This window comes from Miniopterus natalensis, chromosome 9 (genome assembly GCF_054644295.1).
Source record: "Miniopterus natalensis isolate mMinNat1 chromosome 9, mMinNat1.hap1, whole genome shotgun sequence".
Classification (NCBI taxonomy): domain Eukaryota; kingdom Metazoa; phylum Chordata; class Mammalia; order Chiroptera; family Miniopteridae; genus Miniopterus; species Miniopterus natalensis.
The window spans coordinates 60,903,932-60,976,020 of record NC_142089.1 but is presented as its reverse complement, the minus strand read 5'-3'; the positions used below and the strand labels follow the sequence as shown (position 1 = coordinate 60,976,020).

The window sequence follows — 72,089 nt, the reverse complement described above, 5'->3', positions numbered from 1 at the left end:
CTGAGAACAGATGATAGAATTATGCAAAAGTGAAAATTCAGAGAAGGAAGGAAAACTGAGCATGAATAATGAAAGAGAAACAGAGCACAGGATGAAGCATGATTTGTGGGCCTCTACTGCCCTCCTCAGAGAAAAGGGTGGCAGTGGGGCTGCAGGCACATTGTGGGGAGAAAGAGGCCTTTTCTGCAGACAAGACATATAGGACCTCCCTAAGAAAAGAGCCTTTGGTGTAGACTATTAAGCAAACTATTTTTGAGATAACAATACGCCACTTAGAGTCAGATGTATGAATTTGAAAACTAAGAAAATAATCTCAATAATTATTCAAACTAACATTGATAAAGCAATTGCTATGTCTCGGTCAAAAGTAAAAGGGACTCTATTTAGGGACATTAGAAAACTTTATTGTGACCCTCAGATAAGCTGCCCCTTTCCTACCTGGTGACTGTTCTAATTAGTGCGTTAAACTTTTTATAAAAGCCACCATTGTCTGCCCACATTTTACTGGGCCATAACAGGCCAGCCCTGGTGGAATGCAGCATCCTGTTCTCCCTGAGTTTCCTTCTTCTCCACAAGGTCAGGCCCTCCCTTCCACACTGCCTTTATGTCTGTTCCACTCCTTGAATGGGATTCCTTCTTAGCCCACCGCTCTGTGCAAACGCAAGTCATTACCAAGGCCCACCTCTAAAGTCACTGCTTTATGAGGCCTTTTCCAACCCTTTCTGTCAAAATCAACTTTAGAGCTACTCAATTCAACCCATAAATGTAGAAGGTTGAATACAAATATTTGCCTCTCCAGCACTATCCCCAAACCACACTAAAATGACAATAAAAGATAAAAAGATAAAATCCAAAACAAGAAGGAACAGGACAGAAGATAGCATTGAGACATTTTGTCTTCAACGGCAAGAAGGCACAGCTCTGTCAGAGAGCTCAGTGGAAGAAGTAGCAATAAGGAAAGCATTAAAAAGGGAAGTTTGGTTTTCTATAGGAAAAAATACGTGAAAAATTAAATGTAATAAGAGAATATATTAAGTGGTGGTAGCATGTGAGAATGTAAAAGGAATAAATCCTAATATGTCATAATGGGTGGCTTAACATTTAAAAAGTAAGTCAAGAAATAGCAGTATACATACATATTTAGAGATATGAAAGAAATGCAGGAAAATAAATAGCTAACAAAACTGATTGCCTTTGGGGAGCCAAATAGTGATGCAACTGCTTTTGTTATATGCCTTCATATGAGATTGTATTTAAACTAGCTGTCTATAATATCTAAATAAAAACCAAAATCTTCATTTTAAAAGGCAGGTAAGATATCAACTCACCACTTCCTTCCACCCTATTATACCCTCCTAGGCCTCCTTGTGGACCTTCCTTACCCTATTACATTTTGTACTATACTCGTCTCACTAAGTGGCCATAAGCTCCTTGAAGGGAAGTGTCATGCCTCATATTTTTATGTTTCTTCCATAGGTCAAGGACTATTGGAAATGTGAGCGTACATTTTTGGGAGTTGTCATATTGGGAATGTACCTGTTACTGAAAGTGTCACTATCCTACACAGCCTGTACTTTGCAGGGTGTTCCTACATAGCAAGTCAACATCCCTCTCAAAACACTTTGAGAAATAGCAGGTAGTAGAATGCTCTTAGACTTACTGTCTAGTCAAAATAGCAATACTGCTGAAAGGATTAAGTTGTGTAGGCCTATAGCTGTCATTTGCAACGTAGTATGAATGAGTTGCATAGGTTTATTAGATAAGGCAATAATTATTCTTTGGAACTCAGAGTATCAAGAAAATAACGAAAATACTGGGTAATAATTTTACTCCCACCTCCAAGAGATTCTGAGTCAGTAGTTCTGAGTTACGGACGCAGAACCTGTACTCATGTAAAGATTATCAGAATATTCTAACACTGTCAGGTCTGGAAATCACTACAAGTCTAGAATTCACCACTAAAGGAGAGTGAGAATAGACAATGAGATAAAGAAGAGAATTTAGAGTCCCCAAAAGAAAAACTTTCATTCTAGTCCATTTGTCTAGCAGTAATAATACTCACAGTCCTCTGAATTCCAAAGGCATTTTTTCCGCATTTGAATTTTGCTCGGTTAAACTCACAGAAGGACTCATAGCAAGTCTCACAGTCGAACTTAGCAGAGCAGTATCTAAGCAGAGCAATATCAATCAACACACCCAAACTATCAAGACAAAACCTTTACTTTCAAATGGCGAAGAAAACAAGGATTTTGCCACTGGCCTACAGATTTCACAGACATTTTGGGACATGGACACTAAAAGTTCCTTCTTAACCCATGAATAATTATGTCTTTCCTTTAAACAAGCTGTTCCTAAGAGTTCTATAATAAAATCTGATAACTTCCCTCCCTAAAATATTTGTCCACAGGTAACATATAAATACAGCTCAAGATGAACTCCAGCCTCAGACAGGAGGATGCCTGTGGTATTATTAAATATATGCTCTCTAGTCACCTAAGTGCCACAGTATGGCCAAATAAATATTTGAATAATTACTCAGTGCCTCCATCGATCAAACTATCAAAAGTTAAAAGAGCAACATAATATTACATAATATTTTTATCTGCCAAAATAGCAAATGTTATTAAACCTGTAATGTCCTGTGTCAGTTACATGCATAATAATTTCTACAACAGGATTTTTGCTATTAGCAAACAATGTAAATATCCCACAATATGAGGATGATTTAATGAATGGACAATTATTTAGTCATTAAAACCATGTTTCCAAAGGCTGTATAAAGACATGGGGAAACAGTCGTCATAAAATAATTTTATAAGGTATCATCAGTTTAAAAAAACATACATAAACATCCATATACATATAAATATACATATGTTACAATGTAGCTAAAGAGTGCTATTTCTGGATGGTGAGATTATAGGCAATTTTTATTTTCCTTACAGCTTATAGTTTTTCAAATATTGCACTATAAAAATGTGTTATATATTTTTTTAAGTAGAAAAAATAAACGTATTCCTGTTGCCTGCTCAGCAACACTCACAACCTCATGGACAACACTCACCAAGTGAGGAAAAGCAGTTGCTCAGGGCGATTGCTACAATTCCAGAGAGACCTGAAGCTCTGATTCAATTAGGGAAAAAATCATTACCTTTCTTTTCCCCCCTCTGAGATGTTTTTTATACCTTGTCAGGGTTAGAGGTAGAGTAAAATAGACCACGTGGAGTACTAAATCAAGAAGAAATAGATCCACTCTAAAAGGCTGCATTTGGAGATTATTATAAGTGAACTTATTCACAATGCATTAGGTTTTAATAATGAAGCATCACCCCCCTCTCCTGCTGTCCTATGGTCTCCTGCTCTGTCTCCACAGTTCTGAAAAGTAAAATGCATCAAATTACTCCAACAAAAGCATAGTGTTCTCCAAAGAGAGGCCTGTGTCCCTCCCTTTATTCTACATTGTGTTTGAATAAAGCACGTGAGACCCTCCCATTGAATCTGTCTAAATATAAAGCCTTAGGAAACACCAGGCATCCTCTCCTTTCCTAACTCACGTACAATCTCCATTAATGTTAATAAGAGCTCTGTTGGAAAAATGAGGAAAAACCAGTCCCATTATGTTTTATTACATCTTTATTTTATGAACTGGTCTCTTGGATGATAAATCAGTGCTACTGCAGAACCGTAATTCTTTGGGGAAAACCCTCCCTGAAATTTCCCTTCTTTGTGTTATTTTGATGCTGTCAAAAAAAAAAAAAAAAAACAAAAAAACAACACAAAAAAACCTGAAACCCCAAACACAAGCACATATTTTGTAGTGACTGTGGTACTTCAGATGACACCCCAATAAAGTGCCCACTGCATCCTTCATCATTGGCAGCAAGCGCAGTTTTGCTAAAAAGAACAGGGACAAGTGCCCGAGGTCCTTATTGTATTTTACAAATATCCACTGAGCAGCAGGCAGTGAGATAACCCAGAACCAAATCTTGCCCACTGTTACTTAAGCCTCAAAGCATCCAAATGCTTTGGAGTCGGTCTGGCAGAAGTCCAAATATGGTGACATGGCTCAGCCCTGTGGCTGGACACCCTGGCATGGCCTTATCTGTCTTTGGTCCCAGAGGGGAGTGTTCAAGGATTCATGCCTCAGTTCTCTAATCTTACCATTTTCATGTGGCAGATACTCGACTGGGAATGGGTTCTTTTCTGTATATTCCTTTGTATTTCACGCCCAGCCTTACAGTTACTCCTCTGGCTCAAGGAGCTCCCCAAACTTAAAATATCTTCCTTCCTTCCTTCCTTCCTTCCTTCCTTCCTTCCTTCCTTCCTTCCTTCCTTCCTTCCTTCCTTCCTTCCTTCCTTCCTTCCTTCCTTCCTTCCTTCCTTCCTTCCTTCCTTCCTTCCTTCCTTCCTTCTTTTGTTTCAGGAATGCTTCTGATCTTCATTGTGCTCCTCCTCTAAGACAAAAAAAAAGTTATAAAAAAATTTTAAAATACAAACATTAGAAATGGTACATAAAAATTTATTTTGTTCATAAACAGACAATACTATTACACAAATTGATTATACAGAGGGCTTCCTAAAAAAAGAAAAAAAACTTCACAGCATCAAACTACCATTACTCACCTGAGACGAGTGGAATCCAAATCTTGTTTTTGCCACTTACTGGTGATGGGGATTAGTGATGTCGGGGGGGGGGGGGGGGGGTGACTGACAGTTAATTTAACCCCTCTGAGGTTCAGTTTCTTCTTGGATAAAACTGTGAATATGCTTACTTTGTGTGGTGTTTATGGAAATTAAATGAGGTGACATAGGTAGAGTAGCTAATAAAATCTGGAAAGCTTGTAGGTGGTCTGAAAGCATTGGTTGTCTTTTCACTGTTCTCATATCTTCCACTCTGAATTCACTTTCAAGAAAATAAAATGTGTACATTCTCTGTTGTCAGAAAAAAACCCCTCTATAATTCAATGTAATTTCCTTTTCAGTTTTAGCTGCCAATAAATTTTGAGTGAAATCTATGGCTCAATTATTGTAATCTACTCAGTTCTTATTCCTGCAAGCCTCTGCATCTTTATGTGAATGAGGAGCAGTTTTCAATTAAATAATTTCAATCATATCAAAATGTTAAATGCATAAATGCACATATAAATTTAGGTACAAATCATGCATAGTGGGGAAAGCATTGCATTAAAGCATAAGATAATTTGAGATTTGCTCCCAGCTCTAACACTAACTAGCTTATATGCTTAGGCATGTAATTTAATATTAATAGGCCTTCATAAAATTAAATGATTTGTGAGACCGTTTTAAATTATGCAATTATTCTGATCTTTAAATAGAGACACATTCAGAATGAAACTATGCTCTATATAATTTTCTTAGAGTCAAATTTTGTCAAATTTTGAAGACAGAAACATAATGTACATCTCAAGAAGATGTCTACCAATATTTCTCTCTAGTATATTTTTAGATAGCTGAAACCAGGGTAAGGAAGACATTTAAGTCTCCATGGCTAACAGGACTTTATATTTTAATGAAGAAAACTTACTCTTAGAAGCCCCTTGAGAAGGTGTGAACTTGTGTTCTGTCCACCTAAAATCTGCGTTTTTGCAAAAACATTGTCCAGTGGAAGGACAAATAATTTGTCCCATTAGATTAAGGGACAAATAAGAAAGTACACTGGGTAAATGCTTGTAATTAGAACAAAAAGAGCTACATAAAGTTAAGGTATTATTTTCACAAGATCCCTAAACAGATATCCAAATATGTTAACATTCTTAAATAATTTAGTATTTTAAAACCTATTTAAATCTTAAATTGTAGTATTATTTTACATTATTTTATGTAAATAAATGTTTCATAAAAATGATAGTCAAATGAATTCACTTTAGGATTGATGTGTTTCAAATAACACTGATAAACTCATGGCGTTTGTCCACATTCCCTCTATATTAATGTATATTTTCATATATTGACATAGTTTACTTGGATACTTATTATCCGGTTTTGTTAATATAAGTTTGTTTGACTTGATGTTGGGTGCTGTAGGTATTTTCTTTTGTTATTGTTGTTGCTCCCATAGACAAAAATAAAATAAACATATCAGGGTAAGAATGCCTTTACTTATTCAATTCCCTGTCAGCTCCCTAACTTACTGAAAAGCAAGCACTGCCTGGTATTATACCTGAAGCTGAAGATTCTTATTTGTTCACAATCTAAGTGTCTTCTAAGAGTCAGTGTAATGCGAAATATCCTCACACATTTGTTTTTTTCTTTAAACTGAGACCAATACATTGTAATCCTTTAAAGAAACCACCCACCTGATCATTTTATTCTCGTGACCCTTTAATGTGCAGTTTTCTGGCTAGAGAAGCAAAGGTATCCACCCAGGCCTGCAACACCCTTTCTCCTACTGGAAACAAGTTATCCAGTGGGTGGCTAGATTTTTCTAATCTGACACCCTTAGCCACATGATTCTCCCTCTTTTTCAATCATTGCACTTATTTCATTTTCTTAGAGTGACCTCTAATTCCTTATAAGCAGATTTGTCAGATTAACTTGAATTAAAAACACATAAAACTTCAGACGGCACATCGTTGAGTTACCAGAACAGGTTATTTTTAAATCTGTCTTTCTCAGGGGAAAAAAAAATAAAAAGTATTGTTAAAAAAAATGATCCATTTTTTTTTTCAGATACGTATTATCCTAACAGTATTTCAAGATGCATAACACGTTTCAAATATAAATGAAATGCCAGCAACCTTAAACGATGTAAATTAAGGAAAAGGAAAATCAAGGGTTACTTCATAATCTACCTCAAAATAATGTATTCGGGGATCCATATGCTACTCCCAGTGTTAAATGTCTTCATTTCACATATGCTAACACCCTGTGCTAGTTGCAGGTTATCAAACGCAAGAAGTGAATTGTATCCATTTTCTTCCTTATTAGACGTTAGGAAGTTGGGAAGAACCTGTTGGAAAAGGCTGGCTTATTGAGCCAGGCACTCAGGCCTACCCTTCCATCTGGCACCCACTGTCTTTATAATGCTAACACGTCACTTTACGTTTCTGTACAATTATAGTTTAGTCAATGTTCTGTGTTTGTAAAACATAATCATTGCTTGAAAGAAGTAAAGGAAAAACTGGACAATTTCTTCCCATTAAGAAAGAGAAGCTCTAATGAAAAAAATTACCTCAGTTACATAATTTTTGGGAAAGCCAAAGGCCCTCAACAACAAGAAAAGGCAGCCCTAACGAAACCCTCAGCAGGACTCTCAGCACAGATGGCCAACCACAGGAACCGAGCCTGACACAGATCTTGCGCAAGAACTTCAGATCTGAGCGTTTCCCTCAAGTAGATGTTACCAAACCAAAATTTATGACTGAATGGTCTTTGGTGTTTTTTTGTGTTTTTGTTTGTTTGTTTGTTTTAAAAAATCTTGGAACTTTAAAAACTAGAAGTTATTGGGAAATTATAGAAAAGTGTGCTATGAGAGAGGTGAACAACTTGTCTCAGTGTCAGGACACCTGACTTCCTGTTGGTTTTTGTATTTTGCTATATAACCCAGAGGAGTAAGGACCTAGATCATTTCATTGTTGTTAATTTGCATATCAACCTTCAGTCCTGTGTAGTTTATTGTCATGTGGCTCAATGTGTAATGTTCTGCCATTAACAATACCTTACCCCATTCTGCTCACCCATGCCACACCCCCCCACACATATACATCACAACCCTGCATTTGCACTCCTAGTTTAGCAGAATCTCAATTGAAGAGGAAACTAGCACAATGATTGAATGTGCTGAACCTGATTTTTAGTATTAAATAGTAATATATTAGATAATAGATTATTAACTAACAGTGGAGTTAGAAACAAAAACATTGAAGAGGTAGTATTTATTATTTTAACTTTTTGAAGCCCATCCTGAAGGTATCATTGACAATTTTTCCTACTACAAGTTTGAGTTTTCTTATAGTGGCTTTCGTATCTTATTAGAGGATAGCAGACTGAAAAGATTGTTAATAACTGAGATGACAGGGGAAGAACCATTGATGCAGTAGGTTGAATGATCACCCCAACCCCTCAAAAAATATATCAAAGTCTTAAGCCCTAGATACTGTAAATGTTACTTTATGTGGCAAAAACGACTCTGCGGATGTGACTAAACTAAGGATCTTCAGGTGGGGAGATTATTCTGGATTATCCAAGTGGTCCCTAAATGTAATACTGTTACCCTACGGGAGAAATGTGTAAGTGGCCTTTCTCCTTTGCTAGTGGGAGTTGAGTTCTTGGGGTACTATTGGAATTAGAATTTCCAGATGCCCCCATGGAGGATGAGATGTGGGAGAAAGCTTTATTTTCATGGAATCATATCCCTGGGTCCTCAAAGTCCCATTTCCCTTAATCCACTCCTGGAAGATGGGCAGCTGGACGTCCAGCAGAGCTAAAAGCAAAGCCAATGTCCAAAGTTTCTGTTCCATAGTGGAGCTAGGTCCAGTTTAGCTTTAGGTTTGTTGCAGCCCATTAGTCTATTGTTTGTGGGGTCCACATGGCTGTAGACCATGTGGGTGAATGCAGGAGCTTGAAAGTCCCACAAGCCGGGAGTCAATCAAGAGCCAGAGCATACACAAACCAAGAGAGCAAACTCCTTTGTTTAGGAAATTAAATATCTTAAATCTTCCCATGTGTGCAGTGGCCATGCCTACTCTGGCCAATGACCTGTTCCCATGTGTGAGTGACTGACAAGTACCTTCTCTATTTCACCCAGACTTTACTGAGCATGGTTCTAAACTGCCGCTTCCTGGCAAAGCTGCACAAATGACTATAATATTTGGTCTTCGCTTTGCCCCTTTCCTGTTATTTATAACTAGGTTATATTACAGTGGTATTAATACCAACCACATGTCTTTTTAAGAGGAGAACAGAGGAAGATTCAACACAAAGGAAGTTAAAGTGACACTTCTGGCTTTGAAAAAGGGTCAGGACCAAGGAATGCAAAGAATGCAGCTCTAGAAGGAGGAAGAAGCAAGAAAAGAGAATCTTTCCTAAAACCGCCAAGGGAAATCTTGATTTTAGCCCAAGGAAACTGACTTCAGAAGTCTTCCCTCCAGAACTGTAAAAAAATTAAGATGTGTTGTCTTAAGCAACTGAGTCTGTGAAAATTTGTTACAGCAGCAACAGGAAAGTAATACAGAACATTCAATAAAGGAAGTTTACAATATGTTAGAACTAGGGAGAAGGCAAGTGAAAAGAACCAAAAGTTTTCAGATTGAATAAAAGTAAGACACTAAAATTTATTTCCTAAGAACACTAGGGTGATACTGAACACAACAGTGAAGTGAGTAAAGCTAGTTCCAGTTGATTCCTTTGGAGAAAGAAATTGATAACAGAAAAGCAATGGCCCTTGACACAAAGATGTTAGCAGTTAAATTTTATTTTAAAATATCTACAATGTTGACACCATGAAATAAATAAGTCAAAGATGCACCCGTTACAGAAAATATATACTACAATTCAAATAAATAATTTAATATGAAATCCTGAAAACCCAGGAAAAACTATCTGAGAGCTCATAGATTCTGGGAAAATTCTTTGCAAAAGCAAATAAACAAACAACAGAGTTCTTTTTCATTGAAGTACTCACCAAAAACAAAACACATGCACAAAATATTAATAATCATAAAAACTAGATACATTATGGCCATAGCATTCTCTTAATTGGTGATAATATATTACATCTACTGGAATTCTTGCCTCTTTCCAGAAGGTTTGACAGACAATCAAAGGCCAATATGAGAAAAAATGCAAGTAAACTTGGACTATATACATGCTTAAGAAAAAGAAATAGGTTTCAATCAAGAAATTTAGGAAAAGTCTTCCATATTATTGGCCAGTATGTACAAGTTCTACTGTTTCATGATTTTGTCTGATTTGGCTTCCCCCATGCCACTCTTTCTGACAGTATTGCTTCATTTTCTCCAGCATGTCAACAAATTCAGAGTTAAATATCTGCACAAGTCACTTTGTGGAGGCAGTAACACACCTATTCAAGCAAAGATTGTACTTTCTAAATCCCACTGATCAACCTTTATGGTGGCAGAGAGGCATCAGTGTGGGGGGAAAAAATTGCTAAGACTCTCAGAGACCATTGCAAAATAGAAAAACATCTGAAAGACCACATCTTTCCCACAGTATTATAATTATATTTCCTGAAAGATTAGAACCATAAAAATGAATCATCCTTCTTTCTAGTCTCTTTTTCTTAATAATTCTTTCTGCCTAGATACAAACTTGACCTTTTGACCCAAAATTCATGTTCCCCAGAAACACTATGATTGGCTATAATGCTGTAATGATTTGCCTACAAATCTAATCCTCTGCACTATGGCCTTGTTTATTATGTTCTACCAAGAACGTCTACCATCTTGCCTACAAATAAATCTCATTGACAATTGATACAACTGTTCTCTAAAAATGAGGGATAGTTGAAACATAGAAGTTAAATTGGCCCAGCAGAATAAGAATGTTTTAATTTAAGAGGAAGGTAGGCAGAACTAAATGCACATACTACAAACACCTCATTTAGTGACATCTTTCCTACCTCCAAGGTGATGGAGGCGTTAGGACTCCAACCACACAAAGTGTTGTCCCAGCCTCCTTCCATTCATCTTCCATCACGTATATGAACCTTGTTCCAGGTGCTTTCAGAGCACTTCCTTAAACCCTGAAGCTAATTCAAATCCAAGATATACCCATTAACTCTCTATTATATGTTTGACATATCCACTCTAGGAGTTTCAAAGTTAAGCAAGATGTAGCTTCTTTTCTATGCTCAAGAAATTCTCTGGCAGGCTCAGTACTTCTGGACAAAAGCAGGCTGATATTATACCTCTGGTCTTGAATCAAGTGAGTGAGCAGAATTCTTGTTTACTCAATCCAAATTTCTTGATTAGTAGAAGTAAAACAATATGACCTCTCAGGTACATGGTGACTTGACCTGGTCTGAGAGGGGCAATGGGTATTTACATAGGCACAAGTTATACAGTTGGATTCTTTCTGAGTAGACACTCGGATTATGCACATATTAAGATTCTTTGTTTCAAGACTGCACCCATTGTCTGTGGTACAAATATTTCCCAAACACCAACTTATACCTCTGCTCAGGTGGGTTTCAGGAGACCATTTTGTACTCTGCTTCCAATTCATGTTTGTATATGGTTTTCCTAATTTCCACATTACCACAAGGAAGCCTCCTCTGCTCTGGAGACCGACCTGTGGATTCTGCCCAGTGTAGTCCCTACAGAAACCTTCATCTCACTAAACTTTTCCTATGTTTTTAGATTTTAAAATGCTGTGATCAAAAGTACAGAAATATTCTACCCTTGGTATCTAGTTTCTTTCCTTGTTTTATTGTTGTTATTGTTTTTAATGATGTGTGGTTTTGTTATTGTTCTTATTTTGGTTTTTTCTACTCTCTATTTTTCCTCAAGGAGGGACTGAACTATATAGTTTCCCTGAATTTATTAATGACCTTTTAACTTTTTTATTTCCACTAGCTAATCTTTATGCTTTTCAGTCCCCTTACAAAATATATTCCTCTTCTGAATTTCACTTCTGATCAATTCTCCCTATTCAGCCTGCCTCAGTCTCTGAAAGTATTTTTTTATTCCTTATTGTCTCTTCATTTATAAAAAGCATGTATTGTGTTTTTTATCTGCATATCCTTGCTTCATACTTCTTTACAATATTATTTTGTGCAATGCTAATAGAAGAAAAAAAAATACGCTAGCATTCTAATCTTATTAAACTACATAAAAGATCAACTCCCAATTCATCCTTCCATGGCATACTCTTAACAAGTCCCATGTATTTCACTGGGAAGCAATACTTTTTGAACCCCATAGGTTTGACCTACTCCTCTGTTTCTTGTTTCTAAATGTGTCATGCTCCGTGCCACGTTTCCCAATGTGTTTTTTCATTGCTGTGTCAGAATCAATTCAAGCTTCCGTGCTATGTGGTGGCTTTAATGTAATTCCTACTTGGCGATATTCTCTGGGTAGGAATAAAAATATCCTGTAGGTTAAACATTTTGGCTTCTCTAATTAGCATTTTACTTGGTTTTTATATACATATTGGAATCCTTAGGGCTCCAATAAATAGCAACCTTTTTTTTCCTATCCAGGATCTGAACAAATTGTGAACTAAGGCAAAAAAATGGTAGCTGAAAGAACAAAGCACTATATTTCAAAAAATATACTACTTCATGAATTGTAAGTCATTTTGCAATTTCAGAAATGATGGCTGTGAGAAGTACATTCCATTTGTTGAAATGTGCCATCAACTATAAAGAATAGTCTGTAGAATGTGAATTCTGTCTTTGGGAAGGTGTCCTTACTAATAATGAAATCACAGAATCAGACTCCCATGCAGTCACAGTCAACTCTGGCCTGGAGCAATCCTCCCCCATGGGGAGGGAGGGTTGCTACGGGCCAGGTAAGACTTGTGCACTAAGGAGTAGAAAACACCCACATCTACTGACAATCTGCTCCATTTGCTAGAATGCAAGAGAAGGAGGCTGGGCTATACAAGCCCATTTCTCCTTCAAATCTCAACCATTTAGCTCTTTCCTGCCCCACTGTCCCAGGCAAAGTAGGATTAAAGTATAAAGAGAGGCCAGGAATGTTCCCACAAGAGTTGCGCCTTCCATATGGAAGAAAATATCAGGAATGAGGAGTGAACATTCCCTCCCTGTCCCACCACATCTCCCCCCCCCCAAAAAAAATCCTGTACTTTTCCATATAAACTATTGCCAAAAATCTCAGCTACAAGGCATACACAAACCAAACAAGCCCTGAAAAGAAGTCTTGAGGTTGCAGTGAACAGAGATTGTTATTTAGGGGCACGACTCCAACTACCCACAGTAATGTATGAAAGGCAGTTACTCTTTCCCCTTAGAAAAGACAGAAATTACAGCCACCTTCTCTAATTATTATGCTTTTGCCTCACCACAATCTTGGTCCCAGTTCTCTCTATAAACTTTCATTTCCAGACAACCACATGACATTTCACAATACAATTAAATTGTGTCTCATAATTTGTGTACCACAATTTTACAGGCTGAGTAACCAAAGTATAAGTTACTATACTAGTCCACAAAACAAGCCATGATTTCTTTACAGAAAACGTGGGAGTGCTAAACACGTTATGCAAAATTTCTCCATATTTTACATGTTTTTCTAAAGTTTCATTTTCTACTTAAAAAATGCATCTCTGTGTTTTATATAATATGATAGACTAAAGCTACACAGTGTAGGGTACAAACCATTTCATTACACAATAAATGGCATCTCCTGTGACATTAGAAACTCAAGTACATTACAAATACTTTTCAAGATTTTGTGTTAGTTTCCTTATTTTAGTGTAATCCTAGACCTATAGCTTCTTTAACATACTCATCTGTTCCCATTGGCTATGATTTTTACCTTTCTGACGCTTAAGTTTTAACATCTTGGCCACTACCAGTCTTCTCTTTAGGCTGGTCCTTTCTTCCTTTCCAATACAACCCTAACTATCTCTGAAAATATCTTTGCTTTCTTGCAATAAGATATTTCAAGTCCATATTTATTTATTCTGTCTCAAAATACAGTATTAGCTATTCTCCCGGGAGTTCTGGTTGCCTTAGTAAATGATATTAGTGCTCAAAAACTGGGGGTCAAGTGGCATGAAAATAATTTTCATTAAGTACCTGTAGCAGACAGAGTGACTCCAAAATAGGGTAGGAGGAATATTTCCTTTAGGTTGTGAGTTGACATTGGCATTTTCAAATTACCTCTACCTTCACTTAGCTCTTTCGCTTCACTTGTTCTTATATAAAAGCTTGATAATCCTATTGTTCTGTCCTTTGAACTGTCACTTTTTCTTCATTTGTCCATTATTCCTCATGTGGCATTCTATGTGCTACATTCTATCCTATACAGTCATACCAAGCCCCCTTCTCACTAAAATAGTGTACAATTTCCCATCCTAAAATGGACTCTCAGTCAATGCATCCTGAAATTGACTCCAAAGTGTACAGGTCAAGGTGATTCTCTCCCTCAGTATCATCTGAAAAGATTCCTCCCTAACCTAGGGGACACCAGATAATTTGAAAACAAAGGTGTCTAGTACTCTGCACGGAGTTGCTCTAGTCACTTAATTAAAGACGGTATCGAGACATGGAATATCGTGCAATAACCGTTCTCACGGTTTTCTTCCTGTAGCGCCACTGACTTTACCTTACTTTTTATTTTCTTCTTTTATTACTTTGTCATTGGCATTTTGTTTACTAAGATCAGCCCAGGTACAATTCCAAATTTGCCTTTTATTTAGATATCTTATATTTTCATTACAAATTATTTCAGGTATTTTTAATGCATCCCATAAGTTTTCTTTCTACATGTGTACAAGCAAAAGGAATTCAGAATGTTAGAGAAGTAAAAAAAAAAAAAAATTATAGTGTAAACAAATAAAAATGTTATTGGATTAAAACATGCCAAATCTGGGGTTATTGAGTACTTGCTGTAGAAACAAAATATAGTCATCTCAAAAAAGTTAAAGCTACTAAAATATAGCCTAATTTATTAGGAAAGACATCCATCCACACATTCTGAATTGCAGCATTGGATAAAGTGTGATGTTCCCTCTTTTGCAAACACTGGCATCTCTGAAAGCTACTTAATTTCATCCCAAGTAACTTGTGTTTGGAAACATCATGGCACCTAAGGTCAGAATATATTGCTGTAAGGAAAACAAATTGGCCTGTACATTTCAAAACAGAGATTCTTAGATCCAAACCTCTCCTTAGTATGGAAATGGGACAAAGTTATAAGTTGGGGCTAAAAGAAGGGAGCTTCATGTCAGATATGTTTTCTCACATGCGCAAATTGTTCAGCAGCCTCTGCCCTGGGAGCTGACATTAACTCAGTTCAGCAGACGTGATGACCAGGAGTATTCCAGAGTTACGCATAATGAGTATGTGTGGTGACTGAGCATTTAGCTCTTTCTTTTCAGCTTCTGATTACAAGCAGTGCAGAGCTGATTGGCTCCTGTGACCTCCCTCCTCTGCAATGTTGGCAGCCCTCTATTTTGGAGAATGGCCTGCCCTTCCCTCATTCAGCTCCACCACTCCTAACACGGTCTGTGTGCAGGGAGCTCAATGTGCTGCAGGTGCTACTCTAAACCTCTAAGCCCTGCCACTTTGAGTAAAAGGTAATGTATTAGGGACTTCCAAATCCTGCCACTTAATTTTGGTGACACCTGCTTGCTGCATGTATAGGCATGTGTCTGTCCATTCTTATTGTATTTCAGAGTGGTGTCTCTGCTTAAATGGGGTTAGGTGTTAAAGTCAGCATATCAGGTAGAAATCAGGTATAATCCAAAGGACTCTTCAAAAACCCCCAGTAGCATCCTTGAATCTTCAGGACGCAGCCCTTGAACTCTTAAAAGAGCACAAATGACAGTGTTCCTCTCTGTATTTTGGATTAGTCGCCCTTTCCCCATGGAAAGTGAAGGCCAAGAGACATAGTTTAAAGGAGAGAAAAGCAAAAAATAAGATGAAAGATTTCCCTCCTTCTTGGTTGAATGTGATTAGGTTAAAAGTGCAGGTGATGCTATTCTAGCTATAGTTCATTTATTTGACAGATGTTTACTGGTCATGTTTTAGGTTTGGGAGATGCACTGCTAAACCAAACAAACGGAAATCTCCTTGTGAAATGTATAATCTGTAATGGAAACTGTAGTTCATGGATTCCTAGTTTTAAAGAATGAAGGGTGTTTTTAATTTTTTTTACATTTTTTAGCTTATTTCGGAAAGGATATGAGGAAGAAATATTATTTTGCTGTCTTTAGTAAGTCTCTGGTGTTGTGTTTGGGTTTTTTGTTCTGTTTGATTGCAATGCCATGCTGAGTGGATTACAAGGTGGCCCATTTATCTGGATTATATTAGCAGACCTTACTCATTGCACATTGTAGGTATCCATGAGTGCTCACTGATTTTACTGTACTCACCCACCAACTCTTCCCATGCACACACGTCTACATACATGCACACATTCCCTAGGACTTGCCTGGGTAAAGAATAAGAGTTAATGTAAATTCTACCCTTAATAACATTAGTATATTGCCTCTTGACTAAATTAATGTTTTACCTGCACTCTTTGTCTAGCCAGGCTGCCAAAGTCACAGGATATCGGAATTTTTATCAATAGAGTACCAATCTTCATGGTCTCTCTTCTCTAATGCAAAAGAACAAAAAAGACACTATGTTTTTACTATCAGAATTCCTCTACTTCATCAACCATTTCTAAAATTGCTCTGAGACCTGCTTTCTGGGCAGGGGCGCTAGCAACTCAGTGCGAACAGCAGAGCAACTATCATTTATTATATTCTCTGAGGTTCACTGCACATGCCCCTTCTTTGTCAGAGCAGTAGCCATTTCTACTATAAAATTACTATGGCCCTTGTCCATTTCTGCCCAGATTGTTTTTGACAGCAATGTGCTCTGCTCTGCCACTATCTCTTATGATTATTCCACACCCAAGTTTGAATGACCATGCAGAACAAGCCCAAGCCTGCATTTCTTTCATAAGTGCCTTTCATTCAGTAAGCCGTGGGTTTGGGTAAGACCAACGTAGCTCATAGAGAACATGTAGGGCTCCTACTGAGATAAAGCATTTCTGATAGGAACATGTTTTATATTCTCTCCTCTTAGACCATGAATTACTGCTGAATACACCCTGTGTTACTAAAGTAATTGATTTACAAAATAGCTTTTATGTAGCACACACAAATCCACTCTCTTGCCAAATATGAAAGATTTTCCAGTGCAACGGTTTGGAGGAGCAGAGAGCCTGCGGAGCTGCAAAGCAAATACAGCTATCTGATTAATTGATTCTGACCTCATAAATATTATACTTTGGGGGCTCTAATGGAACTTCCTGAGGGTAAATTATATGGTTCACCTCATTCATTTATATATCTGGCTGACAGATGTACATTATAAAATGTCACTGAATATGCTGGCAATAAATGAGGTATAACATTAGCATCTTGATTCTGCGGTGGGATTTTTATGGAACACTTTTGTTAAATGATTCCAACGGTAGTAAAAGCATTACAGTGTTATTCACTATACGTTGTGTTTCCTATTTCAATTCATCTCCCAGCAACTCACACTGGTGCTCTTTAGTTAAAACCAAAACTTCTGCATTTACAAGGCAGGTTTCTTTTCTATGCTGTGCTCTCTCCCCCCACATAATTAATTAAGAATTGTCGACTATTGGTAGCAAGAAGTTTTGGGCATTCTGTTGTTGAGTTATTAAATGTCCTTTATTTACCCAAATAAACAACATGATGTAAAATGTCAAGCTTCCATATGAGGCACAACTCAAGAAATACGTATCACAAATTGATAGCCTTGCTTGGAATGTAAAATTTCCTTCTCGTGATGACTTTCAAATTATTTCATCTAAAGAAACATTTATGAATGCTAAAAAATCTAGATAATAAAAGCTAAAACAAAGCAATTTTGCACAAAAATGAGGCATATTTTAACACAATAGTATATTTTATATTGTTGTACTACCTTATTCCTGACAAAATGCATTTCACATGCTCCGTGAGCCTACAAAGTATGCAAATTTCAGTGAACATTAATCTTGTGATGAGAGGATGATTATTTTAAAGACAACTTAGCTTCAGGAAAAAGGTAAAACGGGAACTAGTGTATCTGCCAAATGCAGCAATTTAATAACATGCTCGAGGTGACATTATTCTTTTTGTTTGGGTTCCTGGAACTTGGGGAAATAAAGGAAAATTTATTTTCCAGAAGTTAGATTAGAAAAAAACATGCAGTTCTTTTCATGGGTAAAATAGTTGTGGATTAAAGATAAAATTCCCCAGTAGCAACATGGTTATTTTTATAAAGACTTGATTCTATTTTGTCCTGGTTACTTATATATTGTTATTTTTTTTAATATTTAAAAATTGGAAGACAAACATACCTAACCTATTCTTCAAGTGAGAGGCAGTAACGAGGTAAGTTTCAAAGCCTGAATATGGTTTAAGGGAACCAGTGGTCAAGCTTCAGGATCTGCTTCACTCAAACGGGTGTGTCCCGTCTGTCCTTTCAACTGGTGCCCAGCCAGACCAGTCAGTGCAACTCACTGAAAAGCCTACAAGTGGAAATGTAAATAATTTCTGACGCTATCATTAGTGAATTTACATTTTAGGACCCTCAGTAAAAGGAAAACAGAAAAGCATTTATGTTAGCCACAATAGAACAAACTACATTCGTTATAAGAACAAATAAATGTGGCGATGAAGCCCTCAGAACCAGCTAATATAAAGGATTAAGAAGTGACTAAAATTTATCTGTGGATATATTTCCAGGCTTCCTCAATTAACTTTACATTTCCTTCAGGTCTTCACTTCTGTCCCTTCTGCAGGGAAATCTTCTGTTATTACTGTTATTTTTTTTTTCCATTTATGCTTATTCATGAGTGTGACTATTTCATTAAACTCTACCTTTCCCACCAGATTGTTCAGCTATGAAAGAAGGAACTAAGCCTATTTACTGTATTCCTAGAACACTGAGCTAATCTGTTGAAAATTAAAATTTACACTACAATTAGGCAAAAATTCTGATTTATTTTAGATATTTGCGAATGTAAATTCTGTGCTCCATAATTATATTAGATTTTAATTTGTTAGAAACAACTCAGATGTTTTCATTCCCTATAAACATTGAATTCTAGGTGGGAAAAATAGTATTAGATATGCAAAATTTTTATTTTTTATGGAATTTTGTTACACCAATATGTTTATATTTTATAATGCTTTGTCTGCTTTCTCTGATAGTACATAAGCATCATTAATGTTTACAAAGTTTTTAAAGCTTTTAGGTGAAAAACACAATTGATATATTTGATAAAAATCAACAAACTAATCATGTGGCAAATTAATTTTCAGTGACTTGATTTGAGACAAATTAACCTGCTTCTTATTTCTAGTGTCTAGCACAAATCCCAGTAAAACAAGTGTGCTTGGTTCTATGTTGACTTGTAATCTGTAAAGTTATATATAACCAATAGCTTTTAGAACATAGGAGAGAGTCTTGTCAAGCTTCCTTACTAGGTACTGAGTCACTGTAAAGTCTCTGTTTCTTCCTTTGAAAAGACCCTGCTCCTCTCTTGGTAATTTGGAGGCCTTCAATCATGTATATGCAGGCCTTTTGCAATGCATACAATATTACAAATAATATAAGGTGGTCACAAGGAAGTTCAATGTGACGGGTCATTTGGTGTGGCCCACCTGTCTTTGTAAACATTCCCCGCACTCGAGTTATCTGGACGTCCGAGTGGCACATTCATTCTGGAGGGCTTTTGGAGCTGATCACCCAGAGGTTATAACAGTTTCATGGTTATTTGCAGGGCATCTGTCAAATCCTTTTCTCTTTTTTCATTTTAGAAAAAGACACATGCAATTTCTCTCTAGAATTCCTTCCTCTGGGATTGTAACCCACAGAGCGTAGGGGCCGCAAATCAGGACGAGCCTCCAGGCAATCAGGAGCAATCAGTCTGTGGAGCGCTCGCAGCGTCCACACCTAGAGCACTAGAGGAGCTGAGCGCAGGAGGGCTGAGGAGGGCGAGTGTTTCTCTTCCACATTTCTTTTTTCCCTTTAGCATCCGCAAGGAGAGAAGAGGCATCTAGGGATTCTCCTTCATAATGTTGCAGGCGTCTCGCTTGCTCCTTTTGAGGCCTCTGCACTGGTCCAGCAATCTGAGCTTAAGCAGCAAGAGAGCAGTTATTTTCCTACCTAAAAACCGAGCAAAGAGATAAGAGGCGTCCCAATCCCTTGATCCGAGGTAGATATCGGTAGCGGCTTTAGGACACGATGAGTAGAAAATGGTCATTTTAGTCCATTTCATCTCCATTGTGCAGGTGGAAGCAAAGCTTAGCGAGGCTGAGTTGCTGGTCAGTGGCTGAACGCCCAGCGTGCGCTGGAACTGGGATGTGGCCCCAGGGCTTTGTGGTTTCCAAGGCTGTGCCCTGGGAGCCAGGTGGCTGGCAGCCTCCCTCACAAATTTGTTCCTCTACAAAACAAATACAATAAATTCTCAACCATTCAGTCCCATGTGACTTATCTCAACATATTTTCAAGTTACTATTTTCTATTCATTGTTCCTCATAAAAGGTAACATTTACTCTTTCTTTCGACATGATATAAAGATGTAACACAAAGTGATGTACTCTGCCATCAAATGTCTGCTGCAAAACTGAATTGTGATTTATGAAAGCTGGGGTTCATCCCAGCTCCAGGTTTCGATTTCCACCATGACCTCCTAAGTCGGATGGAAGGGGAAGCAAGGGAGGAAGGAAGGAGAATCGTTTTACATCCCAATGGCAAGACTGTTCTACTACCGGTGCCCCCCACACCCTCCCAAGTTCCCCATTTGCCTGTATCACTTTGCCAATTTTCTGAAGCTCTCCGCCTAGTTTCTGAAGGCCCCTAACACTTGGACGACTTCCTGTTTGTTCAGTTCTACTTATTAGTTGTGTCCTTGGGCTTCTGGTTCCTCATATGTAAAACGAGAAAAACAATAATACGTCATTTTTAGGATCGTTGTAAACAATAGATGTGATGAGATAATAGTGAATGACATTTAGAAAAACCCCAAATGAAAGCTACTATAATTATTATTATTATTTTCATTATGAATAACCTAGCATAATCCATCCAAAGAAAGAGAGTAGATGGAAGAGAGGAAAATATGAGGCCAAATGAAAAAAGAAAAGAAGTGTGTTTTGTAAATAAATAAGAGCTAGAAGATAAAAGACAAGACTTGGTGTGCTAGGCGTTGCCCCTTTCCCATCTCATCGCCCACCATTCCCTTCTTTGTTCCCTACACTCTACCCACACTGATCTGCCTTTTACAAACACACCTTGCTTTCTAACACGACTAATACTTTGTACATTCCTTTCCTTCTGTTTGCAACAATATAATTGTCCAACTTATAACAGATGGAGCCATTATTGACTGGCTTCACAAAGTTTGTACAGAAGTGTATTTATTTACTTGTGCATTTTATCTACTCTATTAGATTGTAAGTTCCTTAAAGAAAGAGAGCTATATTGGTTTTTGTATCCTCTATGGCACCTACCAGTGTTTATTGAATTGAATCAAATTTCCACAATCTTGCTTTATTTATGTGTGCAGAGAAGCAACGAAATAACATATCCTGGATTTCCAAAATTTCTCTTAGAGTTAAAATCAAATATAATCTTTTTGCATTCTTTCGTCTCATTTTCATTTGCGAATAGAGTTGTTTTGGAATAAAATAGAGCATCTACTTCTGTGATGGAAAACTCTGTTTTCGACCCTGGATACATTTTAGAATCATGTAGGAAACTTAAAACAACAACAACAGTATATATCTGAGAATAAATGAATTACAATCTGTCTTGGCATGTTTGGAGGGGATGAAGGATAGAAACACTGAGTACTTTTTTGCTTTGGTCTATAGGTTATTTTAATGTTAAGCCAGAGTTGAAACACTGGCTTGAGCCCATGAACTTGTCGTTTGGTGAGAAACAGGTAACCAAGAATTGCCTATCCCTGTTTCAGGTCATCTGGAGGCCAACTTCTTCACCCTCACCCACAGAGTGACTTGGAGCCTGTCCCGTCAGAGTGGTAAAACCAATACGCCGGACACCAGTGTGATTAACAATTTGTAGGCTTTGTGGCCAATGACACATTTCCCCCAGACATAGAGATTACCTTTGAAACCAGAGTAAGTGACTTGAGGGACAAATTCCTTTCAGCCAAATATGATTAACAGTGTAGTATAAAGAGTTTGGCTTTGAGGTCAAACAAAATAGAGATTGAATTCTAGCCCTACAACTTATTTACTATGGACAAGTCTCTTTGTCTATGTGAGCCTTAAATTTTCTCACATACAAAATGAGAACAGTAACAGTAACGTTAAGAGTGGCTGTGATCATTAATAAAGTATATATATTTGGCTGTCCAAGTCCTTGCACATTAATTCCCTAAAATTCTAGCTGTGACCTCTAAGAATTATCTTCCTTCAAATCCTAAAACATAGTAGAAGATTTTTATGAAATACATTTGCTCAGGGCCACAGTGAAATCATGCTGACTTTATTCTATAAAAGCAGCAAATCATGGCTTGCTGTTTGTGAGCTTTATCCTTGAATTCTAGTTTGTATCTGTTAGCCAGAAACTTGTATGTTTACAGGTTGCCCTTTAAAAGACACAGAATTACTCATGTCCTTAAAAATCCTGGGCTTGCCTCAGCCAGAAACATTGAGATTCTCTCCTCCCCACCCGCACACCCGTCTTCATTTCCAGCCTTTCATCCCTTATACATGACACCTCTGGCAGGATGCCTGGAAAGAAACTCATGACCCATAAAGTTAACTTACCTCAAGAGTAGTAGACAAACAGGCTTAATTTAACCCAGAAGACACCAAGAAATATTAACTTGGAAATGGAGACTAGGCTGAGCTAATATATAGACGGGTTAGAGAGCTATCATTTATAGAGGGGTGTACAGCATTCAAGCACAGATGAGCTCACTCTGAAGGCAGCAAGCCAGGAGCCAGGTTTCATGCTAATTATAAGATAACAGCTAGGTCTCTGCCCTACATATTCCAGGGAATTTGGTCAGTCCAAAGTGTGCGTAGCCATCTTGCTCCCACACTAACCCCCACGAGCAAATTTGTGACTCAGACAAAGGAAATGGGATATGTTCAGCTATACTTCCTACTAACCCCTCCCCACTAACTCCCCCTGAAAGAGAAAGTCATAAGATTTTATCACCTTTATGTAAGTTTGAATCCTTAATGACCTCCAACCTAAGACAATGACCTTGGTGTGTGTGGGTACACATGAATGCATTTTTAACAAAGTAGGGAGCAAATTAAGGTACCTCCTCAAATATGGTGCTCCCATCACTTATTTCTGCTGCAAATTTAACATCCCTAAGACAGAAAATAAGAAAATTAAGAAATCTGAGTGAAGTGAAATCTGAGAGCAAGCACAGGATCAGGAGTTACTACCAAGTTGTCTTTTTTCAAGTCTTTTCATGTCACAAATCTGCATTCACTCCAGAGCTGGGAGGAAAATACAAGAGGAAGAACCACTTTGGAATTTTACTTTGTTAGTTTAACAGCCAGAACCAGTGTCTAGTGCAAGCACTATCAAACTTGACCTACTGCTTTCTTTCTCCTTCCTCCTTAAACATCCTGGTACAGTAATTGGATTTTCTTTTGGTTCCTTCTTAGGCCTAAATGGCTCCTTAACAGTAGTGAAACAATGTTAGAGGAACTACCACTGTAAAAGGAAAAATCTCCTTCCTTGAACCTCTTTGGTTCTGCCACAGGAATAGAGAAAGGCAGGGCTGGGAAGAGGAAGACACATAATTGCCCCTTTCTATTGTTAACTACAGTTAACTATCATTTTCCAGAAACAGTACTATCTCTTTTCAATGACTCCCCTGGGCCTAAGATGACACATAGCCCATAAATATATGATAGTTTTCAATTGTGAGTTGTAATTGTAACAAGGGGTACAGCATAGTCATTCATTCATTCATTTAACAAATACTTATTCAGTCCCTTGTAAGTGCTGAGGATTCTGCTAGATGCCAGCAATATGGAAATTAAGAATATGTAGACCCCCAAGGAGCTTATAGTTCTGAATGGAACACAGATATGCATAAAAATGATTTCAACATCACATGATACTTTTGTGCAGCTTTATGCACAATTTCAGCAGGGTCACAGTAAAGTAGAAGAGAATTTAAGTCTAGCTACAGGCATGAGTGACTTCAAGTATAAAAATTAAATATGCCGAGCTCTTGAAGTGAGATTTGAAGCAGAAGAAGAGTTCTGCCAGATAGAACAAGGGGAAGGTGTTGTAGCCCAGCGAAGAGCATGGACTTGGGTAGATGAGTAGACCTGTATTGGTAGCAGCAGGATAAACTTGAGGCTGAAAAGATGAGGCTGACAGCAGGGCCAGGGGCCAGGATTTGGATTTTCTCCTGTAGAAGAACAGTCACAGCAGAACTTGGAGCAGGAAATAAAGGCAGTCTCAAGGTCGGAAATGTTTAGCTGGAAGCAGAGGAGGGTGTGGAGTGGACATCAGCAAAACGGAGGCGGGGCATTGCCACAGTGGTCCAGCCGGCAGGGTGATGGCAGTGCCCCTGGAGATGGAGAGGAGGAACACGAAAGGAAGCAGAAACACAGGAAACATCAGGCATCAGGGGCAATGCTTTTTGATTTGGGCAAACCTAAGAGAAACACATTAATATGAGAAAATTCATAAACTCATTAAGTAGTTTCGAGGAGCATGTGGCTTGACTATTGATTAGTATTAATGTAAATAGTATAAGATACCATACATTTGCCATGGTTACATATGATATATACATCCAAATATATACCTTTAAGTATTAAATGTTAAATTCTCTCATCACTTAAATTCCAAATGATGAGAGAATTCCAAGGGGCACCTGAGTTGAGAGAAACGGAACAGAGAGAGATGCAAGAAGCATAAGGACAGTGTGACTCTCTCCTGTTCTCCCTTGTAGCCCCGGGCACCCCTTATAGAAAGTGTTCGTGGGTGGGAAGGTACAATCAGAAAACCTGAGTCAAAGGCATCACTTTGTACAAATTAGCTCTCTTCTTCCTACACATACTTTATAAAAGTTATAATCAAGTGACTGTGTCTCCCTTTTGAGAAAGAAATTGTTAACAAACTTCAAACCTTATAAATTATAATATATTCAAAATTTAACCAACAGGTATTTATTGAGTACCTACCATGTGCCAGCAATCTTCTAGGCCCTGTGGAAAGAAAGATAAACAAGATATTATGACTACCATTAAAAACATAAACGTAAAGACACTTCAGAGTAAAGTATAGCCTACCCATAGAACACGTTTATGTTCCCAAAATATCCATCGTTCTTCCTGGAACCTAAAATAATCTCCATTTCTACATCTTTGTTCCTCCTGCCTGTCATGGTGAATTTAATGTGTCCACCTGGAGGGTGTTTTTGGATATTTACATTTAAAATGGTAAACTTTGAGCAGAACAGATTGCCCTCCATAAAGGGGGGCCTCATCCAATCAGTTGAAATCTGAATAGAACTAGACCAGCCTCCCTGAGCAAGAGGAAATTCTCCAGAAGACAGCCTTCGGACTTTACTTGCACCATCGGCGCTCCTGGGTCTATATGTAGATGCATTCTATTTGTCTTGTTCTCTAGAGAAACCCGACTTATAGACCACCCCAAATTCATAATTCTTCTCAAAAACTTCCATTTTCTTTTCTTTCACACATGGTCAAAGATCTACCTATAATATAGAATGGTAATAAATAATAAGAGTTACCATGAGCACACACGTACATACACATGCATTTATGCAAGACAAATGCCTAACTATCTGCTCAATATGATCAATTTAATTTATAATCAGATTACTGAATTTATATATGAGAGGCAAAGCCACTTCTGGTCAAACTGCAATATAAAGTTTTCTTTCATTTTCCTCCTTCGACCTGCCTCTGTTAACCACAGCTGCACCCGCCCTTAAGCTCCTGCCTCTCCTGACTCTGAAACTTCAGCCAGTTCTCCATTAGTAAGGACTCCATCATCCTTCCCGCTCCATAGCCCCGAGTTCTCCTTGCACCCTCACTCTGCATCCAGCGAGTCATAGAGGCCCCTTGATTCTCTCTCACTCCTGTTTGTCCCTTCTCCGTGTAGCACTGGAAATCCAGCGACATTTAATCCCAGGCTCTAAGTCTGCCACCCAAGATGACACTAGTTTTGATAGAACTGAAGACACTTTAGGCCTGTGTTTGGTTTAACTGTGTAGTGTGTACATATGAATATGGATATAGACATGAATATGAATATGTATATGTATATGCGGTGCACGCATGGTAGACTTAAATTTTATACCATGAGTGGGAGAGGAAAGAAGATTATAACATGGCTCGTTCGGACACAGCAAATGTGAAAACATTTCTATAATTGCACTCTAGAGGCTATTCAGACAGAAGAACTCTTGAAGGATTAGTGCGCAAGTGAGAACAACTTTGGTTAGGATCGTGGATGTTCTTTCAAACGCTGTTGTGATTATGGCTGGAAGGAGAGCACTTTAGATCCTGAGGGACTTTCTCACGTTCACACAGAAACACTCTACAAAAGCCCCCCCCCCACCCTTGTCTTTTCATAACACAGAAATGGCGGCATATGAGTCCCAGGCCTTGCTTTAGGCAGCCCCATAAATCACTGTCAACTTCAGGAAAAGAAAACCAAAGAAGCCTCTTGCCTTCCTGTCCCCAGCCTGTTTTCTTAACAGTGCCACCTGCACTGCTTCCCTAAACTAGAGCTGACCTCTGGGATCCAAGCTGCATGGCACAAAACTGCAGGAGGAGCAAATGAAAGGAGAGAGACCAAACTAAATCCCGGGAAAATAAACCTGGCAGTGGTGTGTGTGCTGTGAAAGGCAGAGCAGCACTTTCCTCTGAGACCTCCAGGCCCCACTCACTATCCAAGAAGAGAAAAGAGGCCTGAGTGGAGCCCCAGGTCCTCCACCCCAATCCAACCTCAGCAGCTCCACTCTTCTTGTGTTTAAATATGATCCCACTAATTTTTATGTGAGGAAAAGGGTTTTACCTATTTTTTTAATTGAAAATATTGTTATAGGATTACAGTACTGCCTTAAGAGTCCAGACAGCTGGGTTCTAGCATTGCCGTTGAGATTTCATCTTTCTCACTTCAGTTTCTCATTTGTAAATGGAGGTAACATTAGGTTCCTTGCTCTCCAGAAGATCAGACGAGCCAATGCTCATTAAAGGCCTTTGCAAAACTGGAAAATACTAAACCAAGATAAATGCAGCATTTGTCACATTAAACTGACTGTACATCACCTATTGAGCAAAACCTACTCTCCAGTGAAGTTGAAAGCTAACCCTCCGCACTATCAGGGCTGTAGAATGTGCAGACTCCAGGGCAAGGAGGTTATTCCTTTGTTCTGCAGTGTTGAGTAAGTTGGTTGGTTATCATTCTTCCTATGAATTTGTTTTAGCAGCAGAGCTCTTTTTTTATTTTTAAGTGAAGCTTACGTGGAATGTCATTATATAAAAAAAGAATAAAATAGAGTGAACCAGTTCAAGTAGGAGGGCAGGTCCAGAGGCTTGAGCTCAACCACTTGCCCCAGCTATGGCTGGGGTCCATCTGAGGAATCCTAAGGCTCTGCCAGTCATTTTTGAGTGACTCCCTCAGCTCATATTTGCAATGTTAACACCGCCTCTCATTCTCTGTTTTGATATTAAGCTTTACTTGACCCCTAAATAATTTAATTCAATGATTTTCCAATTTGTTCAAGCGGCAGTGTGGTCACTTGGAAATTCATAGTGACATTTTAATTTTAAACAATTAATTTTAATTTTAACATTTAATTGTCATTTTAATTAATTAATTCAAATTTTGCCCTTCTTAACAGCTTGATCTTTGGTATGAAGAATTACTTTTTCTCCCTTGCAAGTAATATTGACAGGGCCAAAAACTGAGGTGCATGACTCCCACAGAGAAAAGATGGTCAGGTAATTCGAGCTAAACCAACCAGAATTTTTCCTTTGAGTCTCCAAATTTTGAGCTAAGCTGCATGGGAGAGGAAAAATAAAAATAAAAAAAATGGTAAAGTGCATTCATCTTGGAGCTGGAACCAAATAAGTCTCAAGTTTTTGAGGCCAGAAATCTTGAGCCAAATTGGCTCCTATTGTGTCTGACTTCTTTCCCCTCAAGCCTGTTTCTCCAGCATTCTTATTCATTCTCTAAACTACTTTTTGTTCTTCTGAGTAAACCCCTTTTGTTTAACTTAACCAGATTTTTGGGGCTTGCAAAACAAATAAGGCCAAAAAGTTTCTAGCTAAGTCTATATCCTTAGTAATCCTCCAATTGTACTAGGCTATATTTAACGAGATAAACTCTAGAAATGCTAACCATTACCTACCCTCTTCTGTCATGTACCTATTATATGTAGATGTTGTACAGGGTGTTTTGTATGTGTTTTATATTTCACTTGTCACTCAATGCAATAAATAAATATTACTTTCTCAGTTTTACAGATAAACAGATTCAGGCAACTCATATAACTTTTCTAAGTTTAGATAGCTAGCAAGTGGTCCAGAAGTTCAAAGACAGATCTAACTGGTCTCTAACCCCTGGTTCTTTCCACTCACATACTCTATTACAGGTTGAATTATTTCACAAAAGGAATGCTTTACTTAGTGTCTTGATTATAATTCTGGGGTTTTATTGTATCCATTCTACTCATTGAAATAATAAAGTATTAGTAGAGATAAATTTGTGTTTTTATGTTAAGAAGGATGTATTAATATAAGCATGTCTTTTAATTGTTAGTGTCCCTTGATGGAGTAAACACAAGGAGGAGATGTCACATTGTACATTACTTCCTATAGATATTCTTAGCAAAAACCCTTCATCAGCTAAACGCTTACTGATTACCTTTCCCCTCTCCTGGAGGTCAGGAAGAATCTTGTTTTTTTTATTAGTAATTCCACTGATATAGATGAGATTGTGTTTGGTTCCAGCTTTCAGACAGAAATATCTCATCAATTTCCTGGAGGTCTTGGCCAATGTTTGGCATTTCACGTACTTTAATCTTAACTTTTGATCTTTACCTTAATTATTGTTATTTAAGAAATGTAATACTACGGGCAGAATGTATCTGCCCTCTGCCCTTTAAGAGCTGCAATGACATGCATTGAAAGTTGATTTAAACTTTATCTAATGTACTGTCTCACCTCGTAGATAAACCTTGTCGTATATCATTCATCTTCCAAACATAATCCCGATTTCGTGAAAAATGCATCTGAATGTAACCCATTTTTTATATGTTTTTATTGAAGGGAGAGAGAGAGATACATCAGTGTGAGAGAGAAACATCTATCTGCTGCCTCCTGCACCTCCCCCACTGGGGATCAGTTCTGAAACCTGGGCACGTGCCCTGACAGTGAATTGAACCAGAGACCCTTTGGTGCATGGGATGACACTCAACCAAGTGAGCCACACTGGCCAGGGTGTAAACACATTTTTAATTTAAATCTATTAGAACTAACTCCATACACATAAAACATGATATGGAGAGTGTGTGTGTGTGTGTGTGTGTTAGACACTCATAGTCAGAAATCTCAATTCACTTAAAGTATATTCCTGTTCTCTGTTAATAAAAAAATATTTTCTTTTTCACTCACTAATTTGTTTATTTTTCCAATCACTATTGATTCGAGTTTCACCTACTTTGTGTCAAGAATTTTATTAGGTAATGAGTAATGAGTAAAGGCGATACTGTCCCTGAACCCTGGGGTTTGTCGTCTAGTGACAGAATAGGCAATACATAAACAAACAAGTAAAAAGGCGGCTTGTCCTGTGACGGAAACAAAGCGGTAGAGAGCATGTGGAAGGAGCCTAGTTCAGCCAACTTTGATCATTTTACATTACTTATTTCTTTTTTTTCTTTTTTAAATACATCTTTATTGATTTCAGAGAGAGGAAAGGAGAGGGAGAGAGAGAGAGAAACATCAATGATGAGAGAGTCATTGATCGGCTGCCCCCTACACCCCCCCGACTGGGGATCAGGCCCGCAACCTGGGTGTGTGCCCTGACTGGGAATTGAATGTGGATTGCCTGGATCCTAGGTCGATGCTCAGCCACTGCGCCATGCCCGGCCGGGCTACATTACTTATTTCTTAATGTAGTTGTTCCTCATATTGTTTCCTGATATATGGAGCACACGAGGTCTAGAGAAAAAAACTGTACTGAAATGAACTAGCAAAGAAGAGCATTCCAGGAAAGACAGAAAGGAGCTTGGCATTTTCAAAAATCCCATTAGTCACTGTGGCTGGAATAGTGAACACATGGGAAGAGCAGCATGAGATGGGCTCTGCAAGGCCCATCATTCAGGGCTTTGGTCAGGCGCTGGGATTTATTCTAAGTGCAGGAAGACTAATAAGGAAAGTGAGAAGGAGTGATTTATGTTGTTATGTTTATTTCATTTGCTGTGTACGGAATGGATTGGAAACGATGCCAGGCTATTGCAGTAGCACTGACAGAAACAGTGCTGGCGTGGATGAGGTGGGAGCGATGGAGATGGAGGAAGGTGGGAGGAGGGACGGATAGAAGGAGGGGAGGGCAGGGCAGGGCAGGGCAGGGCAGGGCAGGGGAGGGGAGGGGAGGGGAGGGGAGGGGAGGGGAGGGGCTTTACTTTTTTTTAATAAATAAAATAAATTTTGTGCAAATTTATGTGAATAATTCAGTTATGTGTGTGTATCAAGTGAAAAAGTAAGTATAAGCAGGCCCCAAATTCTGGCACCCTGAGTCATATACCTTCTCCGTATTCAAACAATCACATCAAAACATTCATAAACACACCCCAAAGCACACAAGGCAGTATCAGACAAACTTTTTTCCACCTTGCTTTGTTCATTGCCGAAATCCCTCCAAAGCACAATGTGTAAATTTCACTCATTTTTAATTGGGTGTATGATAATCGTATGTGATTGCATTACGATTGATTCATTTCTTCCCCATGAATGAGTTTCAACTATTTGGCTAGTTTTTGCCACTATAAACAATGTTGTTTTAAATATCTTTATTATCTATTGGTGTTTTTATTTCTATGTTAGAGATTCTCAGAGGTGGAACTGATAGGTAAATAGCTCCATATTGTTTTCCAAAAAAGTTAAAATTTCCATTGCTATTAGCAATATATGAGGATAAACTTCTCCCCACATTCCCATCAACCATAACTATTATTTGTTTCCTTTTTGGCTATCTACAGCTTCTTCATAGGGGAACCTTCATGCAACAATGTCTGTACACCAAATGCTACCAAAGCCGGACTTTCAGTGAGAAGGTGCTGACAGAAAAACTACATGATGCAAAGAGTCCATTCTGGCAGGAATGGGAAGAGCTCCAGATAATTTTGTGAGGGAATGACGGGAATAAAATCCAGCAAAACTAGAATCTGTTTTTGGACATGTGAAGTTTAAGATGCCTTTATCACATCCAAGTAGAGATTGCCAGTAGACAGTTGGGCATCTGTCTACAGGTCAGAGGACAGGTGTGGGCTAGATGTGAAAAAGCCATCATGTAGATGATACCTAAAGCTACGGCAATGGAAGGTATCATGAAATGAGAGAGTATAGAGAAAAAGGAGAGGCAATCTCAGGCCTGAACCTTGAGGAACTCCAAATGTAAAAGTCAGAATGGAGAAAGAGAGTCTGCAAAGCAAATTTTGAAAGAGCCAGCAGGGAGGTGAATCAGACCACTTCAAAATTAGGAAAAAGAACCACTTTAAATTATTTTAAGAAATCCCATAGAATAAAGACAGAGAAGTGTTCACCACCTATGGCAAAGGGAAGGTCTTGGAGACATTGGCAAGAGAAGTTTGAGTGAATGTTGGAGTAAAAACTAGACTGAGATGTATTGAGCAGGGAGTGGAGAAGGGAAGAAAGGGCAACATTAAAGGACACATTGAAGGCACATGCCTTTATCTCCTAATCCTGAATCTTCTAAGTCCCAGGGAGAGAAAGTGCAGAGTAAGAATAAAGAAAGGCTCAGAGTAGAGGGACTTTTATTTGGCCCCCTATGGGATTTTGGAGAGAGCTACTGTGATAGGTGACCTTGCATCATCTACATGGGTGTGGTAATAAGGTTTTGACACAGAGAAGGTCTAGTTCGCCTCCTGTGACTTTTTCCACCCCACTGTGTTGTACAAAATGAGTTTAGGGCCACAAACCTGCCATGGGGATGGTGAGGTTGAAAGGGAACAGGATAGCATGAAAGGCCCTGTAGGGTCACATGTCTGGAACAGGATTTGGATAAAAGATAAGGCCGAAGCTGTGAGTGATCTGTTGTCTCAATAAATGCTAAATGGAAGCAAGTCAGAAGGAAAGGTCAGCTGGCCTAGCCTAAATGGTTTATATAGCCAGCTCAGCTGTAAGAGACATGTGTGTTCCCAACAATCACCATGCTAGGAAAAATGTTGTAATAGAAACCTCAGGGCTTACTGGAAAAATGAGGTTTGGGAATGACACTCAAAAATGTTATGAGTGCCACATTAACAAAATAATGGAACTTAATAAAAATAGAACCACAGTTTAAGCATGTTACTTGGTTAAGAACGACATAAATACTACAATAAATATGACAGTTTATCTCCAAAAAGGACCTTAAATTTGCATGTGGAAGTGGGCATTGGAAGGGCTGCAGCTTGTGAGTTATTGGAAAGTCATGGAAAGATTAGAAAGTTACAACACCAGTTCAGGCGGGCTTGAATCATAATACATAGGGTAAACTGAGGCAGCTGGGAGATGCTTGATGTGTGCACATACGTGGGTTTGTGTACTCCTATAAGGGCTCAGTCCTGCTGGTGCAGGTTTCAGCATTCCCTTAGTGTTTCTTGCTTAAGAAATTGAGCCCTAGGCAAATAGAATCAGGGGTTATGCTCAAATTGTTCCCTTATATATCAATTCTGTTTTCAAAATAAGCATTAAAGGAGAACTGACTGTGCCATGAGTTCATCAGCTGCAGACAGTAGATGTCATCAAAACAATCAAAGTCAAGAATGGCTTAACCACACATTAACAGTGGTCAGACAGGCACATTGAAGGAACAGCGTTAGAGGCTGGGGGCCTTCCCCCCCAAGGCCATACAGACTCCTTTGTTTGTCCAAAGGGATAAGATTTATTTCTATATTTTTCCGTTTTCTACAATGATTCCAGTACATAAAAGATAAACTATTTATTTATTCTTTCCAACTTTATTGAGTTATAACTGACATATAACATTACCTAAGTTTAAGACATACAAGGTAATTATATGTAACAATTAGACCACTTAACAGATTCATCAGATCATAGAATTACAATTGCGTGTGTGCTGAGAACTTTTAGGATCTACTCTGTTAACAACTTTCAAATACGCAATAGAGTGCTGTTACTCTAGTCACTATGCTGCTCATTACATCTCCTGAAATGAATTGCTTTAGAACTGGAAATTTGTACCCTGTGACCACCTGTTTTCCCCACTTCCTATCCACCCAACTCTGCCCCTAGCAACCGTCATCTACTTTCTGTTCATACGAGTCTGTGTTTTTAGATTTCACATGTAAGTGAGATCATACAGTATTTCTGTTACAAGTCATGTAGACTTGTAAGGTCCTTCATGCAACCATTTGCTATGTTAAGAGTAAGACAAGGGGAGGAATTCGAAGTTTGAGCAATTACATAGTAAAATTTATTAAACCATTTTAACGCCACCACCCCACTCAGAGGGAAGTGGGTGTTGGTGGCGTGAATAAGACTAAGAAATAAAGGTGTTACAATATTGCTGTGCTCTTCCTTTCTATCAAAAATTATGGTTATGGTAATTAGGTGAAGTGCTGGATACACAACCATTTTGGTAAGTTTGCTATAAAGAGGAGTTGAGAAATGAGCAGATGGTTAAAATTAAATATGAGTTCTACAGTAGATTTTTGTGGGTAGCTGTCTGTATTTTTAAAGAAAAGCCGACAATTAACATTTATTGAATATTTTCAGATAAAAGTTTTGTGTAAATGACTTGTTATAATAAAGTATGCTATACACCTGGGGGGGGGGGAGGTTCCTATCTATTTGATAGTTGTAGTTTTTTTTACATTTTTTTCTTATTTATCAACTCTAGCCCAAGCATGGGAATAATTTCCAAGTAACAATAGATTCTGAAACAGAATCGAAACCCACTTCGTGGTCCTGATGAATATGGGTTGTGGAAAAACAATCACTGCTTCAGAGGACTCAGAGGATGGCAAAGGGAATAGAATTGTTTCAAGAAGTAAGTGATCATAAAGGGGACTCGTCTGCTCACTGATGATCCAGAGAGGGCCATGGAGAAAATGGTTAAGGAGTGGAGGTGATGGGCAAAGAACTGCACCAGATTCTGTCATGCAGAAGGACTGCAGGAGGGAGAGAGCACAGGAGACAGACAGCGACCTGGAAGCCTGGCCTTTCTGAGGGTGATTATGAAGAACCCAAATCCCAGACCTCATGATGGGTGCTGTTAAGGGGCTGCAGCCCTAAACAAGTTGCTTGGTGGTCCGGGCAGGATCCAGGGTATGGCAGCTTCGGTTATGGAAGAAGAGAGAGCTCGCATTTGTTGAGCGCTGTTGTTCTCCAGGTCATGTCCCAGGCTTTTAATATATTTCTCTGATTCTAACAACTTTATGAAGGCGGGATTATCTCCAATTTACCAAATGAAACAACTGAGACCGAGAAAATGAAAATAATTTGTCTTAAATGAGACTATATCAGACTAATGAGTTTTTGCCCAGCAAAGGAAACCATCAACAAAATGAAGACAGCCCACTGAATAGGAAAACATATTTGCCAAGAATACATCAGATGAGGAGTTAATATCCAAAATTTATAAGGAATTTATAAAACTCAACACCAAAAGAACAAACAATCCAATTTAAAAATGGGCAAAGGACATGAATAAACACTTCTACAACCATTTGTTATCTTAAGAGTAGGATGGGGGGGATTATTTCTTCCTGCAAAGAAGACATACAGATGACAATAGACATATGAAAAGATGCTCAGTCTCACTAATTATGAGAGAGATGCAAATTCAAACCACAATGAGATATCACCTCACACCCGTCAGAGTGGCTGCCATCAACAAACCAACAAACAAGCATTGGTGAGGGTGTGGAAAAAGGGGAACCCTCATGTACTGTTGGTGGGAATGCAGATTGGTGCAAGCATTGTAGAAAGCAGAATGGAGTTACCTCAAAAATTAAGAATGGAACTGCTTTATCACTTAGCAATTCTACTTCTGGGAATTTATCCAAAGAAACCCAAAACATTAATTGGAAAGAATATATATACCCCTATGTTCATTGCAGCATTATTTACAATAACCAAGATTTGAAAGCAGCCGTAGTGTCTATTAGGAGATGAGTGGATAAAAAAGCGGTGGTACATGTACACAATGGAATACTACTCTGCCATAAAAAAGAAGAAAATTATACCCTTTGCATGATGGACCTAGAGAACATTATGCTAAGTGAAATAATCCAGTCAGAAAGACAAGCACCACATGGTTTCATGCCTATGTGGAATTTAATGAAAAAACTGAACTACCAAGCAAAATAGAGACAGACTCATAGATAAAGAACAGGAAGACAGCTCTGGTGTGGAGGAGGGGGCACTGGGTCAGGGGGGTGCATTGAGCAAAAGAGAAGAAAAAAAGAGAACTCATGGTCATGAACAACATTGTGGTGATTACAGGGGTGGAAGAGGCGGAAGACTGTAGAGAGGGGGAAAATGGTGATGGAAAAATTTTTAATTTAATTTAAAAATAAAAAATAGCCTGGGCAGCATGGACCAGCAGCTGAACACCGACCAATGACCCAGGAGATGAGGAGGTTCAATTCCAGGTCAGGACACATGCCCGGTTTACAAGCTTGATTCCCAGCAGGGGGCATGCAGGAGGCAGCTGATCAATGACTCTCTCTCATCACTAATGTTTCTATCTCTTTTCCTCTACCTTCCTCTCTCTGAAGTCAATAAAAATATATTTAAAAAATAAAACAAAATAAAATCATTTGTCTTGATGCACACAACCAATAAATAGAAAAGCCAATATTCAATTTCAACTCCAATACCAAAGTCCATGTTATTTTTTTAACACTCACTATGCCCTTTGTCTTTCCTACATCACATAGCTTCTATTAACAATGACCTTGTTAAACAGGCAAAGTGTTGCATATTCATGGAGGGAAAAAATCAGGTGAAATATATTTCTTGCTTTGATATAGTACTATATACACAGAAAGCAGTGTGTTTCTTTTTGGTGAATAAACAACTTTATCATGAAAATGAATGTTATTAATTCATTTAGTCATTGTAGATTAGCATATCCTTGGGGGAAGATCATGATCCATTTTGGAGAACGGGGTGCAATTAGAAGTTTGATAATCACTGGAATGTAAGCTACCATAACCTAAAGCTGTAGCTGATATAGTCGATTCTTAAATATTACATATTGACTTAAAGTCATCTGTACTTACTAGCTATTAGATCTTTGACAAATGAAATGTCAGGCTCTCTGAACCTTTTGTTTTCCTAAATGTATAAAATAAAGATAATGAATGGCCTGCCTACAGCTCAAGTGCATTCTAAAAACCAGACAAAGAAGCGAAGGAGAGAAACTAGCATTTAGTGAACTGAAGTTACAGACTCTCTGATAAGCAATTTCCCCTACACTGTATCAATGAGGGATGACTGTGAGTGCTTCAAAACTTTTGCAGCCAATCACTTATTAAACAATTTGTACACGCACTCTGTTAAAGAGTTATTTGCCTGAATGACATAAGAGGGTACTCTTGGAACTTAAATGACATATTTAGGATGAGTTAAAAATACATATATATTAAACAAACCTTAGAACATATCAATTACATCCAGAAGTGGAATAGGCAGGCCATATTACTGCATTCAAAGGGGCGAGAACAAATTACTAATGGTGGAACCATAAAATGGTGCCATGGAGCTAATCCTAGAGAATCTTTGAGGTTTATGAGTACAAAGAGGGTCGTGCTCACTCCCAGCTATTCAAGCAACAGAACCCTGGTTTGAATGCCCAAGGATCTGAACCAGTGCGCACTACTGCATAGAATACAGGTAATTGTTTTCCAAGGTTGTACAGAAAGTCAAAGATAAAACAAGAAATGTAGTTTAGCCGTCCTTAGCTACAATCTAATTTTATATCCTTCAATATACATTACCAAGTTCATATTCTCCCTGAAGGTTTGGGGTTATTTCTATCCTGCTTTCCTATTTATAGCATTCAGTGTTGCTAGAATTCTATAACCAGTGCACAAAAGTAGGACACACTGTGCCAAAACAAGGAACAACTTGTTCCAATGAATGTATCACCTAAAGGCACAAATAACGCAGGGAAAGAAAAATGAAAAAGCTATGTAGTAGCAAATAGTATAAATGTAATTATGTTAGATAGGCCTTTGGAACATAATTTTTCAGGAAGAAAAGTAAATGATTAGCAAATACTAATTGGACACTTGTGTTGTATCTCAAGAGTGCACTCACATGTTTAGGGCAAACCCTTTGACATATGATTGTAGCAACAGAGAATCACTGTTCCTCCCCAACACACAAGCTTTTCCACAACTCTGGAACATTCAGCCTGGCTCTTGTCCCTACCTCTTTCAGATACTGGTATTAATTACCAGCCCGAGGGCGTTTAAAGTCCGTGCCCTATCAGGGTTATGTACTTGTTGATAAAGGACTCAACATTAAGAATCTTCAAGATTCGGTGGCATCATCATCAATGGTATAAAAGCCAGTGATGATGATGATAATCTTCAATATTTGCATCATGCTTTACACTTTCAAGATTTTCTTCCCTCCATTTTCACAAGAACATTGTAAGTTAAATAAGTAATATTACATGTCTTACCCAAAAGGACACTGAGATTTGCCTCTGGTTACTGAACTCTGAGATGCAAAGCTGGAGCTTAATTCAAGATGCCCTCGCCAATACCCTCTCACCTTCCAAACCACACGACTTACTGTGACTATGCATACAGCTCATTTTGCACAGTCACCTGCTGGGCATCCATCAGAGTTTATAAACCATTCATCCTACACAATTATTACTTTTTCTGTGGCCTTCAAGTATAGTTATAAATATTATAAAGTTGAAATTGTATAGTATACATCTATTGTATTCTGTTTCCATTTAATATATAGCATGCATTTTCCATGTTTTATATAGTGTTCATAGTTATCTTTTTTATGTCTTCATAATATTTAAGCTAGTATATTTTATTGAACATTTCTCTATTGTTAGATATTATGGCTACTTCTATTCATTGCAGCTTTTTTTCTCATTTTCAGCAGCTTTTGAAAAGAGGTTCATGAATAGAACTCTTTTCTTCTTTCTTATTATTTCCTTCAGATAGATGTCTAGAAGTTGGATTTTAATAACTTAAAACAACATATGTAATTTTATAGCTTTTATATCTATTGCCAAATATCTCTATTTACAAAAGTATTGAACCCGTTCAGACCATGAGCAGCAGTATAAAAAAATGGCAGATGTTTTGTTCACATGTGTGCCTTTCTCCCATAACCCAATGGACAAAAATAAACTTAATTCAGTTAATCAAAAATGTATCCAAAATCAATTATTTGCCAAGTATTTTGTTAGACCTTGGAAATGCAACAGTGAGTAAGAAAAGCACACAACCTGCTCTCAAGAATCTCTGGATAATTTTGCCACACCAGCAACTTAGGAGGCAGGAATTATGCGCAACCAGAACACACATGTGTTTAGTGAACAGATCATTTTAATAGGATCTGAGCGGTGATGTGTCTTCCAGCTTTGTGTGATTCCATCGTGAGTATGTCATTCTTATTCATTTGTCAACGCTCTCATGAGTAGGCCACAATCATCTGTTTATGTCCCACATCATTCCCCTCCCACCCCCCAAAAAATGATGCATTGGCTCATCTTTGTATATTTCCCAGATGAATCCATTAATATGGAGTCCAGGCTATATTTCTTTTCAGTTTTTCAGGTAAGATAAGTCCTAACTCTTTTTTTTATTATTACAGTTTGCATTCAACACTATTTTGTATTAGTTTCAAGTGTATAACATAGTCGATAGACATTCATATAGGTTACGAAGTGTTCCCTTCAATAATTCAAGTGTTCACCTGGCACCAAAGATAGTTATTATAATATCATTAACTATATTCCTGATGCTTGACCTTTCATTTCATGCCTATTTTGTAACTACCAATTAGTATGTCTTAATCTCATCACTTTATTTCATTCCCCCCCAACACCCCTCTTCTCTGGCCTCCATCAGCTTATTCTCTGTATCTATAAGTCAGTTTAAATTTTGCTTGTTCATTTAGTTTGGTCATAACTCTTTCATAGCTTTTTCTTAGCACCAGAAAAAAATGTGTCTACAAGGAACAAACACTAGAGCAGAATCAGAAAGCCTGCTTTAGCGCTATATCTACCACTATGTACGTGAACTATGGCAACATATCTACTTAGTTTGTGTCTCATGGGTAAAGTGGGTAAAAATACTTTCCCTGTCTGTTTCCTGACTATCCTAATTGGCTAATTCTCACCACAGACTAGCTTTCTGCTGGGAGCAGGGCTGTGTTCTCAAATCCCTTTAATATCCCTTCTGTATCCACACTTAATCCCAATTATAGAGCCTCAGTCAAGATCCAGCTCAGCTAGTACCAACTCCAAGAAGTCTATCCTCTATAATCCCAGCCAGTCTTGGGTGTTGTTTTTTTTTCCCTTCCATCAGCCCAGGTTTTGATAATTTTAAATTCAGGATTTTACTGTGAACTACTTTAAATCGTTCCTAAGTTGTTCACTAACTTTATGTCTTACCTCCTTTGTCCTTGTCTATTAACTTTAACCCCTCAAATCTAAGCATAAGATAAAATTTTGTTTAATTCCACGGGAGCTGCCACAGTACTGGAAGAAACAGTAGGTCCTCACACAATGTTTGTTTAAAAGTGATTGAGAGCAACCAATGGAATCAAAACTTAAAGGAACTGGGTGCTGGAGAAGAAGGAACTGCAGAAAAGAGAGGCTCACATTCTGCCTCCAATCTCCCATCGCATGTTGAGAGTCTCAACTGTGCCTACACGAAGGAATAGAAGGAATTGCAGGGAATGAAAAGCAGAGAGCACCGCAGGGAGATTTTGAAGAGTCCGTCAGCAAATTTGGCAGGGCTGCAGAGACGGGGGTTGGAATTCGGGCCTACCAAGGTGAAGGGTAGACACTTAGGGCTATGGATTGAAACACCCTGGAAGGACAACAAAGTAGAATTAAGGGCTATGCCTTAGGAGTAGGAAAAACAGCCGCGACATCCTGAAACAGCCTTGGCTGGATTAAGGTGATCCTGCGCTACACCTAGGGTACCAGAAGAGACAATGAAGGTAATACCATAATGCCTCTTGAGAGGATAACCTTACCGATGGCCACAACCAACAATTTTTATTTTAATATCCAATCACTGATGATTAAATAATTACATTAAATTAAACTCAAGTCAAATAACTGAAGTCTAACGTATATAACAATACAATATACGATTTCAATTATACCATTTGATGAATTTTTATAATTGCACATTTTCCTATAAACATCATGAGAATCATAAAATAGAACACTCCACTTCTCCGTAAGTTTCTTCCTGATGTTTTGCAGAAAATTCCACCCACTTCTACTTCTAGGAAGCCACTGGAATATTTTCTGCCACCACAGATTAGTTTCACCTGTTCTAGAATTTCATCTGCGTTAGAATATTACGGCCGGTGCTGTCTCTGTGCTTTGTTACCAGCTCCTTTTTACTGCTGAATAGTAACCATTCTCTGAATGCGCCAAGAGTTGCGTTTTCATTCAGTTGCTGTTGGACACATTGGTTGTCCCCAGTTTAGAGATATTATAAGTAAAGCTGCTACTGATATTAAGTCTTCCACGGGTATATATTTTTTATCTCTCTTGGGTAAGCACCTGGAAGTGGAATTACTATCACATGGTAGGAATACGTTCAGCTACATAAGAAAGTAGTAAAATGTTTTCCAGAGCAGTTTGTATGACCAAGGAACAACAGCCGATAGATCTAGCTGCTCCACACTCTTGCCAAAACTTGGTATTTCAATCTTTTTTGTATTTTATTTTAGTCATGTCAGTGAGTGTACTGATACCTCCTTGTGGTCTTACTTTGCATTTCCCTAATGACTAATGATATTGAGCATTTTGTCACAAACTTACTGGCCTTGCCAGAGCTTCTTTTCTGAAGGGCTTCCTTTCCTGTTTTTATTGGATTGTTTGGCTCCCTGTTATGGAGTTGTGAGAGTTCCTTGTCAGTTATAAGCATTGGGAATGTTTTTTCCCAATATGTTGATTATATTTTTTATGTTCTTAAGGTTGTATCTCAGAAAGGAGTTTATCATTTTTAATAAAGTTTTATTTATCAACATTTGGGGGCTAGTACTTATGGTTTCTAAGAAATCTTTGCTTATAATACAGTCACAAATTTTCTCCTATGTTTTCTTTAAAAAGTTTTATATTTTAGCTTTTAGTTAAGGTCTATAGCCCATTTCAACTTAATTTTCTGTATAATGTTAGTTAAGCATTAAGATTCCTTTCATGAGATTTATTTGTTTCTTCAGCATTGCCAAAGACAATTTTTTCATTTAATTACCTGTTTCTTGTTAAAAAGCAATTCACCACATACATGTGGATCAATTTTTAGACTCACTATTCTGTTCCACTGATCCATATATCTATCCTTCTCCAATACTACATTGTCTTGATAAATTGATAGTCTTTAAGTAGTGAAAACAGATGTTTATGGCCTTCAATCTTGTTTCTTTTTATTTTTTCCAAAATTATTTTGGCTAGCCTAGATCTTTTATGTTTCCCCATAAATTTTAGAATCAGAATGTCAATTTCTATTTTTGAAAAAAATTTTTTTTTAATTTATTGGAATTGTATAGAACTTACAGATTAATTTGAGAACTGATATCTTAATAATATTGAATCATACAATCCATGATCATGATATATTCTTTCCTTATTTAGGGTCTATAATTTCTTTCATAATTTTTTGTATATTTCACTGAAGAGTTATTAAACATATTTTTAAATGTATCCCTAGATACTTAAGGTATTTTAGATGGTATTTTAAATATAAATATTTGCAAATATTTTAATTTCAGGTTTTCCATTATTAAAATACAAATACAATATTTATTTTTGATATTGTTATTATACCCTGAGACTTTCAAAATTCTTGTATAAGTTCAATAGTTTCTGTATATTTCATAAAGTTTTATACACACATAATCATGGCTTCATTGAATTTAGAGTTTTACTTAATTCTTCTTAATCTGTATGTATTTTATTTTTCTGAATCATTGCAATATCTTTCAGAATAATATTGAATGGACTTAAGGAATGCAGACATCTTTGTTTTATTTCCAATCCTATGCAGAAAATTTTTAATTTGTCACCATTAAATATTAGTTGCAATTTTCAAAAAGACATATTTTATCAAATTAAACAAGTCCCCTCCCAATTCTAATTCCTATAGATTTTTACTATAAATAGGTATGAATTTTGTCAAATACCTTTTATACCTTAATAAGATTACTATAAGATTTAGTTTCCTCCTTTCTCTTATCACAATGAATAATATCAATTTATTTCTAAATGTTATACTGACCTTGGATTCTTTGAATAAACACAGTTTTGACATGATGCATTGTCTTACTTATATCTTGCTGTATTTGATTTGCCAAAGTTTACTTAAGGATTTTTGTATTTGTGTTCATGAATGCTATTTGTCTTTAGTTTTCATGTTAAGTTTAGGTATAGTTTTAAATCAAGGTAATGCTGTACACATAAAATAACCTCACAAAATGCTTTCATAAAGTAATACCACCTTTATTGCTGTTATTAGTAAATTTAGTAGATTGTGTCTTTCTTCTATTTATTTTTAACTGATTAGTATAGCTCAAAGTTTATCAATTTTGTTGAACTTACATTAAGCTTTACTCTTTAGCATTTTCTGTATTTATTAATATTGGATTTAATTTTCTCTTCTCAGTGCGGAAACATATATCATTGATATTTGGAGCTTTTCTCTTTTTTTATATAAGAATTTAAACTATAAATGTACCTTTAAGCACTGCTTTAGATGCATAGCACAAATATCAAATTGTTAATTTTCATTCTGCTCAAAATATTTTCTAGTTGCCCTTGTCATTTCTTTTTTGACCTATAGGTTATTTAAAGAGGATTCGTTAATTTCCCAATGTCAGTGGACTTTCCATATTTTTGTTAATATTTTTCTTGTCATTTCATTGTGCTCAGATAATATAATTTTTATGAATTCAATCTCTTTTAAAAAATATTTCTTGTTTATCAAAGAGCTATTTTGCTTCTGTTTGAGACATTGTTCTATAGATATTGATTAGGTCAAAGTGACAAATAATGTTATTCAAGATTATTATAGCCTTTTAAATTTTCTCTTTGTTCTATCAATCACTGAAAGAGGAATGCTGAACTTTCCAGCTATAATTGTGAATTTCTCTATTTTTCCTTTTGTTTCATCAATTTTTCTTTATGTATGTAGGAAGAAGCTCTGTTAAAAGTGCAGACACAAGTAATACTGATATGTCACTTTAATGAATTGACTTGTAATATTTATGAAATGACCTCCTTTTACTCTGGTAATATTCTGCCTTCTGAAGTTCACTATATGTTTGAAATTAATATATAACTTACAGCTTTTTTATAATTCATGTTTGTATGATACTACTCTTCATTATTTTATATTTAACTTGTCTGAGTCTTTATATAGAAAAAGTTGTTCTTGTAAACCATACAGAGTTGGACCTTGAAATCTTATCATTTGGAAATTCTCTACACTATAATCAAATGCTTTAGAACATATACAATTAATATACGTATCAACACAATCAGTTTTTTAGAGAGAAAGGGAGAGGGAGGGAGAGAAAGAAACATCAATGTGAGAATCAAACATCCATCAGCTGCCTCCTGCGTGCTCCACAGCAGGGATTGAGCCTGTAACCCTGGCATGTGCCCTGATGGGGAATCGAACCAGGAAACTTTCAGTGCACTAGACTATGCCCAACCAACTGAGCAACACTTTGCCAGGGCTGGTTTATAGTTTTTAATCCCATCTAGGTTGTTTTTATATTATAAGACTTATGAATTGAACCACATTTAAGAGAAGACTTCTGTTTATCACAACATACTATTAATAAGTAAAATACAGGACACAGAATGGGAGAAGTTATTTCCAACACATTTACTAAACTAACATTTATATTCAAAATATGTCAAACTCCCAAAATCAAGAACAAAAAGGCAAAGGATTTGAACAGGCACTTGACCTAAGAAAATAGAGGGTCATTCAATAAATATAAGAAAATATCCTCACTATTAGTCATGGGTAAAATGTAAGTTGAAAATATTATGTTATATTACTAGACACACTCATCAGAATCCATAAATGGAAAAGTAAATTATGATATGCAACAAAACATTGTGCAGCAACTAAAAAGAGCAATATACTGCTATATACAGCACTCTGGATAACTTTCACAGGCATAAAGTTGAGAGAAAGAAAAGCCAAATGAAAAAGTGTAACTTATTCTATATATTAAATTTAAAAACAGTAAAACCAATGCACAATAATGTAAGTCAATTAGTGGTGATATGTGGGAGAGGGCAGTGTTGACTGGAGTGGAATGAGGATGACTTCTGAGGATCTAGTTCTGTTTTATATTATTATCTAGATGTTTATTATGCAGATGTTTACATATGTAAAATTTAATGGAGCAACAATAGTAACACCTTATCAGCAGTTTTGCTTTCTGTGGTTTCAGTTACCATCCAGTCAACCAGTCAACTGCAGTCCAAAAATATTAAATGATAAGTCCAGAAATAAACAATTTGTAATTTTTAGATTGCATGTTGTTCTGAGTAGTGTGATGAAATTTTGCTCTGTTCTGCTCCATCCTGCCTAGGACTTGAATCATCTCTAGCTATCTCTACACTATATATGCTTCCTGCCTGTCAGTCACTTAGGAGCCTTTTTGGTTATCAGATTAACAGTTGCAGTATTGCAGTGTGTGTTTTTTCCAAGTAACCCTTATCATCAGAAGGTCAATAATAGCCTAAAGATACATCACAGAGCGTACATCATTCACCTCACTTCATCTCATCCAGTAGGTATTGTATCATCTCACATCCTCGCAAGGAGGGTGAGTACAGTGCAATAAGGTATTTGGGAGAGAGAGACATATTCACGCAACTTTTATTACTGTATATATTTATAATTTTTCTACTGTATTATTAATTATTTTAATATCTACTGTACCAAATTTATAAATTAAACTGTATTATAGGTATGTATGTATAAGAAAAAACACAGTTTATGTAGAGTTCAGTACTACCCATGGTTTCAGGCATCCCTTAGGGTCTTGGAACTTACCTCCTGCAGACCAGGAGGGCTACTGTTTACATTTGAGGTTTGTTTACATCATGCATATTATGTTTTAATAAAAATTGCAACAAAAGTTGAGATTAAGCCATATAAAATATCCTACTTTACTGTAATCCAAAACAGGCATGCAACAGGGAAAGATTAAAAGTAAAAGGAACTTGGTAAACACATTTGTTTTTCTCTCTGAAGATAAAATGAATCAAATACATCACAGTAATAAAAGAGAATGTGATGAAAGTACTTTAAAAAATATTTGGAATTATTTGTAAACATCATATATTACCACTGTTATCACAATGCAAATGTTATTTCTATTAGAAAGATCATTTTTACCCTTCCAAGCACCAACTGTCTAATTTTCCTGAAACTAATATTAATATACTGAGTTCTTAGTATATGTCAGACTCTGTGATAAGTATTTTCAAGGCATTATCCCAATTTTTAGTTTCAACAAACCATGAAGTAGGCACAAGCATTATTATTTCATGCCATTTTAGACATGAGGCAGTTGAAGTCCTAAATAGGTTTAGTACCATAAGCAAAGGCACACATCAATATGTGGCGGACTTAGGGCAGCACTTGCCATTGAGTGTATTGAAAGGACTCAACCAATAGTTGCTGAGAAGATGAGGAAGGTTTCTAACTCTTTTCATTATGCACTATATTTCTAAAAAAACAACAACTACAAAATACATCACGTGTCTCAAAGGGAACACTTAAAAATCTAATGCAAAGTTGGGCTGAACTTGAAGTTGATGATGATTATTGGAAAGTTCATTATATATTATTGTAGTATATGTTAGCATATTGACCATAGTAATTGTTTTCATTTCACTCGGCAACTATTTGTTGAGCATCTACCATGAACCAGAGCAGGGAATGTGACGGCTAACAACAAAAACAAAATCCTTTCTCCCATGGAGCAAAGGAAGGAAGGAGGGAAGGAAGGAAGGAAGGAAGGAAGGAAGGAAGGAAGGAAGGAAGGAAGGAAGGAAGGAAGGAAGGAAGGAAGGAAGGAAGAAAGGAAGGGAGGGAGGGAGGGAGGGAGGGAGGGAGGGAGGGAGGGAGGGAGGGAAGAGGGAAAAGAAAAACTTAAAGTGATAAACCTATCAGTAGGGTAGAGGAACAGACATTACAAGGCTATTTTAATGAGTGTGATTAAGAACAACCTCTCTAAAGAGGTGACGTAAGTGACAAGACAGAGCCAGCCAACAATAGACCTGGGAGAAATGTGCTCCATGAAGAGGGAGCAGCAAGTGCAAAGTCCCAGGTAAACTGGGTGACTTGGAAGAGCTCGAGAAGGCCAGCATGCTTAATGCATTGAACAAAGGTGCTCTTCAATACCCCCATTTCTAAAACATTTGTTTTGAATTGTATGTAGAATAGAATCTGTGCTCATTCTGACTTGAAAGTCAAGTTGCTAGCATCAGTAGTAATGCTCAGGCTCTGGTATATTATGAGCCAACTAGTTCCAGCCCTAAACTCGCGTGCTTTGCTTGGCTAAGTTAAAGCACTGATGTTTGCTAGACTCGCCACATGCTAAGCCCAAAACTGGTTTGCAGAATTCCGTGTGGACCTTGGTGTCTAGTGAATGTACTAACAAGTCCTGGGTCAGCAGATCTGGACGGCACCTGCACCTGAGATTCTGTATTTCTGACAAACTACCAGATGAAGATTGGGTTGCTGGTTCTTGAGTCATTCGAGAAGTAGACCTTACAAGACTTTTAATAAATAAAATTGCTTTGTCTTCCAGTGATATTTCAGAGCTCTTAGATTTTTAGTGCCTATCAGAATGGAGCTCTGGGCAATGGCACAGATGGTCTGCTGCATAATCTGGCGCTAGTTGTGATAATTAAGTTAATAACATATGTGAAAACGCTCCACATGTAATAAGTGCACAATTAATGTTATTTTTATCTAGTGAAATCTTAACTGTCTCAAATAAGAACTGAATTACCGATAATGGAACTATTAAAGGGGACATCTGTAATACTTTCAACAATAAAGATAAATTTTTAAAATCATGTTTTAGTAAAATACATTCTTAAATGCAATGGACTTCTGCAGTGTGTGGATCAGTTAGCATATGGTGCACTTTCTTTGTGTTCAGCTTTATGTTAAACACTGAGGTAACAAATAGTTCTGCAGAATAGTCTCTGCCCTCAAGGATCTCCAATACCATTGAAAGAGTAAAAAAAATAAATAAATAATTAACGAGAGAATATAATTAACTGCTAATTTGGATGATAGCATGTTAATTACTATAGGGGATCAGAGGCAAGTGAGATCAATGAGGTCTGGTGTTGAATTCCTGTTCTACATCCCACTATGGGCAGTCCTGACAAGGGCAAGAAGACCAAACTAAGCCGCCGGCTACCTTGGTTTTTGTATTTCCAGGCCAACTCAAAATACAAGCACTGTGAGCTTCTATCTTTTCCCAGTGTGTTGTTTCCTGCTTGCAGCAATGTCTTAGGAATAAATGAGGCAGTGTAGATATGCAGCTACATGATTTATTGACTATACAGCCCTGTTGATAGGAATGAGAGAAGCTACAGGGCTGCAGTTCTCCAGGCATTCTTAAATATGCATGTTAGAGATTTTTTTTTTTCTCTTTTAGGACTCTTCATTTTTTTGTTTCCTTCCTGCCTCCACCCAGGTTACCACTCAGGATTGATTTTGATCTTGGGGATTTTTAGTGCTTCATAGTCCAGTTATGTTTGTTTTTTCCTTAAAACACACACAAACACACCACAAGGTTTGATAGCAGAGTCTACTTTGTTCGTTGTCTCTATAGTCTTTCTTTGATGATAATAAAATACCAATTGATTCCCTTCTAAATGTGAACAAGATGTAATACTGTCAACTGTCAAAACTATACAAAAATTAAAGTCTGATATTTACTTTTTTATCTAATGATTGGTTTCAAATGGCCTTTCTAATGTTTGTTTGTTTGTTTTGCTTTTATGATGTGGATGAGCATGTGAATGCACACACATTTTTCCCCTTGGATTTTTAGAAGTGGATCTACCTCTTTCTAGAATACTATTTCAACTTGAATATAATCAGACATTTTATTAATAGTGTTACTGCTCATTGTTTTACTTTCTAACATGGAATAGTCAAGAAAGACTTTATGAAAGAGACAGATTTGGACTAAGCCTTAAAAATAAGTAAGGTTTCAGAGGACCAAACTGGGGAAGGGAGTTGTGACAAGATTCCAGGCAAGGGAACAGCAGGAGTGGTCAGGTAGAAAAGCACATCTAAGATAGTACATAGTAAGATGAAATAAATTATAGATTCAGTAAAATAAATGAGGCTATGTAGGAAAAGATTTTAATTGCTGACAACATTTTGGATTTGAGTCAGGGAAAAAAATTCCTGAGTGTTTCATTTCAGGGGGTAATGTAAATGTTTATGGAAAATGAAACTGAATTTATGAAAACAAATGTATTGGGATAATTCAGCATAACATAACTTGGACCCAAGGTAGAGTTTAAAATTAGATAAGGGTATGGTACTGAGGAAGGAAGTGAATTACTGTGCATCCTTATTGATTTCACACAGCTAGGATACAACTTTTTTATATGGAAGACAGATGCCACTTGGGATATCCAGCAACCTCAGCAGTACTTCTAAGATACCTTGTTTTCCACAGTTCTAGAGAGGCATAAGTTAAACTTATGATTTGCTCAGGTCTTCAATAGACTGGAATGTCACAAACATTTCAGTTTTAAAGAATCCAAGACAAATCTATAGTTTGGGATAGTTGGATAGCCAGATTCTTTGAAACACTAGATGAAGAACTTGACTTTAATGGATTCTCAGCAACTTTTGACTATATATCCTTCCATCCCCCATTGCTAGAAAATGCTCTGTAAGAATCTTGATATTTTTGTGTGCACTATGATTAAATGTTTGATATTAGTGCTTTAACAAGTCTTAGAAATGTGTTTGCAATTCACCATTTACTTGCCCAAAACAAATAGTGTGCCTAAACTCTACACTTTCTACTTTAGACATTTCATATAATATCTCCAAACCTCTTGTAATTCAATACATACTCTTCTAGACCCTTTCTTGTCCATAATTCTTTCCTGCTCATCCATTTGCCAGGACTTTCCTTCCCCATCAACTTCAGGCCTTTAGTTCCTATGTAACAATTCATCTTCTCTAAGATAAAAGATACTCCTATTTTTATCTTTCTACTCTTTACCTCTCTAACTCCCATTGACCAGTTCATTCTTACATATTATCTTAGTGCTGACATCCTCTGACCTACCTCACTGCATTCCAGGCTGCAGTTAGATACTGCTCTCCTGATGGTGTTCATTGTTATCACTAAAATCATCACAATAGTAATTGTGAATAGCAGCCCCATCAAGCACCTTGAATCAGAATTGGAAACACCATCTCATAGTGAAATTTCTTTTGGCCTTTATACCCTTGATATACAAACTGTAAAGTTCTAGCAGAAGCACCATCTTGAAGGATTTGGGAAATAACTATGTAGGATTGGGCGATCAAAGCATAAAAAATTTCCCCAGAAAAATTTTCTGATAAGCTATAAACAGATATCAATCTCCAAGTATAATTTCAGAAAATAACTAGCAACTCAAGATAGATATATAAAACAGCAACCTGCATGTCTGAAGACACCAGAAAGGCAGCACAGTGCGGTGGTTAAGAGTCACACTGCCTTAGATGCAGACCACTAATCGAGTGGTCTGCATCTTCTAACAATAACTAGCTGAATATAATCAACAAGTAATTTACCTTTACCATGGCTCAGCTTTCCCTCTAAAACATTAATAATAATAATACCCAAGTCCTGGGGTTGTTATGACTCAATGTATCAATACGTATTCAAAGCATTTAGAACTATCAAATGACCAAGAGTAATAATTCAGTCAATATTTCTAGGAGAGTGGTGACTATTCTTCATGTGGAAAAGGTATACTGAAAGCTCAGCAGCTTGGCAAAGCAGAGTTTACCTGGGAATCAAAGGTCACAGAAGATTAAATTCACTGACATTTAATTATCTTAAGATCCTTAAGACTCTATTTTGACAAGTTATTGGTGCTCAGTTATTGATGATCTTGTTACAGATTTGGGTGAAACAAGAGAGAAGCAGGCATTTCACCTAATAGGAACATAGATTTAATGTGTTCAAAGGCCATAAAATATAGCAAAAAAATAAATAAATACAACCTTAAGTGTTATGAGTCATTTTCAAAGCTTGAAGCCAAAAAGAATAGAAATACCATGAATTGAGCTCTCGTAGTAAACAGTGTTGTAATGAGTTGTGAGATATTTGAAACAATTGTTAAATAGAACTGCAGTAGGAGCAGTGATAACTAACCGACCATAAACAACCAACTTTCTTCAGGACTTGCCTTTCTTATTTTTGTCCACTTCACAAAAAGGCTCCTATCCTTTGTGTGCTAAAAACTGCTTCCAGTCAGTCCAGCGTTTTCCAGAGATTCCATGCTTATAGCCCTGTCCTCCCTGCCTGAAACATGCACAGTCCAGAGCCATGCTGATTTTGCTGAATTTTTCTCCCTGGTGTCATCTCTCTGAGCCCCAGGATCTTATTTGCTTTGTATCCTCAACTGCTATAGAGAAAAATGAAATGTGGTGCTCATTTTGGCAGCACATACACTGGGACTGGAAGAAGAGAGAGAAAGTACCATGGCCCCAGTAAAAGGATGAATGCAAATCTGTGAAGTGTTCCATTTTTTTAAAATAAGAAGTATAAATTTAATACTTCCATTTCTAAGCTATTGTTTGGGGATAAGACCAATGTTAGTCATATAAAGCATCTTGTATGATACCCATTTTTCATATTTTATTAAATCTTTTCTGGAAGAAATATTCATTAGTGCAAATAAAGCTATTATTACTGGTTAAAAGAGAAAAAAAAGAAACGTGTATTTGTACTTGTAGTTTTTCCTCTTAGGGTTACATCGCATACTACTTTTTATACATTTTCATTGATTTGATTTAGTTGTGTGGTAGTATCATCAAGTATTTATTGAAAATCTATGTTGCTATTTGTGCCATAAATAATAGTCTCTTCCCTTGAGACTCTAAATAATGGAGAAGACAGAACATATAAGAAAGATAATTGTGGATGTTCACGTGAAAGTTCTAATTATCTGATGGTCATCTAGTAAGTCTTGGATTCATCCAATAAAAATTTATAAAATATTAACCATTTGCTAAGCATTGTAGGATCTGAGAATAAAAAATGACAAGTACGATTTCTGTCTTCATAGAACTTACATCCTAGTGAGGAGCAAAACAGTGAAATGAGAAATTTCCATAAAACATGGAAAGTATTGCAACAGGAAAAGTACAGCGTGCTAAGAGGACGCGTAGAAGGCACAATTAACCAAACCTACAGACCCTAGGGCAGATGCCGTTTCAGTTAGAATGAAGTTTGCTGCATGTAACAGGGACCTAAAAGAAGAGTGATGTAAACAAGGTAGAAATGTACTCTTCTCATGTAAACATCTGAAGGCAGGCAGTTGCTCAGAATGCTGTATAAGTCCACTGTGAGTCAGGCTCTCTTATATTTCTATTATGCCATTCTTAGCCCTATCTGAAGGGCCTAGATGGCTGTGCAGGTTATATATGCACATTCCAGCCAACGGGAAGAATGAAAGGGTGCTTTCTAGGGGTCACACAACACTTCCAGTTACATTCCATGGGCAGTAACATGACCCCACATAGCTCCAAAGGAGGCTTACAAGTACCAGTTCAATTCCGACCAGTTAAAATTAAGGTTTCTATTACAAGATACAGTCAAGAGAAATGTGATTTAAAGAATAGCTAAAATATATTTGGAGAGCAAAGAAGTGTGATAAACTATTTCAAAATATAATCTTCAAGGACACCTTACTTCTTTTAGTTTAAAATTTTAAATATTAAAATTCAACTATAGAAAAACAAACAACTCAGTTTAAAAATGGGTAAAAGATTGAATGGAGACCTTACCAAAGAAAATATACAAATAGCAAGTAAGCATATTAATATATGCACAACATTATTTGTTATGAGGTAAATGTAAATTAAAACAATGAGATACTACTACACATCTATTAGGATGGCCAAAATCCAGAAATGCAGCAATATCGATTACTGGAAAAGATGCAGAGCAACATAAATTCTCATTTATTGCCGGTAGAAATGCAAAACGCTATAGTCACATTGGAAGAAATCTTGGCAATTTCTTATAAAACTACACAGTCTTACATGAACCAGCAATCACGCTTCTGGGCTGACTGAAATTTTATGTAATACAGAAATATACATGTAAAAGTTTATAGCCACTTTTATGAAAATTATTCATAATTATCAAAAACAGGAAACAATTAAATGTTCTTCAACAAGTGAGTGGATAAACAAAGTATGGTACATCCATGTAATTAAGTACCTAGTGATACAAAGAATTGAATTATAAAACTAGGCAACAACATAGATAAGTTTTAAATGCATGTTTCTGTGTGAAGGGGAAAAAAAGCCAGTCTGAAAAAGCTACATACTAAATGATTTTATTTATATCACATTCTGAAAAACATAAAACCACAGAAAATAGTAACAGATCAGTGATTACCAGGAACTTTGGTTGGTGAGGGTCTGGTGTTAATATACAAAGTAGAGAAAATATTTTAAGAAAGTGAAACTATCTGTATGACACTGTTCTGTATGGATATGAGATATCATGTATTTGTTAAAACCTATAGACATGTATCGCTCCAAGAGTAAATCTTAATGTGTGCAAACTAAAAAAATAATTATTTAGGAAATCGGGGGGATCCCAAGATGGTAGGCAGCATGTGACACTGTCACTCTATTGAGATGACTTTGTTGCAGGAGACAGAGTAAAAGATGCTGATTTAAATGACTTTGGGAAATGAATGGAATTTCTGAAGACTAAATCCAAAGGGAAATTTAGGTAAGCTAAGCACTACTCTAGCTGATAGCATTTCCCAACAGGTTAACTTAACACTCCGAAACCACAGTTCACGAATACTAGAATCAAAATGTTTAGTAAGTAACGGCAGTTGGTGCAAGGCAGGATTCTCACCATTAGAGTGGGAGGCTACAGGTAGGTAAGGTAAAGAGGCTGAAATGATGCACGTGGCAATTGGTTAGAAATGGCAACTTGAGAATGCAGTCTTGTTTCGCTTAATATAGATGATTACATGTAGAAACATGTATAGATATATGCATATGCTTACACACATGTATGTTCTTGCCCTTTCAGCTGAGAGGCCCCCAGTGTCACTGAGAACAGATTCTTGGTGTCCAATATCATTCTCCATTAAATGGAACTAGGGCTCCCTTGATAAATGGTTGATTCTAGAGCTGGGGCGGGAAATACACAGAATGAGCCTAAAGCATCTTTAGGGCCAAAAAGTAAGAAAGTGCAAAAAAAAAACAGCAAAAACAACACAAAGCTGCAGGACCTTAGGATTTACTTAATAAGAACACATAAATATAGCTCCATTAACTGTGACAATGTGCCACATTTGTAGGATATTAATAATAGAGGAAACTGAGCATGGAATATACAAGACCTCTCTGTACTATCATCGCAATTTCATTATACATTTAAAATGATTTTAAAATTAAAAGTTAATCATTAAACAAAGATAACTAACAGCTTTAAATAAACTACTACTTTAAAATAATTTAAATATTTAGACCACTAAAAGGGAAATGACTTTCAGTGTTCTGTATATCAATGACTTCTATTAAAAGCTCAAAAGTGTTCATGATGGTTTTAAAATAAGTATTTATTGTGCTATTAAATTTTATGTAAGAAACTATTACATTAATAAGTACAGTTAACAATGATATAACCTTGAGGATAATTAGAGAAATTTGGCCAAATTACCCAAAGGTTTAGGATTAGCTTCATGGATGGTTATGTGTGAAGCTTACCACATGGTGTGTAATGGTTTCTATTATCACTAGTTGAGATTTGAGTGCTCATATAACCATAATGTAATATTTTATTACCATCCATAATGGAAACATATTTTTTTATAATTGCATCTTTCTAATGTGTGAGAATCTCATACAGCAGAGGAGCTGAATATAATGAAAGTTCAGTATAAGATTTTACAAGGGACAACGCACTTGAAACATTGAAAGAGAGGCATGGTAACTGGGAAAATGAATTGCCAACCTGTTTTCTCTCCTGCTGGTCTCATTGGAGATCCAGCAAGCTGAGAAAGTCCAGTTGTACTCTTGCCAAAGAATCTCACATGTCATAGAAAAGATGCTCTGTCAGGTTCTGTTTCAATGAAAAAGGTCAAAATAGGCTTTATAAGCATGCATGTATATATGCAGTATAAGGGGGCAAGTTTTAAAATGAAAACATAAACCCAGAACACTTTCATCTCAGGATATTTTTCTGTATTAAGCTCTGAAAATAAAACATACCCATATAAAAATGTGAAATCAAGACTTTAGCACATCTGCTATAATAATATTTGTATCCGCTATTAATCGTATGCCAGACAAAAGTGATCTATATACTTAAGTAATTTTTTGTAAAATTGAGTTTAAATTCAATTAGAACCTGACATATTGGTGATGATGGAAAGAGCACAGACGCATAGGAATCATCTATGCAGAGGTATTAAGTGAAAGCTTAGGATTGGATGCCATTGCAGAGGGAGAAACCATAGCTACAAGAAAGCCAAGTAGAGATCCTTAGGAAAATCCATCTTTAAGTGACAGGAGAAAAAAATAAAAGCAGAAATTTACAAAGAGCAATAAATTTAAGAGTGGAGAGTCAAAATTTAAAGCTCAGTTCCACTATTTTCTTAGTATGAGCATTCACCCTTTGCTTGTTAATCTGTAAAAAAGGAAAATTAATTCTTATTTCACCAGCTCAAAAAGAATATTAATGTAATATATGTAAAGTGCTTAGTTCAGTTCATTATTCAATAAGTGTTGGTTTCATTCTTCATGAACACTTATTTTCTTTAAAAGGAAAGTGAATCAGCCCTGGCTGGTTTGTCTCAATGGCTAGAGCATCGGCCTACGGACTGAAGGGTCCCTGGTTCAATTCCTGCCAAGAGCACATACCTTGGATGAGGATCCATCCCCAGGGCGCTTGCGGGAGGCAACCAATCAGTGTTTCTCTCTCTTCTCTCCCTTTCACTCTCCCTCAAAAGCAGTGGAAAAAATATCCTCAGGAGACAATTAAAAAAAGAAAAAAAGATGAAAAAAAGAAAAGGAAAATGAATCATAGGAAGCAATACAAAAATTCAGAAAAAAGTCATTGAATAATGGTAAAATTCAGGAAAACAACAGTGATCCTTTAAGAAAGGTATTTCCATGGTGCATTTTATGCAGATTGACTTTACTCCTAGTTAACTAATTTTGATTATCCTAGTTTCAGGGCTAACTTTGACTTCATTGAATGAGAGTCATGTTTAGTAAGGAAGACGTGCTTGTAAACAGAAAGAGCATATTATACCCTAAATTCAGAAATTCTTTAAAGTAGTGTCTTTGCTGCCGATTACTTCTGGACATTCTGTTGCTTTCATTTGAAAATATCCATCAAAAACTAAAACCAACTTGACAAAATTTAGAAAATCAAAAATATATATCAAAAGAAACTAAAGGAGCTGGAAAAGAAGTTAAGTAACACAATATGTCTGAGTAAAGGATGTAAAAATTCAGCTGCTCTTGGATTTGTTAAATGCATGTTTTCCTTTTAAAACACGTTTGGGAATAAGCAAAACCCAAAAGGTGTTTTGCGAAACACTTTTTCCATTCATGTAGAAAAGTCCCATAGGAAATTTAATCTCTCTATTTCTGATACTTTCACACTTAACATCAAAGAATTGTTTTGTAAGGGTTATTTGATATATTAAGAGGCTTTTTGAGCTTTCTTCCAAGGCTTTCAAATTGTTTTTCTTGGGGGAAAGATGTAGTTGCATATAACCAAGGGGAAACTAACTCATACACCACTGAGTTCAAATTCAGTTCAAAATTCTGATGCTAAATTATCCAAAGAAAATCTGTCTTGGTTTAAAAAAATAATAATAATTCCTCCATTATAAGATTTCAGCTAAACATCTATACTTTATAGCAGATACATGTAAAATTTTCTATATTACTGCACTAACTTCATATACATAATTACAGAAAGAGGTGACTCCTTATGCAATAGAAATGAGAATATTGCACATTCTAACATGTTGCTCTTATGAACTGAAGATGTGTGAATGACTTCACACAATTCTGCAGAGAGTTCAAAGGATGAGTGGAAGAGAATGGGAACTCTACTAGTCCTAGCAGGTCAAACACCTGAAAGTTGTTAAGGTTCTTTCTCTCCACCAGAAGCAAAGAGATTTAATCTTCATTTCTAAAAATCACTGTGGCATTGGAGCTTTCTTATCTTTAATCCAGAAATATCCAAACACAATCACCTGACATCTAGAATACAGAAATAACCAGTCAATTGGTCCCTCTATGACTTTTATTCTCTCTGTTTAGCCCATTTTTCAAGAAGCAAAGAGCTGTCATATCCCCACACCCCTAAACCTTCAGTCCATTCTTCACAGAATAGCCAGCATTAGTTCCTTAAAATTAAAATCCAGTCATACCTCTGATCCATTTGAATACAATCGGTGAATGCTACAGATGGAATTGTGTGCCCTCTCCCCATTCATAAACTGAAGCCTAATCCCCAATGTGATTTTATTTGGAGGTGAGACTTTTGGGAAATGATTAGGTCATAAGGGTGGAGCCCTCATGAATGTGATTAGGCTCCTTACAAAAGAAACCCAGAGAATTCCCTCCCTCCTTCCTCCATGGGAGAACACAATGAGAAGATGACCATCGATGAACCTGGAAGCAAGCCCTCATCGGACACCCATTCCGCAGGTGACTTGATCTTAGACTTCCCAGCCTCCAGAACTCTGAGAAATAAATGGCATTTGTTTCTAAGACATCCAGTCTGCAGTATTCTGTTACAGCAACCCAAGTAGGCTAAGACAGTGAATATCCATTTTCCAGGAAAAACAACACAAATACTGAATTCCTTAATGTGGCTTCTGTTACAATCCCTGAGCCTTGCTGGCTTTTTTGGGATGACCCATGAGCACACTACTTCCAGAATCAGGGCTTTTCCCCTCCACCTGGGCTCTGCCCAGCCACCCGTTCAGTTCAGTCAAACTCCCCTCGTTATTAGGGTTCTCTTTGCTGTGGAGAAGCCTTCTCTCATACATCCTGCTTTACACTCACTGAGCATATTTTAGTAATACTTCAAAAAATTGTAGATCAAATTTGGAACTTTTAAAGTTTCAGTAATTGAACTGAACCTAGCTCTTGAGCTCCATTTTTATTCATTGCAGAAAACTTAGTCTAAGAATATCCAGGTAAACCAAAGTCATTTCTCCATCTCTTTAAATTAATATCCAGGCTTATCATCCTCCACTCTTCCTCTCCTGTGCTTATGATCTAAGTCCTAGGGGCCTTCTTTCACATTCAGGTAGTAATGGTACAGAATGTTTGCTTCTCCTTTTTGGTGAAGTAATCTATTCCTTTGGCTCTTTTTTTAGAAACTGTAGTGCCTCTGTACTTGCCACAATTCTACATGTTCTTGCAAACTATTCTGAACTCTATCTTGGTCTCCGTGGCTAACCATCTGGAGAGCTCTCTGCTTCCTGTCAAGATCCGTTTCTCAACAATATAGGAAATTATAAATACTGCCAGTGTTATTATAGTGTGTGTGCGTGTATGTGTGTAGGAAGGTGTCTCAAGATATCTCTCCACTATAGCAGTTTTTATACTACCGTATTGCCACAAAAATGAAAATACTTTTCTTCGAAGATGACATTCTTCTTGGCCTTCATCCTGAGAGCAAAAGTCACTTTTGCTCTGGGATTGCCACTAATTTATATGTAGATTATCTTTACTTCCAAAACTTGGGGATGTACTCAGAGAGAATTAGAATATACGGATGGATTTATGGTAAAAGTCCAGCTGCATCTAAGTATTAGTAATATCTCTGCTAATCATTAGTTATTGTCTCAAATTTTGTTCCAACACATTTAATATTTTCAATGTTTGTTTCATTCTATAGACTATAAACTTCTTTGTTGCATTCCCAATATCTGAAAAAAATCTAGCCTATGGTAAATACTTGATAATTGTTGAAGTAATATACTTAATAAGGTAAATATTATAGAATTAATTGTTGATGTATTATTAAATAAATATTTAAGACAATTCATTAAGAAAGGTATACAAATCATAGTATATTTGAAACTTCTGTAAATATTTCTTTCCTGACCACTGTAGTAAATTCAATATTGATCCCTATTCATTACTCCTGTAGTTGTATTATAAATTGGGATCCTTGTCGTGGTCTTCTGGTGAATAGAATATATTTCCTTGTTCTTTAATTTTGGGCTTAGACATGTGAAGTTGCATTTACCAAACAGTGTGAAAAGTAGTTATGCAAGTAGAGACTTAAAACACATTTGAATTTTAGATTTCAGTAATGAAAAATATTTTCTAGTGAATCAACCCTCCCTTAGAAAACTATGAACAATGGACAAAATATTTTTTTAAAAACAACAAAAAAACAAAAACAAAACCACTTTGTAGCTTCTGTAGAGCAATCAAAAGCAGAAAGAAAGAAAAAAAAAAACCTTAAAGCAAATCTACATTTAAAAGAAGGCAAAGAAATTAAGTGAATCTTCCCTTTTTACGGTTTTGGTTTTTTGTGTGGTTTTTTTTTTGTTTGTCTGTTTTTAATTTAGTTTTTGTTTTTTCTGAGGACAGGACCCAATTAGAGTTTGTAGGGTGGCTAAATTCCAGTTAGAAAATTTGTAGTCCTTTGGGCTTTAACAGTCAGAGGACAAAAGTCGGGTAAACATAGTAGCTAGAAAGTAAGAGAAAACCCAAGATACAAGAGCCCAGAGGTGAAGCCTTAATTCTTCATATATACCATCAATATTTCTGACCCCCTGAACGATACATGCAGGGGAAGACTCCAAGCAGCCAAACTAAGGATAAAAGAGTTGAGGAGAGATTTTTAGCTTATGCTTCTGTCATAAAAGATAGTTTTTGAAGTTTGAGCCCAACCATTATGAACATAAAAAAATCCAGTTTCTACAATGAATCATTCACAAAATCCAGGTTGCAATCCAAAATTACTAGACCTTTGAAGAAACAAACAAACAAAAAAAGTGTGAGCCGTGTTTAAGAGATGTGACAATCAATAGAGACTGAACCTAAGACTACACAGATGGAAAAATTAAAAGAAAAGGATTTTACAACTATTTTAACTATATTCAAAAATGTAAAGGAAAATGTGTTCATAATGAATATACAAATAGGAAATCTTAGCAGAGAAATAGAACTAAAAATTTTAGAGCTGAAATAAAATAATCTCTAGATGAGATTACAGCAGATTATAGATAACAGAGAAAAGAATTTAAAAACAGAACAATTAAAATTATAGAATATGAAGAACTTAGAAAAAACATTTATATACAATGTAAAATGCTCCCAAAAAACTATCAAAAATACCAGAAGATTTTATGAGTTATTAGAGTCCCAGAAGGACAAGCTTTCATGTCAAAATAATAAAGAAATGTTTATAACTATTATAATGCTCATTTCTGCACCAAACTTTCACTTGTAAATGGACTGGGCCTTTCTAGAGCCTTCAGAGAGAGCTAGGTCCTGCTGACAACTTGATTTCAAACTTCAAGCCTCCAGTATTATGAGAGAATAAACTTTTTATTGTTTTAAGCCACCCAGCAACCCCAGGAAATTAATACACTTCCATTGTGTAGTAACAACCTAATTTGCCTTTGATAGTCAAGAGCAATCATGTCTGCCAGTACAGTAAATCACATTTTTGCCTGTTGATTCACTGGCATGAGGAGCCCAATGGGCAGTCTCAGCTTCCACTTCGATGGAATCATCACTGTTTGCCTTAGTGGAAATATCCTTCCCTTTAAAACTAACTCAGACCTCCAGAGCAGCAGAGTCTGAAGTGATGGTCATGAGAAGCAAAAACATTTATGGTGGTACACCAGGGGTAATAGTGAGAAGATGTTCCAATTTTCATACATGACCTCCTGGACCCACAAATCCTAGCTATGAAAAAAATAACTCAGTTTCTGATTTAGAGCATATTCCATAACCAGGAGGACTGCCCTTTCCTAGAAAGGTCTTGCTACCTAACCAGTTCTATTACAAACTTCAAAAGACCATCCAGTTTCAAGCCAGCTGACCAAAATGATGAGGACCATAGTAAGTGAAGTGAATTCCATAAGTATGATCTTACTCCCTTATTTCATCTGCTTTGAAATGAGTTCCTTGGTCAAGTGCAATGCTGTATGGAATGTAATGATGGTGGATAAGGAATTTCATAAACTTACAAATGATATTCTGGCAGAAGCAAGGGAAGGAAAATCCATGTCTGGAGTTAAGGGACTTTTTAAGTGAAAGCAAAACATTGACCCTTTCATGATGGATGCAGAACAATGTAATCAACCTTCTACCAGATAACTGGCTGAAAAAACCCTTGAAAATTATGTCAAATGGAAGCTTAGTATTAGTCACTGCTCTTTGCAGATTGATGACTCAGTAGTGATTGTAACCAGGTCAAACTTGGTTAATGTGAGTTCACGATGCTGAACTCATGCATAATCTCCATCCCTGTCTCATGGCCAGTTTTTCCATTAGATAATAACAGAAATACATGTTCACCCTAACCACCTGATCATTAAAATCCTCATCTAATGTTTTAAACATTTGGTGAACATCCATGTAGGACACACATATCTTCACGTTTTGTCCTCAATGGATAGGTCAGTCTATTTATCCCTTTCCCAGACATCCTTGTCACCAATTTTCCAATCATGTTTCTTCCAGATCCCTGACCATCTTGCCAAGCCATTAGCCATAGCCTATGAATTAGTGTAAATCTGTACTCCTGGCTATTTCTCTTTTCACACAAAATTAACAACCAGATGCACTGCTTGAAGTTCTTCCCACTGGAAGTGTATTCTTTTCAATGTCCTTCAAGGGTGTTTCATAGTGAGAATATATGCTGCATCTGTCCACTTTCAAGTGATGCCTGCATGTCATAAAAATCATCGAAAATGAAGTTGGAGCTTTTTTAGTCATAATCAGTTACTCACAGAACACTATACATGATAACATAGGAATGCATTGAAAGAAAGAAGGTAATAAAGCAGGAATAGCAATCACTAGCATCTGGGTCACATCTTCCTCAACTAGCTTATACTTTCTTGTCCCTTCCTTGGTCCTGCCCTGCTTGAGCCTAACTTCACATATACCACTTCTACTTGTTAATGGAGTGCTGCTTGCATGCTCAGTTTTTTGTCTTGGTGGATCAGATTGCATCCAGTTTATGATGTACAGCTCAGGTAGTGGGGTAACTTGGTGACCTCTAATGCAGTGCCCAGTGTCTGATAAAGCTCTGAAATAAGTCAAAAGCTGTTTCTCAAAAGGAGAATCATTATTCACCAAGAATGCATGGCTTTGCTCCAAAATCCAAAGGTTCTGCACTCTGATTTACATATAAGGACCAGCTGAAGGTTCTGTACAGAATCAGTCTCTTCCATGTCAGTACAAGCATCATCAGACATGTTGGGTCCTATTGTGCTAATGACATAGTAACTTTCACAGTAGCCAAGGCCTGTAGCAGAGCCTTTTCCTGTTCTGGGCCCCCTTTCAAAACTGGCAGCTTTGGGAGTTATTTGTAAAAATAAGACAGAGTGACATTCCCAAAGGAGGTGCATATTGCCTTCAAAATCCAAAGAGATCTACTAAGAATTGTGTCCCCTCTAAGTAATAGGAGAGGCTACGTGCAGCAACGTGTTCTTCACCTTGGAAGGGATACCATGACACACTCAAGATCATTGGACCTTTCAGAAATTTCACCAAATTTGTAAATTCCAGCATTCTTTCTGTTATTTCCCATCCTCTGACCTTAGTAATTGCCACTTGCTGCTTATTGAATCCAATTAGCATAATATCAACTACATAATATAATGGACCAACTTGATGTTAGTGAAATAGAAAAATGACTATGGTCCAATGGACAAGATTGTAGCATAGGGTTGGAAAGTTGATATAGCCCAGTGGTCAGATAGTGACTGGTCCTGTCAGCTGGAAACAATCCCTCCCTATTATCTTTGCTAACACATATTTAGAGAAAATCATTCACCAGATCAATGGCTGCATACCAGATGTAAGGGGATATGTTGATTTGATCCAACAATGAAACCACATCTGGAGCAGCAGCTGTAATTGGAGCCACCCCATGTGAATAAGTTTACAACGATCCACTGTTATTCTCTAAAATCAATCTGTCTTCTCCACAGGCCAAATAGGTGAGTTGAAAAGAAATGTGATAAGGATCCTTAGTGCTATATGTTGATGGTAGTAAAGTCTCTACAATTCCTGCAGGGATGTGGTTTTATTTTGGGTTAAATCTTTTCAAAGGTGGAGGCCACTCTAGTTGCTTCCATTTGGCCTTTCCAACCCAAATCACACATATTGCATGTATCATGGAACTGATATGGTGATTTTGAAAGTTGTTAAGAATGACTATTTAAATTATACATTCTGGAGCTGGAGAAATAACCACACGGCAGATCAGGGAGTCACTGGGCCCACTGTGAGATAGACTTGGGTCCAAACTCCAATGATCACTTGACCTTCATAAAGTCACTACTGTGACTGGTAAAACAGTGATTTTGAGTAATTACTAAAAAGGATTATTTTCCTTTCACCTTAGTAAATAACCACAGGTCCCTTCATGGAAGGCTAGGAGTAATTTAAACAGTAAAAATTTTGGGCAATGCAGTGAGGTCCTTCCTCAATGGAACCTGGCCTCCCCTTCATTCAAGAAGAGAAAGACAAGTACCACATGATCTCACTTATATGTGAAATATAATAAACAAAATAAACTGATGAACAAAGTGGATCCAGAGACACAGAAGCATGGAACAGACTGAGGGAATCTCAAAGGGAAGGCATGGAGGGGTATGTGGGTAGGGAGAGATTAATCAAAGAACTTACATGTTTATAAGCATAAACTATGGACACAGGCATTGATATGGGGAAAGCTTGGGGGTGGGGTGGATATGGGGTGGAGGGGATCAGTGGGGATAAAAAGGGGACATCTCTAATATTCTCAACAATAAAGATAAAGAAACTTTAAAAAAAAGAAGCTCTATATGTGAACTGGCTCAAGCAATTATTAAATCTAAGAAGTGAATTTCTCCAGGTTGCAAGGTGAAAAGACAGTATGCAAAAATTAATTGTATCACAATATTTTAACAACAAAACATTTAAAAATTATTCTCATTTTCTTAAGTTCCATTCACACACTTATCCCCCAGGATTTGTTGATATAAATTGGCAGAACCATGCCATTCTTTTGGTGTGTATAATACCTCTTACATTCTTTTATCTCCCTCCTGGGCCTTGTTGCACTTCAGTCTACTTACAGGCCTACAAGCCGGGAGGGAACAATAGATAGTTACTCAGGAGAATCAGTAGTACCTTGTGAGGCAACTACCACAGTAGAGGGCATTACAAGTTCTTTAGACAAGGAGTGATTAATTAGTTGACAAATTGATTATTTCAACTTGTGTGGTATATAGTCATCTGTAGGAATGGACTTTGAGTTTGATTATCAGAAATAACAGCCCTGTGACTACAGAGTAAAAAAGGTTTGTTTTAGGGCAATCACAGATGTTTCCAGGTCTTTTATGGGAACCTTGAGCTGGGAATCAAAAAGCACTGAGCTCATTTTTTCCCATAAGTTTTCCAGCACACTTACAACCAACCACTAACCCTATCATACTCCTTATTTTTACACACACACAAATATTCTCTAACAGCAAACATATGGTCAACCAAAAACTTGTCTTTAATAGACAAATGATTACAGTGTCCACAGGTAATAATAACTTTCATAACTACATTGCCACTGAATGCCATGAGCTAGCAGTGTCCCCTTTACCTATATATAAACAGAGTCATTATAGTCTAAGTTTAATCTGATTAGAGAATCAATTCAAAATAACCCAGAAATAATTTCTAAAACTCATGCTGAAGATTCTGCTCCTATGGAACTATTCTTGTTAACAAATTCTGTAATAGTCAGAGTAAAATTAAAGAAGCAAGCAACTGGGACAATTTGACCCTCGGCATCTGTGAGAACTGGTTAAACAATCTCTGTAATGCTTTTGTCTTCAAACCTAAGTCCACAAAGCAGATAAACCTAAGTCTACAAGAAAGAAAGGTAAATGTAAAATGGAGACTAAAGACAATTAAAACCCATAAGTAACAAAATCCATATAGTTATTTATTGCTGCAGAAAAAACTACCCAAAACTTAATGGTTTAAAACTAAGTGGATAACTATGTATTACCCCACAAGTTTCTGTGGGTCTGACATTCAGGGCAACCTAGCTGGGCCTTTTATGGTGTTTTGGTTTAGCGTAGACTGGGGCTTCTGTCACCCAAAGTTCTGACTTCCATGATGTACTCACTTCCATGATGGCTCATGCATATGGCTTAGTTGTTTGCAAGCTGTTGAAAAGACAACTTATTTTCTCACCACATGATTCTCTTCATGCTTGAGGGGCATTATAATATATCAGCTGGCTTTCCCTAGAATGAGTGATGAGAGAGAGAGAGAGAGAGAGAGAGAGAGAGAGAGAGAGAGAGAGAGAGGAGAAAGCCAAATGCCTGTATGACTTAGTCTTAAAGCCATGCACCATCACTTCTTCTTTGTTAGAAGCAAGAATCTAAGTCTTGCCCACACTGAAGAGTGTAGAATTAGGCTCTTACTTTTGAAGATAAGAGAGTAAAAACTATGTGAAAATAATTTAAATCATAAAATAAACTTACCAACTATTCCACTTTTAGGTATTTATTCAAATGAAGGAAAGTATATGCTCACAAAAAGAGATCTATAAAGAATGATCTTAGAAGATTTATTCAAAATAGTAAAAAAAAAAAAAAGGTGGAAAGAGTTCACATATCCATCATCAGAAGAATGGATAAACACACTGGCATATTTATACAATGTAGTACTACTCAGCAATAAAAACAAACTATTGATTATGCTAATATATAAGAATGGTCAAAAAATTTATGCTAAGTAAAACAAGCCTTACACATTTGACTTTCTGTGTAAGAATCCATGTATGTGAATTTCTGGAACAGACTACATAAACAAAATTAGAATGCTGGTTGCTTTTGAGAATTGGACCATGAGGACACACTATGAAGTGGAGTGAGGAAATTTTCTGTGGCTATTATGATGCTCAATGACTGGATAGGGGTATGTTACACTTGTGTCTGCATTTATTTAAACCCATAAAATTTATGTGTAATATTTATGGAAGTCCCTGTATATAAATTGTACCTAAAGGTAAACAAATATTAAACTCTTAATAATATGATTCTTATGCTTAGATATGAGATATTCTGCTGTCTGCAACTTACTTTGACATGCATAAAAATAAGATAGATTAATGGATGGAGAGAGAGAGGCATAGGTTGGATATATATGTTGTTAAGCAAATATAGCAAAATATTAATAGTAGAATATAGGTGGTTCGTAAATGGGCTTTCCTTGTCTTGTCAGTTGCTCTATCTTTTCCATATGTTTATAGTGTTTATAACAAAATGTTGGGGAAATATGTTTGAATGGCGTGGCTTGGCCTCTTGTGATTTTTCCATCACTATGAGAAGAACCTGCTCTTGTTTTCCTGCTGGTCTAAGAAAGATGAGGGTTACGTGGAGCAGGCCTGATTCCAGCCTGCAGCTTAGAAGCCAAGCTAGCCTAGCCCAGGCTGTATCAGCCAGCCTTCATCTGCACTGCAGCTGCAAGAGTGAGAATTTAAAAGATTGTTGCTTTAAGTCTCTGAATTTGGGGGTATTTTTTTACATAGCATTGTTGTGACAACAACTAAACAAATTGCTCAAGTAATTATTTTCCCGCATTATCACTTCGCAGAGAAGTGCCTACATAAAAAATGCTTCATTATGTGTTGTGAAGAGGAAATTAGCAGCTGTAAGCCATGCCTTACAGGCCTTAGCTGGTGGAGACTTACAACAAGTGCATGGGCAAATCAATAGCAGGTATGAAGCCAACGATATAAACACACTGAATATATTCCGAGGTGACAGAATAAGGCACTTACTTTACTGCAAAAAAAAAGTCACCATCTGATAAGATATGGCTGAATTTAAAAGCAGCCTTTAATCAGTTTGGGGATGGCTTAAGCAAGAGTGAATGGATGGCTTCCCAACATGCCTTCACTATGATTTTGTAATTCTGTCTATACTGCTGTTCAGCCCAGAGCAGGCCGCCTATGGGAGTGCACAGCCAAGATGAGTCAAACTTGGAGGAGACTGTCTAGCGACTTATCCAGTTGCATGCAATTAGGCCTTCGAGTTAATTTTGAACAATTTTTCTATCATATTATGCTTGCTTCCTCTATGTTTTTTTCTTCTTCTAAGATAGAACTTCAAAAATAGACTATGCACTGAAAAGTTGCGAATCATGTTTCTCTCTCATCCATTGAAACCAACCCTCATTTGAAAGCTTTTAATGGGTCTGTGAGCAGTCATGACCCCGGCCTATAGGCATCACCTCCAAGGCATGTCCATCTAAATGGGCTCAGACTGGACAGCCTGGAGCCCAGCAGGTTCATCACCATCAACAAGTTCCCAGCCAAATAATTGAAAATAAATAGGGCATTTTTACTGCTATAATAAAAGTTGGCCTTTGTACCTCAGCCCTTTTGTCAACTTGAGAAAAAAATCAGATTTAAAAATGTTCTTTATGCTTTATGGTTCACATCGCCAATTAAGATTTCAACTGACGGCCTCCTGAGAAGAGAAGGTCACCCGGTTTGTCAATCCTTTGATCAGAAAAGGAATTAAACCATGAACTACAAGACCTAGGCAGGGTTGGATCCTAGGTGAGATTATGAAGTTAAGTTTCAGTGCCCTTCTCCCTGACTTTTTAGTTCCTTCTATTCTTAGCCTCTTGCCCCATCACTCCTGGTGTCCTGTACATCTCCATGACCAAATGTGGGTTCTTTCTCGGCAGGTGTGAGGCAAGCCCCTCCCTTTCTAAGACGCCTTCCATGCCAATGCATCCCGGAGATCTCCGTTTTCTGCTTAACCTTGCATTACACATTTTATTAAAAAGTAGTTTTTAAACCTCCTGTTATGTATAACTTACAAATTGAATTACACATTTAATTTATCTCTAAATAAGTGCATATATGTGATGTAGAGAAAAGAATAACTTGGAAACCAGGAATGGGTTTAAATCTGGGTTTCAATAATCTGTAGCTGTGTGATTTTGAACAAATATCTTAACTTCTTTTGAACTATGTCTAAAAATGGAAATTATATCTACTTCATAAGTTATTGTGAATATTAAAAGTGATACTATATAAAGTGCTTGGCACAGAGTATAGTACTTATCTGTTTAGTAACTGTATATTATTATAAGCCAAATGTAAACTATAGTCTGTCTGATAATTAAGAGCTAAGTAAGGTCACATTCTAGACACTTTGGGAATAAACCACTCTCCTAGTTTTTATGAACTCCTCACAGGCTTACACACTCGGGATCCTCTGCCTGTTCTGAGTTCTTCTACTGAAGTATTTCAATTCATTACTTGTTGTGCATCACAAAAAAAGCTTCATTTTTTTTCATTTACAAGCCATATGTATATGTATGAAGCTTGCAAAATGTTGGAATGCATAGCAACTTTGAATACTCAGTGAGGCAGTGAGTTTTTAATCTCAAAAATATAGACAATTTCAATTAAATTTAAGGTTAAAATTCTTGAGCCAGCCACCGTGACGCTCTGCTGTCTTGGTGCTTTTCATCCACGTTCAACTTCTACCGTATTTCTAAGATAAAACCATCAAAATATTGGTTAGTTCATTCATTAATGTTTGTTTCAGGGTCTCTCGGTTTCTATCCCAAAGTTTTCCTCAGATATTTTATTAAATATTGATGATTTCTTCTGAAAGAAAAAGGAAAATGGTTAGGGAAAGTTAACTTTTTAAAAATTATGTTATGCCATTCATTTCCTTAAAAATTAATCACTTTATAAATAGTTTCTGGTGCCAGCTGGGTACTAGAAACATCAGGGGAAACACTTTGTAAAGTATATGATTGTTTAACGACTATGTTGTACACCTGAAACTAATACAAAATGGTATTGAATGCCCACTGTAATTGAAAAAAAAAATTTTAAGTTTCCTTGTCTTTCTTTTCTCTTTTTTTTTTTAACTACTCTCCCCCCTCACACTAGCACAGTGTCTTGCACCCAGTAAATGCTCAAATGTTGAACACAAGTCGTGGTACAGTAAACCATCTGGTGAAAAATTACCTTCACAGACCCTTAAAACAGACTGCCTAAGTGGAAGACTGCTTCCAGTCATAGAGCTACAAGACAACCTTGCCTCCTTACAGATGACACCCATGAGCTTTCTCTTCTCACTGTCACAACCTTCACCTTAATACTTGTTCTTTCTGTTGTGTTTTATTTTGAATGGTCAGCCAATCATGGCTCCCCCAATGGTCCCCCTGACTTGAGATGTATGAAGGAAACCAGAAATGGGTTATTTTGGATTATCTTTGGTCTGCCTGGGTGTGGGTTGAGGTGTACACGCATACACACACACACACACACACACACACACATCACACATATACACTTTTATATTATATAATGAATTATGTTATTATATTACATCACATTATACAGATGCATATTAAGGGGGCATTCTGAGTCTGAGTTCTGGCTCCACTTTCTCAAGGCACCAGAATAGGGTTCTAAAAGATGGGTTCAATTAGTAAAGAAATAATTCTACACGAAGCAGCACAATGCTTAAAACACCAGTAACAAAAGGCAAACACAGTATTGTTTGGAATACTGAAAATGAAGGACTATAGTTTGACAAGAGATGCCCCGTTAGTGGTTTATAAACAGATCACAATTTTTTCAATGGTTATCTTTGAAGATATTTACAGATCCTTTCAACATTACATAATCTTAGCTAATACAAGCATTAAAGTTTGCTCAAACGTGTTTCTTCAAGTTCTAATTAAATTTTTGATGTAATAAAGGATAGGAGACCCTTCTCAGCTCTGTTGATCTTCTAAGCACTAAATTAAAACCACTGTCATTTTTGTCTTATGCTTATTAAGGTCATGACAAATTGACTATCATATAATAGAATTTAATTAAAAATAGTAAAACAAAATATTTGAACAAATCACATTTTAGGTCTACAACATAATAGATTGGTGGAATTAAATTTCTAAATTAAAATTCTTTCTTACCCAAAATATATGTGCTACTAAGCATATCTGGAAAAAATGACCATAAGTCAACAGAATGATTTTCTTCCATCAGATAGTTATTGTCTTTTCCCATCGGTAATTATATTTTAGCAAAATATGAATCATGCATAAATCCTACCTGGACTAGTTTTTAAATAAAATTCATCTGATTGAATTTTCTATCGTTGTGCAATTTAAATATGAGAACCAAAATTGGGAAGAAAACATATGAAAATTAATATTTTGGATTATCTTCTCATTTGGGTGAAGTACACATTCTTCACCCAAATGCTTTACTTAAAAATTAGGAAGGTTAATATACCATTCAATCCTGAGGAGCATTATAATATGTTTCCCCTTGAAGTCTGGTGTATGTTTCATAGCTTTTAATATATTTGGGAAATCACCTTTTTCTTAATTCCTTGTACTCCGGCACTTTTTGGAAACACTTATCTACTATTATATAATCTACATGTTATGTTACTGTTGTAACCGAATATATTAAAGCAATTATCTGATCTATTCCAATGGCATTTTATTGTTTTTGATTGATAAGTAATATCAAGGTATAGAGTCATGTCACCAAATCAGAAGAAAGAATCCTAAGTCGACAACTTCTAGATAGGCCATTTCATGTCAGTTCCTTCCCTCTTCATATAATAGAAAATAAATAGCAAATAAAATAATAAAGGAAGTCTTACTTTTTGGACATTTCAGGAGAATTAAATATAAATGAATTTTTCAGCTGTCTGAGCTTAAAATAAATCAAATATCTATTTTTGGTAAAACACTGTGTTAAACACACACACAAAAAGAAGGTAACTAAGATATAGACCCTGCCCTTAGTATTCAACAAATGTTCAAAATAGAAAGCAGGCAAAATTTATCCTTGAAATTCCACTGAAAGATAGGAGATAAAGAAGCTGCCCAGTAAATTACAATCTTGGACAGTAGAAGACATGGCTCTTTGGAGGTATTTTTTTCTTTTTTATTGGTGGTAGTTTTTGTTTTTATAGGGATCTTTGAAAATGTATCATACATGCCCAGATGGCTTGGCTCAGTGGCTGAGCATCAGCCTCTAATCCAGAAGACTGCGGTTCAATTCCCTGTCAGGACACATGCTCGGGTGTGGGCTCGATCCCCATTAGGGGGGCATGCAGAGGGCAGCCGATTAATGACTCTCATCATTGATGTTTCTATCTCTCTCTCTCCCTCTTCTTTCCTCTCTCTGAAATCAATAAGGATATTTTTTTTTTAAAAAAGAAAGAAAATGTATCATACAGCATTTTGGAAACACATGACTTGGTGGAATCATTATGAATGTCAAAGAATGTAATGTGCTTTATAGAAATTACAACCTTAAGAACCACAGAGAGTTGTAGAGCTGGTGTGTGCACATTAAACGGTCCCCCCTGTTGTATAACTCCTGAAATATCACCTTTGTTCACCTATCTCTTTCTTGTCTTTCATGCTGTTAGATATGTCTTTCTTTTTTGCTACTAAACAAGTCTCCCACTTCCTTCCAAAATACCATTTATTACAGGAAAAAATTTAATAAATTTAATAGTATATTCTACTAGTTAGTGAAGAATCAACTGAGATTGTTTCGGGTTTTTTTGTTTGTTTGTTTTGAATATGAATCCCTGTACCTACTCCAAGTATTTCTGATTCAGAAGGTCCAAAGTGAGTCAAAAGGGTCTTTTTTTTTTTTTTTTTTTTAACTTCTTAAGTAATTCGGATCTGATCCACTTTTGGAAGTTACTTCTCTAGGATATTTTTTAAGAGCATCTACTTTAATAAGATTATACAATATTTAACACCAAAAAAAGAAAAGTGACCTTTTTTGAGAAATTTTAAATTATTTTTCTACCTATCCCTAAATTATTTCACCCTCACCAGAAATGCAGCGAAGGTATATTCTTTTGAGAAGTCCTTGTTCATAGAATAGCAACTCCATCATGTGGTATTTTGCTAAAATTGCTCCTAAAGGCATATTAGGTTTGAGTGTATTTTCATACCCAAAAGCAAATTTTTAAAAACTGACTAATTTACTTAATTAAACATTTACTAAGCAGATATTATATCATAGGCCCATATAGATGCACAAGAAAAAACTTAAAAATCAGTACTGTAACCTAGTCATACCCGTTTTGAAGTCTATACATCAAAAATAAACCTCATTGACCCCAAGATATTGATTAATGCATTTCCATTCAAATTACCAATCAAATTCTTTTAATTAAAATGTATGATTTGTGGCCCTTTGAACTTCCTAAAACATTTGTTTAATCAAAGCTATGGCAATGCTAAGTGATTGCTGTACCGGGATGACATAATAGCCCCAAACCAGAGGCCTCTTCCATTCCTCTCTCAGAACATATTTGGCCACTACCCGAGAACCTCCAGAGGACCCAACAAAGCATCAGCCTTCAA

The 72,089-nt window shown here is 36.7% G+C and overlaps 1 non-coding gene across 1 annotated transcript; it reads left to right on the top strand.

Annotated features, from left to right (window-relative positions):
• The first annotated feature begins 50,873 nt into the window (after positions 1–50,873).
• On the top strand, positions 50,874–50,978 carry LOC148092486 (U6 spliceosomal RNA). The gene has a single exon (XR_015715148.1). It is a non-coding gene; the product is annotated as a U6 spliceosomal RNA (small nuclear RNA).
• Positions 50,979–72,089: the final 21,111 nt, after the last annotated feature.